The 72,089-nt window shown below is 32.0% G+C and overlaps 5 protein-coding genes and 1 long non-coding RNA gene across 13 annotated transcripts; 3 read left to right on the top strand and 3 right to left on the bottom strand.

Annotated features, from left to right (window-relative positions):
* Window positions 1–10,122: 10,122 nt before the first annotated feature.
* Window positions 10,123–12,159, bottom strand: LOC128032477 (uncharacterized). Its single transcript, XR_008188678.1, has 2 exons — window positions 11,831–12,159; window positions 10,123–10,542 (listed from the first exon to the last, which is right to left on the bottom strand). It is a non-coding gene; the product is annotated as an uncharacterized LOC128032477 (long non-coding RNA).
* Window positions 12,160–24,552: 12,393 nt separating this feature from the next.
* On the top strand, window positions 24,553–30,191 carry LOC105799298 (arogenate dehydratase/prephenate dehydratase 2, chloroplastic). Of its 4 annotated transcripts, XM_012629767.2 has the most exons (12): window positions 24,556–24,986; window positions 25,193–25,266; window positions 25,400–25,492; window positions 25,839–26,039; window positions 26,264–26,344; window positions 26,413–26,508; window positions 26,601–26,678; window positions 28,688–28,777; window positions 28,858–28,922; window positions 28,996–29,077; window positions 29,154–29,195; window positions 29,594–30,191. In XM_012629767.2, the coding sequence occupies exons 1-12, from the start codon at window positions 24,707–24,709 to the stop codon at window positions 29,627–29,629; spliced, it is 1,218 nt and encodes a 405-aa protein (XP_012485221.2). In that variant the 5' UTR covers window positions 24,556–24,706; the 3' UTR covers window positions 29,630–30,191. The 4 variants fall into 4 exon arrangements, 2 of the variants coding, with proteins under 2 accessions (XP_052476836.1, XP_012485221.2); XR_008188741.1 differs by lacking the exons at window positions 28,996–29,077; window positions 29,154–29,195; window positions 29,594–30,191 and adding an exon at window positions 26,841–27,059 and having other exon boundaries at window positions 24,553–24,986; window positions 28,858–28,917; XR_008188742.1 differs by lacking the exons at window positions 29,154–29,195; window positions 29,594–30,191 and having other exon boundaries at window positions 24,554–24,986; window positions 28,830–28,922; window positions 28,996–29,058.
* LOC105799299 (NADH dehydrogenase [ubiquinone] 1 alpha subcomplex subunit 2) lies at window positions 29,549–31,685 on the bottom strand. 2 transcript variants are annotated; one of them, XM_012629770.2, is made up of 4 exons: window positions 31,494–31,685; window positions 31,305–31,411; window positions 29,799–29,882; window positions 29,549–29,709 (listed from the first exon to the last, which is right to left on the bottom strand). In XM_012629770.2, exons 1-4 carry the CDS (start codon window positions 31,577–31,579, stop codon window positions 29,684–29,686), a joined length of 303 nt encoding a protein of 100 aa, XP_012485224.1. In that variant the 5' UTR covers window positions 31,580–31,685; the 3' UTR covers window positions 29,549–29,683. The 2 variants fall into 2 exon arrangements, with proteins under 2 accessions (XP_012485224.1, XP_012485225.1); XM_012629771.2 differs by having other exon boundaries at window positions 29,549–29,882; window positions 31,494–31,683.
* Window positions 31,686–37,872: 6,187 nt separating this feature from the next.
* On the top strand, window positions 37,873–49,971 carry LOC105799297 (V-type proton ATPase subunit a1). 4 transcript variants are annotated; one of them, XM_012629766.2, is made up of 19 exons: window positions 37,877–38,682; window positions 38,814–39,120; window positions 40,832–40,876; window positions 41,704–41,826; window positions 42,018–42,125; window positions 42,780–42,893; window positions 42,981–43,148; window positions 43,356–43,493; window positions 43,795–43,902; window positions 44,085–44,192; window positions 44,324–44,472; window positions 44,880–45,033; window positions 45,481–45,641; window positions 46,253–46,459; window positions 46,557–46,740; window positions 46,834–46,917; window positions 48,111–48,304; window positions 48,391–48,450; window positions 49,169–49,971. In XM_012629766.2, exons 2-19 carry the CDS (start codon window positions 38,977–38,979, stop codon window positions 49,371–49,373), a joined length of 2,454 nt encoding a protein of 817 aa, XP_012485220.1. In that variant the 5' UTR covers window positions 37,877–38,682; window positions 38,814–38,976; the 3' UTR covers window positions 49,374–49,971. The 4 variants fall into 4 exon arrangements, with proteins under 4 accessions (XP_052476901.1, XP_012485220.1, XP_052476900.1 ...); XM_052620940.1 differs by having other exon boundaries at window positions 37,877–38,727; XM_052620941.1 differs by having other exon boundaries at window positions 37,873–39,120; window positions 49,161–49,330.
* A 15,163-nt stretch (window positions 49,972–65,134) lies between these two features.
* LOC105799295 (geranylgeranyl diphosphate reductase, chloroplastic) lies at window positions 65,135–66,732 on the top strand. The gene has a single exon (XM_012629763.2). The coding sequence runs from the start codon at window positions 65,329–65,331 to the stop codon at window positions 66,697–66,699; it is 1,371 nt and encodes a 456-aa protein (XP_012485217.1). The 5' UTR covers window positions 65,135–65,328; the 3' UTR covers window positions 66,700–66,732.
* Window positions 66,733–66,764: 32 nt separating this feature from the next.
* LOC105799296 (NADH--cytochrome b5 reductase 1) lies at window positions 66,765–70,879 on the bottom strand. Its single transcript, XM_012629764.2, has 9 exons — window positions 70,671–70,879; window positions 69,683–69,824; window positions 69,515–69,605; window positions 69,336–69,413; window positions 68,506–68,586; window positions 68,292–68,381; window positions 68,105–68,170; window positions 67,186–67,272; window positions 66,765–67,113 (listed from the first exon to the last, which is right to left on the bottom strand). The coding sequence occupies exons 1-9, from the start codon at window positions 70,777–70,779 to the stop codon at window positions 67,021–67,023; spliced, it is 837 nt and encodes a 278-aa protein (XP_012485218.1). The 5' UTR covers window positions 70,780–70,879; the 3' UTR covers window positions 66,765–67,020.
* Window positions 70,880–72,089: the final 1,210 nt, after the last annotated feature.

Below are 72,089 nucleotides of genomic sequence, written 5' to 3'. Positions count from 1 at the left end.
TCCAATTGACAGCACGATTTTCGACAATCTACAAGGAAGAAAAACAAAACAAAGGTAAGCTTAATTAAAGTTTAGCAAGTTCATAGAAATTTAAACACAACATATCTACCGTTTAAAATCGTAATAATTGAAATTAACAAAATAATGAACATATAATGAACATCAAGCATATAGATAGCATAATAAACATGACATTCACATTCATTTCATGAATAACATCTTTGTACCATATGCTTTCCTTTCAATTCATTTCCATATCTTCGTTTTGCTCAGAGAAATATAGTAAATTAATATTGGATACTCTAGATAACTTTGCTCACACGAGCCATAAATAGGGACATTAACAATTACTCGATGATGCTCACACGACCTGTAGAGATCCAAAACAAATGTTGAATCTTAGCCATCGGTAAGGTATCCACCACCAGTACGTAGTACCTAATAAAATATATACACTAGCACATAGTGCCTAATACAATATAAACACCGATGCAAAGTACCTGCCGATATAGTCATCGGTACATAGTACTTGATATAATGTAATCACCAGTACAAAGTACCTAATACTTTAAACCTTAATGATATGTCATTTGTATTCTAATCATTCACAAAGTTTATACGGGCCTTAATTCAATTCCCATAATTTTTTCATCATTATAAGATTTTCTCATATAAAAACATGGTCTAATTAACATTCCATAACATCTCTCTATTCATTCCAAACACATACAAATATCATACTTTGCAATTCAATCCTTCAATCTCAATTTCATTATTTATTTCAAACCAATCATAAAAGCACATATATACATAATACAAACATAAATAAGTATTAATCAAAATGAATCTAACACGAACTTACCTAAACAAAATAACAACACACACAAATTCAAGGACTATTTTACAGTTTTTCCTTTTCCATGATTATCACTTATTTGATTCTTTTCTTGATATGCAAGTGGTGAAGCTTGACCGACTCTCTACCAATTTTACAATTGTGGTTTCATGAAAACATAAAAGAGAATGAGGAAGAAGATGACTTATGTTTCTTTTGTTTATGTTTAACCTTTTATTTAATTACCAAAATAACCTTAGTTACACATGTTTTAAATCTAAAATACATACCTATACCATCCACTAAAATCAATTATGGCATAATTTCCATTTAAAACCCTTCCAATATGTTTTTATACTCATTTAGCCTATGTAAACTAATAGCGATTAACTTTTGCAATTTTTACAATTTAGTTCTTGCACTATAATTAACTATTCAAACACCAAAATTACCAAACCAGACTTTAATGTGACACTCTAATGACCTTGTAAATATTAAACATATAATATTTACGAACTCACTAATCAGATTTGTGGTCCCGAAACCATAGTTTTTGACATCACTGAAAACGGGCTGTTACAACCTGCGCACGGAAACAAACACATTCATATGTTGAGTATTGGATACTCATTGGTGCTAATATAATTTGAAATCAATACATAATAGTATTAAACAATAAATCATAATGGAATGGTATTATGAAACATTATTATCAAGGTTTATTTAATCATCAATAATCACATTATCTCATGACATTTTACCATTTAACCCTTAGGGTATTCATATCTCGATTATCAAATCTTACCAACATAATCATTTTCAATATCAATGAATGATTTCTTTTGCCACCTGTTAGAGTATTGACGTACCCTCATGGTATTTGCATCTTGTTCCATGAAACACGATCGATACTCGATACCATTATAATATTCACATTTCATTATCATATCTAATTCACATTTTATTTTTACATTTCAACCCCTATTAACTGATTTAGACTTAAGGAAAGATGCACAGATCAATCCACCAACACACCAAAATACGTACATAAGTGTTGGTCGGGCATAAATGCTTTGATACTTACAACCACACCAATATATGCTCATACCCATAGGGTATTTGATCTAGTGATACATTCTTAACCTCAAGGTATTAGAGAACTATCCAATAATAATATGCGCTTAGTGCTAAAGCTCCCTCCAACATAATAGACCTTATGGCATGCTAATTATACCCATAACTTTATCCAACGCCGTTAATAGGGCATTTTTAACATCATTAAACATGGATACACATATCGTTCATGTTTTTTTTTATTTCATAGCCAAAATCCATATCATAAGTATATATATACACATGTATCATTTCAACAAATACCATCGAAATCAAATAAACTTAACATGCCTTTCACGGGATCAATCATCAATAGAATTTCATTATATTTAGTTACTTATTAAGTTATTAATTGAAAACAAATTATGAAAGCACAAACTGAAATGTCTATTTGTCAATGACCTTTATTTTTCCTTTATCTTTGGACATCCCAACACCGTCTTTAGCTACATTCAATATGTGCAGTTACGAAAACTCATTAGTTTCACACATTAAACATGAAGCGTACAAATTAAACATGAGATGCAATTTATTCAATTAGGTCCCTCAAACACTAATATCTGAAATTCTCGTAACATACAATTCACCAGTTCAATTCTAAATCTGACTTTATAACTATACTTTAGGGACCTCAAACTATCAAAAAACAACATTTCCTTTCAAATTTCTCATACTCTCTCTCTCTCTAACCTCAACATTTAAAAATGGTTACCAACCAAACTCTTAACAATTCTTTAATCCAATAGTTGGGCAATGTTTTTCAACCATATTTATTTTTCTAACAAAAATTAAAAGGAAAAACTTACCTTATCTATAGTTATAAGCTATGAAAAAGGAGGAGAAAATAAGGGATGAAAATGGAAGAGAAAACTATATTTCTCTCTTTCTTTCCTTAGCTTGGACAGTAAGTAGAGAAGATGAGAATGATGTTTTGATTTTTTTCTCTTTCCCACTTCATTAATTATCTTAATTAACATAAAATTTAAGCTAATAATTCATTATCCAAAGGCCATAAATTGTCCATCAAATTGTTAGTGGAAATGGATGACATTAATCACCTAAACCCACTGACCATAAATTAATCATGGTTAAATTGCTATCCAAGCCTTGCCTTATTAACCCTTTATGTAACACCCCTAACCCGTATCCGACGTCAGAACAGGGTTATAGAGCATTACCGAACTTATAAATCAAACAATCATACATTTCATAATCATTTCTTATTCAAAACAAAAACTAAAACATTCATATAGTCCCTAATACGAGCCCTCGATGCCCTAAATAAACATTAAAAGTGGTTCGAGACTAAACCGAGTACTCAAAAAAATTTTTAAAAAACATTGAAAATTTTCAAAGTGCAGGGGACACACGCCTGTGTGGCCAAGCTGTGTGTCTCACACAGCAAAGAGACACGCTCGTTTCTTAGGCCGTGTGGGCATTCAAAATAGGGACACACAGCCGTGTCCCAACCCGTGTCTGACCCCGTGTAACTCATTGACTTGGGTAACACAGCCAAGGCACACGCCCGTGTGCTAGTCCTTGTGAAGCTACTGAGTTAATTTCTAAGGAAGTTACAGGGAACACACGGCTGAGACACACCTGTGCTCTGCCCGTGTGGAAAAAAATAGGTCATTTTCTAAGCCATATTTCTCACCCAAATTTGTACCACCCTACACACGTTAATATGCATACAACCATGGCATAAATAGGCATTCAAAACCAACCAATGTCAAGTTTATAACATGTAATAATATCACATGCCAACATAATACATATAGGCACCTCAAATGGCCACATATAATCATGCAATCTATATATCTCAAACATACCTAAATGGTCAAATACATATATGCATCAATGTGCCTAACTTGTCATGCATGCCACTTATCCATTTCAACCATTTGGTACCCAAAATACCAATTCACAAAAAAGGCATTCACATGGCAACTATAAACCATATACAAAGGCTATTTACATATTTACATAACCAAAATATGTTCAAAAAATAAGCCAACACAAATGGCTAAAGCACAACAAAACATATAGGTTACCATTAGGCAAAATGACCTATACATGCCATTTAACCCAAAAATATATAAGTCAAAAGTACCAAAATATTGTTTGATAATGTGATGCGATCCTTGACGACTTCCAATCCGAGTGAGCTTCCGAGACACTATAAAACACAAAAAAATAAACGGAGTAAGCAATTAAGCTTAGTAAATTCGTAAAACATGGAATTAAACTTACCATATAACTACAAATTTAGGTAAGTAACTCAAAGCATAACTCAATTCAATTTGGCCAAAGCCTATCACATAACCATTCACCAAGTTAGCCATGTATACACATAAAAACCGAAAATCATGTATGAATTCAACAATTATTAAAATTCCATGTACATGTAACATCTCTACCGTATATCCGTATATCATATATATAAACCATCTCCATGTAAATACCTGTACTAGTTCGTATTGCACTTGTATAATCTCGTAATAACACTATGCCTGTTGAACCACTTAGAATCTTGTTAGATACGCGGGTAGTACACGCGAGGTGTACTAAACTGTAATCTATCAATTCCTATACATGTAGGCTCATATGAGCGATAAACGATAAGCTCCTCCGACCTGCAAATCGGTAAGCTCATACGAGCTATGGTGAGTCCGTAACACATACAGGACCTCAACCAAATCGGTAACCCTAATGACATGTCATTTGTATCCTACGAACTCCTAAAGTTCAAACGGGGCTCGGTATTCTTCCTACATTGTCGGTTATGTGCTCGATGATTATACATAATAATTAAACCATTCACATGCATATATTTCAATTAGAGTATATAAAAATACGCAATATAACTACACAAATTTACATTAACTCGTACAACGGAAATACGATCGTTTAATCCACGACTTTATCTTTCCCCCGATCTAATTCCGTACATTGTTTTTCTTGATCTATATAATCAAATTTAACCAATTTAATCATCATTCTATTCAATTCAATCCAAAATTCATATTTTGGAAAAATTACTATTTTACCCCTATATTTTTTACTTCTTTACAATTTAGTTCCTAGGCTCGTAAAATGAAATTCATGAATTTTCACCACACCCAAGCCTAGCCGAATATCTTATAAGCCTCTAGCAGCCCTTACATTTCACAATTTTACACATTTAACACATAATTTTCATATTTCTCAATTTAATCCCTATTTGACAATTTCATAAAAAATCACATAACAAAAGCTGCTTAATTAACAACAAGGATTCATTTTCTTCCATTAAAATTCAAGAACAACTAAAATGCTCTCATGGAAAAACCCTAGATTTTCAACCATTTTGCAAATTAGTCTCCTAATTAGCTAGGTTAAGCTACAAAGATTCCAAAAACATAAAAATCAACAAAAAAACAAACACCAAATTCATTTACATGCAAGAACTTCTCTTAGCTGAATTTTTAAGCTTCAAAAACCTCTATTTTCCTTGTGTTTTTCAGTGGAGAAGATGAAGCAAACGGGTTTGTATTTTGTTTTATTTAATTTACTCATTTATTACTTATTTACCATTTTAACCTTACCTAACTTTAAAATTTTCATAAATACCAAGCCATGCACATCCACTAACTCATTTAATGGCCTAATTACAGCATAAGGACCATTCACTTTAAAGCTCTATAGCTATTTAACACCTTTAGCTATTAGAACACAACTTTCATACTTTACGTGATTTAGTCCTTTTTCACAAATTGAACATGTAAACGATAAAATTTCTTAACAAATTTTTTACACAATAACACTATCATGCTGTAGATCACAAAATAATATTAAAATAAATTTTTTGACTTCGAATTTGTGGTCCCGAAATTACTGTTTCAATTTTACTAAAAACGGGCCGTTACATTTTAGTCATTGATTTGACATATCATCTAATTACTTAAGTTCTAACTATTCTACAATTTAATTCCTGTACTATATTTAATAAACTATCCATTAATCACTTAATGATTCTAATTCTAATCCCATGTTTATCTTATAAAGTTCTTAATTAAAATTTTCCCAATGGCTCGGTTTAAGAAATTTTAACCTCAAACTAAGTTTTTTGACACTAAAGAAAATTGGTTCATTACATTAAAAGCATAAGTGCAAGGAAATTTACGATATTTTTCAAAAGACGTACCTGAAGCTTCTGTCTATCGACGAGGAGGCCTTGGTTGATACTGTTGATTATACTAAGGTCTCATTCTAGAACCAAGATTAGGGTAGTCTCTCCATCCAGGATTAAATGGTATTGGAATATGGATCATATCATTTTATTGGTGGACCCAAAAAGTTTCCAACAGCGCCACTTATATTAAAGGGTTGTCTTGAAGCATCAAACATGCTTCAATCAAATGATCAACTATAATGAAAATCCTACAAACTTGAGCTTGTGGTGGTTTTCTTACAACAAGACATTGAACAATATTAACAATTTTAGCAATTTTTTCTTCTAAAGAAAGAGTACTTATATCAGTAACCTTTCTCAAACGCTCCATATGAGTTTGAAATTACTGAGAGTTTCACAACCATAGTAGAGATTAGATATCATGCGGCTTAAGGTGTAACGCCCTCAAATCTAGCCTAGAAGTTTAGACCGAATCCCGGAGGTCACATTGATCACCGAAGTGATCGTATGAAAATTTTAGTTTAACAAGCTAGAAAAAAAATAATATTTAAGTTATATAAAAATCTTAGTTATAAAATCCTGACATTTAAAAAAAATACAGTCCCAATGTCGCTTACGTGAGTAAAACACAAAATTTCGTACCACAATTTTGAAAACAGTAGTTACAATTCAAAAATGTTTAATTATAAACTCGAAAATTATAAAAAAATATTATTAAAGCCTATTTAACTGTGAATGTCTGAGACCTTTGCATACTGAGTCCAGCTACAGAAAATGGAAGTATACCTGAAAGGGGAAACATTAAGGGGGTGAACTACACGAGCTCAGTGTGAGTTTGAAACGTGACTAACATCGGAGTTATAGAATAGAAATCTATATAGCAGTTCAAGAGCGAAACGCGCTTACAGAGAAATACAAACCAAAAGGTAAACACAGTACCAACCTCTCAATCGTACATAACAATCAAGCACACCATATCATACAACCAGAACACTCTATCAGTAAACCCATCAACGGGTCGTTACCAAAACACTTATCATCACAAACAAATCAAACGTATCAGTACTGAAACACAACGACTTATAAACAATTAATTCCACAATCAGACAAAATGCGGAAAAAAAATGCATCAATGTGAACCCACCCATCCAGACAGACACCTCTCTGTCTCCTAATCACACCCTAAAAGAGCTAATTAAGCTCATCCAACCAAACACACCACATAGGACCTTGAAAGACCCATCCATCCCTACACACCACATAGGACCTTGAAAGACCCATCCATCCCTACACACCACATATGTAGACTAGGCCACTTAGATAAAAATATGCAGCAAAGCTGGCGTGTATGCAGTACAGTGCATTGCGGTAAATTGCTGTGCGGATATGTTACAGTTAAACTGCATGATCAAATCAGAATTAGTCTTCCTTCTCTTCACAACCAAACCCTAAATGTTTTATGCAAATGTATGTGTGCAGATAGGCGCACAGAATCAAAATACACAACTTCCAGACAGTTATACGGACACAGAAGCTCACATCCAGTCAATAAATCACAAAATTCTCGTACAATCACAGAATGTGCACCACATACAAACACCCACACACCAGTCAAATAGAATTAGAAATGTGTGCACTCACTAACCCAGATTTAGAATCAATTTTATAATAACATCAAATAACATTCAAACGAGTTGCTTACATAAAGCTATAATTATGAAAAACACACTAGTCTAAGCCGAAACAAAACTTTCGACCACCCTTACTAAGACTTAGCTAAGAGTTGGAACATACAACAACACAATCAAGCCTAAAATCGACATAGATCAAAAATTGGTGAAAAAGGGCCACATGGTTGTTTGCCCTGGCCGTGTGGGGGTCAACACGCCCATGTGGAGGGGCACACGCTCGTGTGAAAGGAGGCACACGGCTGTGTGGCTAAGGCACACGTCTGTGTGACCTAGGGATATGGCCATATGATTCGGTCGTGTAACTCTCTGTCCGTTTGTGCTAAAATAGGGTACAGGGCAAACACGATTGTGTGAGGATCTTACACACCTCTGTGCCCACCAGACAAGGTTGTGTCTCCAAAACACACCCCCGTGTAGGATCCCTAAATCCCCAAATTGGCCACACGGCCGTGTGGCACCAATTCAGCCAAACCCTAGTTCCCAAATGCACACGCCCGTGTACCCAAGGGACATGACCGTGTGAAAATTGACTAATTTCCCCAAATCAGCCACACAGCTGTATAACACCTAATCCTGCCTAAAAACTCTAATTCTTAATTCCACGCGGCCGTGTGAAGAGGCATACGCCCATGTAGCCATCCATGTGGCTCCTAAACCACCTCGAAACATCCTACAAACCGTGAATTTACACACTAAATGCCCTCTAAACTCTAATAGTTCAGAAACAGGCCATAGAAAACCAAATTTTCTGCAGCTTAGAAGCGAAACCTTCCACACATTCACCAAATCACTTAGAATATCAAATTCCACATAATCGAAACAACAAATCGCAAATGGAGTTGGAGAGTTTAAACCCACACCTAATTCACGATCAAAGACATCTAGACACTGACTCAACGAAAAAGAAATCGAAGCTCTCCAAAAACCACAAACAGAACTGTTTTCTAAAAGAAGAAAAGAAAAAAGAAAAGAGAAAAGGGAACCAAAGAGAGGGAGAGCAGAACGTGAAAAGAAAGAAAACAGTAACAAAAATAAAATAAAAACTAAATAGTTATTTTTAAACTTAAAACAAATCTACTATTTAACAAAATAAAAATATTTCTGTAGAATGCACATGCAAGGATTCAAACACGCAACCCAGAGATACACTAACACACAACTAACCACTAAATCAGCAAGCCCATTCTGACATCAAAACGTGTAACTAAACACAATAGCTTAACTTACTCACTGACCCTAACCATAAAGCTCAAAACTTCTAACCTTAAAGTTTGGGGTGTTACATGAAGAGTCATTTTAATCAATGCTCCTCCATTAGAAGCATTGATCATCTTCATTTCTCTAGGAAGTAACCCTTCATAGAAGTATCAAACGAGATATTGTTTAGTGATGTCATGTTGCGAGCAACTTGCTCACATCTTTTTGAGTTGTTCCCAATATCTATACAACAATTCTGAGCCCTTCTGTTGGATACCATAAATCTCCTTTTGGATTTCTGTTACTCGAGACACTAGAAAAAACTTGTCAAGAAACAAATGTGTTATTCCTGCACATGTAGTAATTGATCTATGCGGTAAATAAAATAACCATTTTTTAGCCAAGTTGACTAAAGAAAAAAAAAGGAAAAACATAAGTTTTATTTTATCCTTAGTTACTTTCTGTGGTTTCATGCTCGAACAGGTGATGTGAAGCTCCTTTAAATGCTTGTGGGGATCCTCATTTTGTAATCCACAGAAAGTGGGTAGTAGATGGATCAAACCTGAATTTAGTTTGAACAATGAATCTAGATTTGGGAAGGTGATGTAGAGTGGTTGTTGATCAATTGATACCTTATCAAGTTGTTGTAAAGTTTGGTTATCGATAATGATGTATTCCTTAGCTTCTATGTCGATTTCTTGAGTCGACAGAGTGGGAGGCGGTTCAATAATCTGTTTATTTTTCAACTTTGCCTCTCTTCTCAAGGCATATTGGTCTTCTTGATTTTTGGATCATACTCAAGCGTGCCCAAATTTTTAGATTTGGTCATAAAGAGAAAAAAAAATTAGTAAGTACCAATACCCAATAGCAACACCAAAATTTGATAAGTATTGAATCCACCAAAAATATAATTCTACATTGAAAAAGAATAAAAATTCACAATATAGGGGGTAAGGTCAACCCCACAGGGATTGGTTTGACTGAGTTCGAGTTTCTCACAATCAAAGAGCTTTACTATACCCAAAATATTTGCAGTCCTATGTAAAATTAAGAAAGGGGGATTAAAGAATAATTAAATTAAAGAAATAAAATTGAAATGATAGTAAATCAAGAAATAAATAGTAATTTTAAAAATAAGTAGAATAAAATCAATTAATAAAAGCTCCGACCTCCGATGTAATGATAGACTCAGTTTCACAATTGATCACTAATTATAAGTATCTTCTCACCCATCAATAAGTCAATTATAGTGATTGAGGTACAACCTCAAACCTCCTCTTTTTCAGCTGAAAACAAATGCCTAGTTTTACTCCTAAACACTCGTTAAGATAAAATATTTATCTATCTAAATAAAAGATAAATGATAAAATTCAATCTTAATTGAACTCCTAAAAATATATTTTTTACAAATAAAAATAGAAAATAATCCCAAAGTCTAAAAAGCCTTTGTACGTCAATTTCTTGTGCCTATGCCCAAATCTTCATGCAACCCACTATCTTCACTTTTTTGTCGAGATTTTGGGCTTGTACTGTACCTACATAAAAATTAGGCAAAAAACACCAAAATTAGTAACATCGTACCTAAAATTTTATCAAAATAAAGCACATAAATATGTCGATTTGGCACAGTATCAAATTCCAACCAAAACTAGATTAAACAAAAAAATCTACAAAACAAATTCATTTTTTCTCCAATTTATGCATATCATGGATTGTATCTTGGCATTATAGTTATGACTCAAACTAATACTATGGTATCGTAATGTTAGTTCGAAATTTTAGAACAAAATGGTGGGACAAATTCAATGACGAGAAGTATAATTCCCAATAGTTAGGTTACTTTTTTTTAAATACAAGATTGTGCAAGTTCGTTGCTTGAACCAAACTACTACAAAAATTCTCCAAGCGCAATATTCTACCAGTGCATTATTAGCCCAAGCCAAGACAAAAAAAAAACCAGAATCTTATGGTTGAAATGCTCAGCTCAATGGACTTGGATTCAGACAACAAAAAGTCATCAACAACTTCAATCAAAATGGTGGATCTTGCATATGGCACTACAATGTTAACAATCACTAAAACCAAGAAGTGATCTAAGATATAAACAAGAAGTTTAGAAACACAAATCAACATGCATTAGTAGAAAATCTACGAAAGATTCCAAAGTAGTGTGTCAAGGAATAAATTCCCTTTCAAATTTTTAATAGTGTGTGTTAGGGTATAAATTCTCTTCCAAATTTGCAATAGTGTGTCAGGGAATAGTTTCCCAACAAGAAAATATTTTTCACATTATTATAGTTGTCTTAGGGTATAAATTTCCTTTCAAATTTGTAATAGTGTCAGGGAATAGATCTCTTAATAGAAAAAATATATCAATTTTGTAATAATATGTATCAGGGAATAAATTCCCAAATAATGTCATTGTAAAATAGGCAAGAGGTATTTGTAAAAGGCTTTGACTCGGTCATAGAAAGCATGTCTCAACCATTACCAATTCAAAGCCTTTTATAGAGGGCTCTTGCCTCTTTTACAATGAGATTATTCGGGAATCTATTCCTTGGTACACATTATTATACATTTGAATCTTTTTCTATTAGAGAATCTATTCCTTAACACTATTACTAATTTGAAAGGGAATTTATTCCTTAACACAACTATTACAAATGAGAAAAAAAATATTCTTGTTTGGGAATCTATTTCCCAACGCATACACTATTGAAAAATTTGAAGGAGAATTTATTCCCTAACACACACTATAACAAATTTGAAAGAGAATTTATTCATTGACACATACTACTTTGGAATATTTTATAGAGCTTGTACCGGTGTTTGTTGATTCGTGTTTCCAGACTTCTTTTTGTAGATAACTTCTTCTAAGTTTTAGTGAATGTCGTCGTTGTAGTTTCATCTGCAAGATTGACCGTTTTGATTCATGATGTTTTTTACTTTTCGTCTTCTGATTCAGAGTCCATTGAATTGAGCATTTCAACCATAAACAAAAGGTATTCCTTTTTGGTCAAGGCTTGGGGTAACAATGTGTTGGAAGTGGATTTTGCTTGGAGAAATTTTGCAATAGTTTGGTTGGAGGCAACAAACTTGCACAATTTGGTTTTTGTTGAAAATTTCATATAAGTGTTGAGAAATTTGCTTAAGAGGGTGGTGGAAAAAATGAGTCATGCCCTTTTATAAAGGGCTCTTGCCTCTCGTGCAATGAAATTATTTGAGAATATATTCCATAGTACACATTATTACAAATTTGAAAAGGAATTTATTCTATGACACAACTATTACAAATGTGAAAAACATCTTTTTGTTGGGGAATCTATCCCCTCACACACATATGCACACATAATTGCAAATTGGGAAGAGAAATTTATTCTTAGACACACATGCAATATTACAAAGTTGAAAGGGATTTTATTCCTATACACAACTATTACAAATGTGAAGAATATTTTCTTGTTGGGGAATCTATTCCCTAACACACACCATTACAATTTTGAAAAGGAATTTATTCCCTGAAACATACTACTTTAGCATCTTTAGTAGAATTTTTGTTGATTCTTGTTTCCAAACTTCTTTTTTTAGATAAATTGTTATTGGTTTTAGTGATTATGACAATTGTAGTGTCATTTGCAAGATCCACCATTTTGATTAATGATGTTGATGGCCTTTCATCTTTTGAATCAAAGTCCATTGAGTTGAGCATTTTAGCCATAAGTTTCTAGTATTCTTTTTGGTCATGGATTGGGCTAACAATGCATTGGTAGTACATTTTTCTTGGAGGCAGTATTTTGGTCTAGGGCACCAAACTTGCATAATCTTAGATTTTTGTTAAAATTTCATCCAAGTATTAAGATTTATACTTCTTGTCGTTGAATTTGTCCTACCACTTTGTTTTGAAATTTTGAATTAACGTTGGTATCCCCATTTATTGGTCATGTTTATAACCATAACTCTAAGATACAATCCATGTGATACGTAACTTAGAGAAGAAATGAATTGTTTTATAGATATACTTTTTTATTTGGTTCAAGTTGGAATTTGCCAAAAATTTTTGGCCATAATCTTTGGATTTTTCTAGTAAATGTCAAATGAAGAAGATCCATCTATACCAATTGGTGCGAAAGCCCAAGATTGAAATTTGAAGCCTGAACAATCAATTCGAGTAAATCAAATGGAATACAAGCTTTCTTCGAAAAGAAGAAAGCCAGTACAACAAGGACTTTAAAACCTTTAAGAAATATAAAAATTTAATCAAATAAATTAAAATCAATCAATAATTTCTAGAGTGAAAGAAGTAAATAAAATAAACAAAGATGGAAGAACGAATAGATAAAACCGAAAGTAGCCTAACCTCCTTTGATGAACTTGAACCAACAAAAAACTATAATGACTTTTAATCAACCCTCCCAACTGACAAGAATCATGCAAGTTGAAGTTATGATGAACCTCTTCAATAATTCTTGAAGAATTGAAGTAAAAGTCTATCAAGAAAATAACAAGAAACCAATCTTGTAAAAAAGGCCCCATTGGAGAAAACTTATTAACCAAAATAATCAAAGATACAATATATATATATATATATATGATGATGACTATAGAAACATAATTTCATATATATATAGACCTAAACTACGTGCAAAACAAGGGAAAAAAATCCTTCCTTTGCCTCCAATTAATTGACCTAGTAATAATTTTACTTTTTATGCTAAATTAATTTAAAATACTAAAAAATTAGTAATAAATAATCCCTAAAATATAAGACTTAATAAATACATTATTGGGATTATACATAATCAAAATTAAGCCTTAAAATTGAGTCCAATAAGATTTAAAAGCTTACGCAAATTTGAAAGCTCGTCATTTTCAAAGTAACCACATCCAAAAAAATTATGTTTGTGTGGTATTCACTAAAACAATCATATCTTGAGCTCCTGAAGTCAAAATAAGGTGATTCAAAGTGCATTTTGAAGCTTAAAGGCAAATATTTCATTGGTTGGAAGACATATCAATATAGAAATGCCTAGATCCCATCCAAAACTCCATTGTAAGTTGATTGATCTTCTAGAGTTGAATATTAAAAGCTTTGGTGACTTTAGTTTAATAAATTTCAACCCATCTATGCATGCATCACCAGTTCTATTATTTCTAAAACCAGTTGGGGAATTTGTAATGTATTTCACATTTGAATTATATGAGTCGTGAGTGCCCCATATGTTGGTTGTTGATGAGAAAGGTATTGTACTTGATGAGAAATGTATTGTACTAAATTACTTTGTAGTTCCAATATGTAAAAAATGAGTGATGGTTTGTTTCGGTGGTGAATTTGGTAAGGAATTATTTTGAAGGTATTTGCATCTTTGTCGTAGTCTCTTGGCAAAATGATTTTGATAATTTGGGCTATTGAATGAGTAACAAAATTGCGATCTTTTGGATATGTGTAATATATAAACAATACTAATCTGATTTGGATTAGTATGGTTTCATAGTATTTTGGGTTTTCTATAAAATTTATATTCTATTATGAATGTTCAAAACCTCTAGAAAATTCATCTTTTGGGTAATCTTCTTGAAGAGATGTTTCTTCTAAAATTTTGTGAACGATTTAGGTTTATGTAAAACAATCTCTCGATTTTTTCAAAATGTTGGTCACCTTTGCAACAATATGCTTGAGAGTGGTTTTTAATTTAGTCTAGTAATGGCAAGTGCCACTTTCGATGATTGAAAAAGAGGTTAAATCTATTTTTTTGATTTGAGAACTAATTTTTTTATAAGGATTTTGTGTAATTTTTAGTGATGAACTTTTTTGATGTTTCTGGAGAGGATGAGTCCTAATATTCTTCTTCTTTGAAGGCATATTTTGTAATAGGATTTGATTGGTTTTGATGCTATTTTTGGTTTAGAGGATGTCATATCTTCTATTTTTTTTCCTTTTTATTTTTCTTTGAGTTTTAGGGGGTGCATTTGTTGGATAAATTCTCTAGTGAGAAAATCAGGTAAGGAATTAGCTAATCCTTTAATATATTCAATTTCAAATTCAAAAATACTTAAAATTGCTTGTCATATAGCAAAAATATGTTTGATTTATCAAATCATTTTGTAAAACTTCTTTGTGAGTAAAATATTTGTTTGATTTAGCATATTATGAACATTTTTTTACTTCTTTTACAGATTTACAATCATTTCATCAAAGAAAATTTTGATTTAACAAATCAATTTGAAATTTTGTAATGCATAAAACGATCGATAAAATTTCCTTTTCAATTTTATTGTAATTCTACTTAGTTGGAGTCTAGTGCCTAAAAGTAAATTGGACTATCTTTTCTTTTCCTCCCTTGACTCGTTCAAAGATTCCACCATACCTTATTTTAGAAACATTTGTTTCTACCATCTTAAAGACGACTGCATCACTTAAACGTAAACAAGGGAGGAGCTCTGTGATTTGTTTTTTATTTGAGTAACTATATTGGTGTGAATATTTGTCCAAGGTTTTGGATTCTTTTTGAGCCGTTCATATAAGGCTTTACATAGTTTGCAAATTCTAGTAATCTTTCTATTGGGGTAATGGTACCTTAAGTAACATAATGGCCTAAAAACCTTACCCTAATTTGGAATAAACTAATTGTAACACTCCAAATCCAACCTAGCCATTATGGCCAAATCTAGAAGGTTACAAAAATACGTTGAAATCTTTACTTTCTAGAATGTGACTCGTTATGAAAATGAAAATCAAGGTCATATAAAACTTGCCACAATTCCTTGATAGGAAAATTTGTCGTTCTTAAAATGTTTATGTGAATTTATCAATTGCTAACTTAAAAACCCAATTTTATGAAATCATAGCGCTTAAGTCACTTGCTTCGAAAAACTCGTAATTCTAAATAAAAATTTGTAGTGGAAATTTCAAAGTTGATAATTTGAAAACCGTGACCTCGATAAATGAAAACATATAATTTGCTAATTGAGCACATTCTGAAACATTTGTTATTAATCTTCGTAAAACTCATTTCAAATTTGAAACGGAAAATCCTCAACTTGTTTAATTTTTGAAAACCAAACATTTATTTTTAATTAACTAAAAATAATGCAGAAATCTTTAATTGAATAGCAAAAATCAAACCCAAAACTAAATTTGAAAATTAGACCAAAACCAAAAGTCCAGAAAATTTGAATATTAACATATCAAACCATTTTATGTGAGAGACCAATCCGAGTTCCCAAACACTGCCCAATCATAATTCTATTGATTACCTGAAAATTCAAAAAAATTGGGTGAGCTAACAAGCTCAGTGTATAACTAAACTCAAATAGAGTCACAAATAGCATAATAAATAGATCAAAATGTCGCAGAGAATTCATCAAACTCGAATGGCAAAACTGTGCATGCATGGTTATGCCAATGCAATATTTCAGGAAATGAAAGGCAGATTTTCTAGAAAACTTCCTACGCCTGTCCGCTACACACCAAATTAAAGTTCCCAAAAACTCTTCCATGTTTGCTACACTATCTCTATTGTTACACACTCAACCCTTTTTTACTATTCGATCACTTGCTGATTCCTCTCTAACGTAAAACTCTTCTTAAGTAGGATACCAGAGTACAACAGAGCAAGAGAAAAGAGAAGAAGAACCCTCAAAACAAGAGTCCAACCGATATTTATAGCTCGCAGCTCTCTCTCTCTCTCCCAGAACTAACACGTGGTTAACATGCAAAGCTAACTCATACTCTATTTATTATGGCCAACATAATCATTCTTAGCATATCACACAATAAAATAATCATCAAAATCTAGCTAATTTCTAACTAGATCTTAGTAAAAACTCAAGTAAAAATGAACAGTAAACACATGTGCTCAACAAAAACTATCAAGTCCACAATCTTACAATTCTCTACTGGCGAATATAAACAGAAGGATCTATCTCACAAAACTTAACAAGAGAAAACATTAATTGATAGATTCCTCCCAACAACCATGCCAGGACATAAAGGCCACAAACCTATACTTCGCCAAAGGTGAACCTTTCAACCAAAATCATCACAAACTTACCAGATTAATCAAACAGTTCACCAATCATGACGCCACAAACAATACAAATACAACACTAGCAAATAGAACACAACTCGACCTTTCCTTAGCTTGATCTTAGCAAACTATCTGCCCACACAAACCTTAAATTAAGACTACGTCGGGAGGAGTGTTACAAGTTAAGTTAATTATTATTGTAGCTAGGATTTATTTACTTGTTAAGCCCTTCAAAATTCCTTGTATTTGCACTTTAATCCATTAGTTTAATATTAGCCAACTTTTTTATATTTCTTCTGTATAACTAATCAAATTTATTTTTTCCTACTAATTTTCATTTGGGGCTAAATCATGTCTAGAAAGATAAAAAGGGGTTTGACTTATTTTGCAAATAATTAAATTTCACTTGTGGTAATTTTAGGTATGAGCTTAGGGTTAGGCATGAGAGGAAGAGGATAGTAATAGGCATGAAAAGAACTTTTGTTTAAATTTTTAGTTAACATCATCAATTTGCAGATCAATCACTAAATAATCTCCTACTACTATCCCTTGTAAAGAAAAGGAAAAATATTTATTTTATTTTTTTCTTAATTTTGTAACTTTTGTTTTATCTCAACTCATTTATACATGCTGCAATGAATGATTAAATTGGTAAAAGCACCTTTCCAAATTTTCTTAATTTCGATATTAAGTAAATTGATTCTTTACAAATAAAAATAAAGTAATTTAATTCCTATCATTTTTAAAAAGTTGACAACTAAGGACAATTAATTATTTCCATAAGTTGTACATAATTTTGATTAGTATAATAACAAATTAAGTCCTTAATATTTACATATTCTATCAATTTGGCCTTAATTCTAAAAATTATCTAAAAAAGTATAAATTTTAAAAAATCTATAAAATTCAAACGAATACATGTAAAAACTTTAACTTCTAATATTTATAAATAGACAAAATATATAAATTTGAGGTTAAATTTATTACTATAACAATCAAAATTATGTAAAATTGATAAAAAAATAATATTGTGATTAATTGCCTTTATATACTCACCCTCGAAATTGATAAATGCTAAATTGCTTATTTTTTAGAAATATATACTCACCCTCCAAATTGATAAATACTAAATTACTTATTTTTTAGAAACACAAAATTTATTTAATATCAAAATTAATTAAAAAGAAGTGGGAAAATCGATTAAATTTAGGATGCGTTTGTTTGCTGTAAAATGGTTTCCGGAAAACATTTTACACCATTTTCGGTGTTTGTTTGGGGGAAAATAAATTCCTTTAGGAAACCATTTTCCAAAACACGGTAAAATCAAGCCCATTCCTCCGGAAATTGTCTTACGGCTTCAAAATTGATAAGACATTTTCCATTCTTCTCTAAGCAAACATTTTCCATTCTCTTCTAAGCAGCAGACATTTTCCATTCCTCAAAGCTTTCGCCTCTCCTCATCTCTGCCTTGCCATCTCTGTCTCTCAGCTTAATCTTCTTTCTCCATCTTTCTGCTCCATAGATCTGTCGGTGAGTCACCCAAAAGCTTCAAGTTTTTTATGAAATTGGTGGTTTTTTGCTGGATTTTCCAAAAATCGGAAGAAGGATGAAAACTCATCCTCTTCTTCCCTACACCACTCGACCCCCAATTCTTCACTGCAGTGAAGCTTTCCCTTTTAATTTTCTTGCTATTTTCTCTATAAAAATCTCAACATTTCTACCTTCAAAGCTTCAGTTAGTAGATGCGATTGACCCGATTCATTTCTTATCTCTTATCATTTTTTATTTGTTTATTCCTTAGTTGGAATTTTAACTTTATTTTATCGCGTTTTGTTGTGTAATTTTAGGGTTGCTGAATTTCTTAAACGAATTAAGCTTAATACTCTAATGTTCACTTCTTTTTGGATAGTTAATGATTATCATCATTTACGTTACCGTGGATTTTAGAAACCCCATAACTATTCTTACTATTGCTGTATTGTGTTTCCATTGTCGATTTTATTAGGCATTCATGGTCGTCGATTAACTTGCTTGGGCGTTTTTGAGCTTTCATATAGGATAGTAATCGTGTACTTAATAAGCATGTAGCAGATTAGTAGCGTCCCATGTGGAGATTTTAGCTTCACCAGTGGTTAAATAATCCCTTTTTTTTTCATGGAGACAATAGATTCTTTTATGTTAAGCATACTAGCAAATAGTGTATTCCATTGCAATTCCTCCTAGACTCCTGCTAATGAATGATATGGATGTTTGAGTTATGCTAATTGAATTTCAAATGCAATTAATCCCGAGGTGCTTAATTGAGTAAAACCTAGTCAATATATGACAAGTTGGAGTAGAGGGTAGTTATCAAAGATGAAATTCAGAGTTGGTTACAGTGCTATCATCGTTTTATTGTTAGGCTAGAGAACTATACACTCGACATTTGTGTCATTTGCTATGATATGTTACAAAATATTATGGGCTCTCTCTTTCAAGAAGGAAATGGTTAAAATTCTCAAGTTATCGAGTGTTTTAGTAAATACTAGCATGTTACGGATACTTTTGTAATGCATCAAAAGAAATAATGTTGAGTGGAGTGGACTAAGAGCATTTCAGTTCCTCTAATTTTAAGTAGTTTCGAGTACAATGATGTTCCTCTAATTTTGCAGGGGCTATTGAGCACCCAACTTTTTCAGCACTTACAAGACCATTGTGTGATCTCAGTATTCACTTATTCCTCCCCTTCTAGTTGCAACGCATAAGAAACTCAGGGTATGTAGATGTTTTTGTAGTTCTGAATGCCGTGGGTCTTATTTACTGGAGTAAATTGTTATGTTTTTATTCCTTTGCATTATAATTTATTCCATGGTTTAGTTTTAGCATTGAGTTAATGGATTAAAAGAAAGTATTAAGGTGATTATCCTTACTGTTAAGTTTTTGTTTAAAAATGTCAAATAGAGACTTTATGCTTGAGATTTGATCTTTTATTTCTTGAATATTAAAATTGTTAGCAACTCATATATATAGAGTTTATGCTTGAGAAACAAACCAATCAAAATACCAATAAGACTTTCAGTTCAATCCAAATTTCCTTAGAAAATTCAATGTTAAAATGACTACTAGAAGATCTCTGCCATAACCAGTTTTATTGTTTAGTTCAAAACTTAAAAGTTGATAATTTTTAACTTTTATTTAATTTTCTATTTTACTGATTTTTTTAAATAGTACATATAATTACAATTTTTAAAAAAATTTAAAACCAATGAACTAAACCAGACAAAATTTAATTTCACCATGAAACTTCTCATAGTGTCTTGGTTAATGGGCTTACAAGTAGAGAAAATGTATCGCAATTGCGACCCGTATATTATATATGGCAAAGAAAATCTGAACACAAAAAAATTTTGGCAGAAATAAAACTTATATAGGCTTGAAGTAGCCATCTTCAGTCGACTATGGTGGCCCTTTTCAGATTTTAAGGGAGAATAGTGGACATTTTCAGATTCAGGGGCACAACAAGCTTCTTCGTTCCAAGGTTGCATTATCCATACAACAATAGCAAAAGCAGCTTTTTTGCGTTTTCTTCTTTAACTAAGGCCGCTTTATGGACAAGCTTAGTCCAATTTTTAGCCTTAGAAATTGAAATGACAGAACAGATTTTTTTTTTCCAAATAGAACTGATAAACCAAAATATATATATACTATATAAGAAAAACATAGGGTCTAACCCCATGTACGGTGAGCTTGTTTCAGCCCATAGCATACTTCTGGGTGACATGCTGAACATGTTTAAGAGCATGTAGGAGACCATTAGCATATCTTGAAATTCTATTTATTTTTTGCAAATTACTGATTTGCTTCAGTTTGTTTCAGTTATAAGTGGTACTTTCAATGCTTTCATTTTTCATGCTTTCATTTTAAGTGGTACTTTCAATTATAATTAGCTTGATATGTATGTATGCACTCTTGTTATTCTAATTGTGTATAATATCCAACAGGCACACAAGAAGTATGAACCATTTTTGAATAAAAGCATTGATCATTATGATGAAATGGTTGTAGTTGTTGGCAAAGATATGGCAACAGGGAGTTTTGCCAGAACATTTGTTGACATAGATTTGGATGATGGTAATGAAGATTCAATGCACATAGACCCAACAATGAAGAGGTCAAGAGGTAAGAACAAATGTATCTTCATCTGGCACATCCAAACGTAAAAGAAAAAGTGGTCAAGAAAGTCTCGTTGATGAACAAATTAAATTTGTGGGTGAACAACTTGGCAAAATTGCTAATGCTTTGGAAAAATTTACTGCCGATAATACATCACAGCTTTACGAACAAGTGATGTCGATGGAGGAAGAAGGATTTGATGAAGACTTCTTGTGTTCTATGCTTGATTATCTAGGGAGTCATGAATCAGAGGCCAAACTTTTTTTAGTTAAAAATAAGAAGCATAAAAAAATTTGGCTTCAAAAATTTTCTCAGGGTTGAAGATATTGATACATTTATGTGGTGTAATATTATGCACTTGGACAATGTTCTTACTATGTGGTGTACCATTAATTATGTATTTGGATATATGTGGTGTAATATTATGCACTAGACAATGTTGTTACTATGTGGTGTACCATTAATTATGTATTTGGATAATATTATTATTTCTAGTACTCATTGTGGTTTCAAGCAATTTATAATTATTCAATACTTGTTTTTTAACACAATTACAAATAATTTATTTGTTATTGTTTTTTCAATTTATAACGATTAATATTGTAGCTTAATAATTGAGTATTATTATAATTAAATCATTGCAATATATGTAAAAACAATTTATTAATATATATTAATAAATATATATATTAATATATGTAAAATATATGTAAAAACAACTTTTCCGGAAAATATTTTCAGGAAATCTGCCAAACAGCAGAAAATATTTTACACAGATTTACCAAACACCAGAAAATATTTTCCAGTAAATCATTTTACAGAAAAGTAAAATATTTTCCAGAAATCATTTTACGGAAAATATTTTACTGCCAAACAAACAGACCCTTAACCTCTCGGTTACAAAGCCTTTAGGGAATTTTGAAAATTTTCTTTTTAACCATTCAAAGGGTACAATCGGCAATGGGAATCAAATCCCCGTTTCCGATTTGATCAGAGTTCGGTAGCCCGATTAGAAAGAAAGTTTTTTTTTTTTAAGAAAAGGGTAAAAGGAAATATTTTTATTTATAAATATACATTTGTATTTGATAAATTATTTAATCTTTTATAGAACAAATTTATTTGTACAAAATGAAAAAGGAAAGTGAAAAGAAAAAAAGAAAATTAAGTTTTAAATAATTAAAATAATTACTTTATTTTTATAATCTAATTAATTAAAAGGTATTTATTTTAAAAATTAATTTTAATTATAAAATGAATTATAATTATTTATTTATCATCAAGAACAAAGGAAAGAAAAAAGAGAAAAGGAGTAGAAAAAGCACAATATCTATTTTAGTGTAATTACACCTAATATCCCCAAACTATTATCCTCATTTTAAATTGGTCCTTAAACTTTAAATTATTCTAATTACATCATCAAAGTATTGATGTTCTATAAATAAGGTCCTTCCGTTACTAAAATCGTTAATTTAGCCATTAAATGAAACGCTAAATTTTATGTGATATAATTTAAATATATCCATAAAGAAAAAATGAATATTGTAAAATGGATGTTGTAAAAATCTTGATTTTGAGGTTTTGAAACTTTTATATAAATGATCATCCACTATGTCTTTTCTAGGTTTTACTTTGACTTTAGTTTTTATTTTAAAAGATACGCAACAACATTTTACTTTTATTTAAAAGTTTCATTTCAAATTATGTCATATAAAATTTTACGTGTTGTTTAATGGTTAACTTAACGGTTTCAATAATAAAAGGACCCAATTATATAACATCGAAAGTTTTAGGATGTAATTAGAACATTTTAAAGTTTGAGGACCAATTTAGAATAAAGGTCATAGTTTGAGGATATCTAGTACATTAACTCATTTTATAAAAAATTAATCTAATTATAATATTATAAACATTTCTTTTATCTAATGGAGAGAAAGAAAATTATAATATAGGAAGAAATAAAAATAAAATTAATATAAATAAATATGTTATACATTATAAATTTTTAAAAAGCTACAAAAATAGTTTATATTATGACATAAATGATTATTTATGTTTCTCTTTATTTATATAAAGAATATTTTTGAGATGAGGCTGATTTGTTTCAGAGAAATTTTTAAAGTGTCGTTTGTCTAGAGCTGACAAATAGTGGCATATCTAGGAAGCTGGCAACACCCCGGCCCCCTTAAAATGAAAAATTTTTTTGGCCCCTTAAAAATTATAAGATTTTGATTTAATCCTTTAAAAATTATAAATATTTAGGCTATTAAAAATTACAATTTAATTTCGGCTCTCCTAAAAAAATTTTCTAGTTTCGCCCCTGCTGACAAACCTCTCAGCGGGTCAATATTGTCTCCAAGACGAGTTGATGTTGTCTCCCAACTATGTGAAGAGCTAAGTGTCTAAAGAGGCCTCTTGAAGCTTAAATTCATAAAGCGAGAGCGCTTCATCAAGAAAGATTGTAAGTGAGATCAAGTTTGAAGCACAAATTCATAAAACGAAAGCGCTACATCAAGAAAGATTATAAATGAGATCAAGTAATACCATGCCTCTCCTCTAATGACCTATATCCTATAAATTGAGATTCCAAACTCTATCACAGGCAAATCACGACTATATTTTTAGTAGATGAGAAAAAGCCTAAGCTAAACTAATATTTTATATTTTATAAATAAGTTAGATTTGCACCCAAAAAAGCAGTTTACACTAGAGGTGTTCATGGGTCGAGCCGGGCCCATAAAAAATTTCGGCCCGGCCCGAAATATGGGCCTAAGATTTTGCCCAGGCCCGGCCCGGGAAAAAAATTATAAGCCCGGGCCCGGGCCATTTTTATTTTAAAAATTTTAAAAAATTAAAAAAAGTATTTTAAAAATATTTTAAAATTAAAAAAAAGTATTTTAAAAAATATTTTAAAATTAAAAAAAATATTTTAAAATATTTTAAAATTAAAAAAAATTAAAAAAGTATGTAAAAAATATTTTAAAATTAAAAAAATAAATATATTTATTATATCGGGCCGGGCCGAGCTAGGACTGGGCCGAAAAAGTGGTGCCCGAGGCCCGGCCCGTTTTCTAAACGGGCCTCTTTTTTTGCCCAAGCCCATATTTTGGGCCTATATTTTTACTCAAACCCTCCCATATTTAAGACGGGCCGTCGGGCCGGGCCGGGCTGCCCGGCCCATGAGCACCTCTAGTTTACACCTATTCTATTCCCAGTGAAATATAGGTAATAAAAGATCTACACAAACTCAGGTCTATTGGTGTAATTAACTAGCCAAGTTTTAAGGGAATCATAATTTCATGATACCACTATCCATACTTGAATGACAGTTTTAATTTTTATTTGGTTCCAAACAGAGAAAGCTAATATAGCATAAGGGGCTAAGCATGAAATTAACCCATTAATTTCCCAATTCATTCTTTTAAAAAGCTGAAGAGGCTGCAGGGAGCGGAGCAACACCGGTGGAGTTTGTAAAGCCAAAGACTATCCTTCCTTTCGCTAATTAACAGTCCACTATTCGACGATGGCGCTGTTCTCCGGCGGCTATCTCTTTGTTCTTTCTAATTATCGGCAAACGACTAGCTTCAAAAACCCCCATTCCCATCTTTATTCAAAACACCTTCGCAGCTTAAACTTGGATTTTGCTTTCCACCAGAAAGCCAGAATTAGTAATACTATTGAGAGTGGCAACACCAAAAACTGCGCCGCGCCGGTAGCCGACATGAATGGCTTCCAACTGCGCTGCCACCTTCAATCTGATTTGCCTCATGATACCGTCTCTAAATATCAAGTTTTGCAAACAAGTAAAGCTGCCTATCACATCCTCTCTCTCTCAATCTGTTTAAAAAATAGTCATTTTCGTTTATTTAAATAATTTAAATTGTATTTTATCTTTTTTTATTAAAAAAATTAATTTTTATAAGTTAGATTAAAATGTAATTTAGACATATGCACACGAACAAGTACTTAACCGATGTGTAAACAAGTAATAATTTGTTTTTCATTACAGCGCCCTCGTTGTCTTCAACGCCATTTTCAGATTCAGGAGGTTGTAATGAGCCTAGCCTTCGTGTTGCACATCAGGTGTTTATTTATTATTATATAATTATCAATTTAAGTTTCTTTTTGTTTAAATTATTAAAATGACATGCACTAAACACATATATTTATCTTGAAATGACACATTGATGTATTAATGGTTGTTAATTTTTGCAAGGGAATTCGTGGGGCATATAGTGAATCAGCTGCAGAGAAAGCGTATCCCAATTGTGAAACTATTGCTTGCCAGCATTTCCATTCAACTTTTCAAGTGACTTACCCTTTACACTCCTCTTAAAACAATCCATAACCAGTCATTTATTTTAGAGTTTGTTGCTATATATTCAAATAATTTAATTTGTTTTAATTATTAGATCCTTACATTTCTATTTTTCCTTTTTTGTTATAAAATTATTATGAATTTGTTAATTTTATTTTTACAAATCATTACCACAATTATCATCGTAACATCATTTTATTTTTACAAATAAAATTAAAGATGGTATATATGTATTTTTGAGAAAGTCATATTTAGTTAAAAATTACTTGGTATTTATATAAGATATATTTCTCCTAGTTGATTCATGCCATATACTCTTCTTCTTTTTTTATTATAGGCAGTTGCAAGGCGGGTTGCAGACAGGGCAGTAATACCGATAGAGAATTCATTAGGAGGAAGCATCCATGGAAACTACGACCTGTTGCTTCGCCACAGTCTGCATATAATTGGTGAAATTCGGTTTGCTGTTTCCCATTGCTTGCTTGCCAACAATGGCGTTGACCTTCATGATTTGAAAACCGTTCTTAGCCATCCTCAAGTATGATCCATTAAAACCTACTTCAACCTACTTAATTCAGGGCTTAATAATATATATGTAATTTAATCTCAACTATATACAGTACTTTATTAATACATTAATTTGATACCTAAATGATATTTTTGACTGGGATAACAGTATGCTATTTCTTATGCTTGTATCGGTTCTATTTACCTTATTGAATTTACATATTAACCCTGAATTTGAATGATACGACATTTGAGGCACTTGCTCAATGTGAGAAGAGCTTGACGAAGTTGGGATTGGAGGGAGAAGCAGTGGCTAATACTGCAGTTGCAGCAAAGGTAAAGGGTCTTAATGATGAGCCACATTACAGTTGATGGGTCTTAATGATAAACATGTGTATATATAGAAAGTGGCTGCCGAAAAGCTAAGAGACACAGGAGCCTTGGCTAGTTCATCTGCTGCGCTTCTTTATGGGCTCAACATTCTTGCCTCAAATGTTCAGGTCAGTTTCCACTTTCACCACAAAACCTTCCTATGTCTCACACACACAAAATGGTCTGAGTCTGGCTTTGTTTAATTAGATGTTTATTGCAGGACGATAGCAACAACGTAACTCGATTTCTGTTGCTAGCCAGGGAACCCCTTACTCCTGCCACAGATACGCCCTTCAAGGTCAGCATGTATTTGCTGTTCATTATATTGTTGGATACCGTATTGCATTATGGACATCTAATATTAGCCCTTAAAAGGGGTTTTCAAACAAAATCGATCTATATCCAACCCCAATATGTTAATTTTTTAAAACTTTTCAATATGTTAATTCTTCTTTAAAAGAGTTTTCAATGGAGCCTCGAGACGGGACGGATGGAGCGGCCGCTGCACATAGGGAATCGAGGGGAGGACTGGGAGGGGAAAGATCAGCGTTCACGGCGTTTCACACAAAAAAACGCTGCTAAAATCAAAACGATGTCATCCAATTATTTGGATCTTATAAAACGACGGTGTTTTATCCAGAAAACGCCATTAGATATACACAATTTGCAGTGATTTCGGGTAAACGCCGCTATATATTTGAACCTAATTTATATTTTAGAAACAATATAAATATATAAAATTTATTTTAAATTATATACTTTATTATTTTAATATAAAATATTTTTTATTGAAATGATAATTTAAATTTAAATATACTTTACCATTTATTCATTTTTATAAAAGAAAATTTTTAAATGAATATTATTATTCATATTAATTTCTTCTAAATTTATATTATTTTCTCTAATTATATAATGTTAAGTAATTAGAAACTTTTTATAATAATTCATTACCATAGCCTATTGACGCGTTTTAGGAAGAAATGCGGCCATATCAATGTAAAAAAAACAAAAAAAATAATTTTTTAAAATATTATTTATTTATACAGAACAAATAGTGGCATTTCTTTTTGCAACTTACAACGTTGCTAATTGTTTTGTATAAATACATAGGATTTTTTTTTTAAAAAAAATTATTCTCTGTTTGACACATTTACTAGAAACGCCATAATTGTTTCACAGATTTCGCCCCTATAGTTATGGCGCCAAACCCATTGTTCAGGAAATCATATTTCCCGCTTTAATTAATTGCCTTTTTCCAGCGTTTTTAGCTAGAATCGCCACTAGTGTGTTCACGCTAGCCGCGCTTTACTTAAAAACACTGCTGCGTCCCTACTTTGCTGTAGTGTATCCAACCCAAATATGTTGACTTTTTATAACTTTTTTTTTTTTTTTGAAAATAACTTTTTACAACTTTTCAATATAGTTTTATAGGATGAAACTTATAATCATATCGGAATATATTGATACTAGCTTACCATAATATTATTGATTTATTCAATTTAACATTTTTGAAAAAGTTCAAAATAAAAATATATAAAATAGCAAAAATGTGACACTGACATGTGCCCAATAAGTATAATAAAAATAAAAAAATTAATATATAAACAAATGAGACACTTGTCACATTTTTACTCATGCTTATGAAGTTTAGAAACTCCACAGGTTATATATCAAGTAATTATACTAAAATAGCATGAATATATTTGAAACACTATCATTTTAGTTTAAAAACTCTATAATTAAGATTGAGGTGATAAGAAATGAATGTGAAAATAGTAAAATATATTTTAAAAAAAAAGAATATATGACATGTTTTAATTTTACTCATTAAGTATCATTTAGTAGACTTTTATATATTACCTTTTTCAAAAGATGACGGGCATTAATTGTGTTAAATGCATTATTCAGAATTTCTAATGCAATTATTTTGGCATTAATTGAAATACATTATAAATAATTGTGTTAAATGTTGAAATACGTTATTCAATGTTTATTAATATATATTTCGAAATACATTATTTTTACATTAAAACAATTATATATTGAAAAGTCATAATACCATGTGAAAAATAATATCAAGTGTCACTTGAAAGAATCATTCAAAACATTAAAAAAGGTAAAATGAGATTTCAAAAGTGGACGGTTCATGACAGGAGATTAGGCTTAAGAGTGTTTGAAGATTCCCTCTTAGGGGAGTTAGTTTAATTTTTTATTGTGTACTTTGTTATTCACCAAAAATAAAAAGGCTTTATATTTATATTTATATTTATTAATAAGTTGCCATTACCTGATGAAAAATTACAGACAAGTATCGTTTTCACATTAAAGGACGGTTCTTCTGCGCTTCCTGATGCACTTTCTGTTTTTATCTCGAATCAAATCAAACTTTTAAAGGTATATATATATATATACATTATTATATATTTAGTCATATTGCAATTGACAGCACGTCTTCAATGTTTGCTTGAAACCAGATTGAAAGTCGTCCATTGAAGAACCAACCTTTGCTAGCATCAAAGAATACCAGTAAAAGCAATGGGTACGTATATTGTATGACATCCACATATACAGTTTCAGTGAGATGAATAGGTAATGTTATTTTTGGTTGGTAGATACTTCAATTACTTTTTCTACGCGGACGTTGAAGCGTCAATGTCTGATCAAACGACACAAACTGCTCTCAAACATCTCAAGGTTTGCTTCCCTCTACATCAAGATCATCTATTTCAATACCTTTCAGCATTATAGAGGCTAATAATTTCATTTACAGGAGCTTTCCACATTTTTACGGGTTCTAGGTAGCTATCCAATGGTATGAGCCAGAATCTTATTCATCATAAAGGAGGTCCATCACCCAAGCCACGTGGTGATAAATATATGATATACATTCTATGACAATTATCGACCGTTTTATACACCTCATACAAAAATAAATACGAAATAAAATTCAAACAGGTTATTGGCTTTTATATAGGTTGTCAAACATCATCAATATAATTGCAGCAACTATACAATTCAATAAAATTAAAATATAAAAAACAATAAACATAATGACAAAATTTACCACTTTTTTTTCTCTTTATCTTCTCCTATCGGTATTACTAATATTGATTTCTCGTCTTAAACCACATACAAAAATATAGATTTTTAAACACAAAAGCTATCTTCATGTTAAATTTTGGTAATTTATTTTAATATTTCTATAATCAGGGGAAGTTTCTGCAGTGTTTGAACTTTGAACCTTAAATGGCAAGGGAACAACATAACTTCTGAACTTTCAACAACCATCCAACACTATCATCATGACAGCTGAATATAAGGAAAACCTTCAAAGGGAAAACTTTTCAGAGAAGATCAACTTATTTCGAATAATTCGATTCAATACCAGCAATGTATTAGGCTTTGAGGGATGCACCTGCTTTCACAAGATCTTCTAGTGCCTTCAATATCTGTGGTTCAGTCAAACCTTCCAAGCGAATGCCCCTCTCAACACCCATATCTACATTTAAATCAAATTGGATCCAATAGATTGATACCACAAATGTATTTATGTTCAGACAGTTCAGGCAAAGAACAAAGCATGGGGAAGACAATGAGCTCAGTGTCGCCCATTATACTACCTAAGGTAGCTAGCAAGGATCTTGCATGGACACAAATGTAATTTGTGATAAAAAAAGTGCGAAGGAAGATAGACTTCCCACACAGATCCCATGATCATTCATATAATAAAACATGGTAAACAACGAAACAAAAGTCTATCCTTAGGGAAATGAATAACGGTGAACCTAAATGCTTCCCTTGACTAGTATTATCAGTGTAGAGAACAAAATTTCAGATACCTCACAGCCAATAAAGAAATGGCTTTACCAAATACAAGACCAAACAATACAAGCGTGGACTAAACAAATACAAAAGCAAGAAGTAACAAATCATTGTCCAAAAAGAATATGTTAAACAAACACTCTCCATTGGCTTGTGGCTCGGGTACATGAAGAAATCAAAACCCCCTCATTTTGGAACACAAAAGAGTTAATGGTGAGAAATAATATATAGTAATTAAGTAATTTACTTTCAAGTCCCCTGTCCAAGACCAAAAAACAGGCAAGCATGCAATGTCATGCAAAATCAAAGAATGATCAAAAACAAAGAGAAGAAAGAGATTCGAGTTCACAAATACCACAATTCACAGTGAAGAATCTAGAATGAAGCATCTTTTATATCATGCAGTTTAACCAAACATATAACAAAGCAATAACATATTATACAATCAACCATAGACCGCTTCACTTCCTCTCTTATTCACTCTTAAATCTTATCAATTGTATGTATTCTTTCACAAAACTTATTCTACATGTTATTCTTAACCCATTTCCACCTAGAATCACGTAGCCAAATTAACCCAAAACTAACATGACCCAGCAGCTGACAGGAAATTACTACAACCTCAGGTCTAGTTTTCAGCCACTATTTTGTGATCATATCTACAGTCTATAAGAAACATACCCGAAATCTTACTTTCTACCATAACTAAAAACCTCAAATCCCTAAGTTTCCAAACCCACCTAAAGGCACTATGACAGATTATCTTAAATTTGTCATACATCACCCAATGAACATTAAACTTTGGAATAGAGACCAAAATTCATCATAAACAGAAATCTATTCCCACCAAACAGTTTATCATGTTTTAATAATAACAGACGAGAACAAAATTTCTTGTATTCGAAGGGTCAGTACATTATTCACTCCGTCGAAATTTTCAATCATTCCGTAGTTCATATGCGTATCCAAGATTCCCCAGAATCTCACTATATTGAACTAAGTAGTTGTTTTAAGCAGTGATCTTCAATTCCTAGATCAAAACTCGAAAATGAAAAAAGCAAACTTCATAAATGATGGATAATGGATATAAGAAAAATACCATATCTAGCCCAAATTTGGGGCTCAATCCCACGGCATTCACGAATGAGGATCGGAAATTTGGGGTTTAAAGTCTTGAGATCCTTGTAATTTTGCTCCACGAATGATCTATCAGGAAGGGGGGGGGGGGAAGAGAAATTAAATAAAAGAAAACCAGCAAGAAAAGGATATAGATTGAGGAAAACAAAACCTAGCGGAGGCACTGGAAGGGGAAGTTTGGCAAAACAGAATTCGTAGCTCTTTGAGATTTCGAGATAATTGGCTTCTCCACGCCATTCTTTTGTTTTCCTTTAGTATCTCACAAAACCTAGGTTTCGCGATTGGAAAGCTGGTGCTACAGATGAAACAAAACAAATCCAATCATGATTCATAAACGCATAATCACAAATTTGACTCTTTGGTCATTTTTATTTTTTATTTTTTATTTTTTAAGATAAATCCATCAACCTTTAAAAAAATTGAATAATTATTTTTAAAAAAATATTAATTAAAATTTTAAAATTTTAAATATGATTACTCGCATCACATTTCATATTAATTTTTAAAATTTTATAAATTTTATGATTTTTTTATATTTTAAATGTTTTTATAATTATTAAGTTATATATCAATGTGATATAAAAGATAAATAATATATCGTAAATATACAACATATACAAATTACTATCCAAATTACCATAACAATCTCACTAAAAATTAATATTTTAATTAATATTTCAAGTCTCGTTTGAAATTCAAGTGTTCATCAAGGTGGGTGGAGAGTCACCCAAGTGGACTCACTCCACCTTGTGCTGTTAACTTAGTGACTCACTACAAGAAGAAAAATCGAGAAAGCGACAGCTAAGGATTCTACCAAAGCTATGTCGGTTCTATAACAACAGTAATGGCGGCGACGAGGATGGTGGTCAACAAGCAATAACATCAACTGCGATAAGTACTCTGACAAGGCTTCCGTTTGGACAGATGCGCATGGCGACGTGCTTTCTCTGGCGGAGGGCTGTGGTAGATTTGGTCCTTGGGAATTTGGATGATGTCAGTTCCAGGTTGTTGAGTAGGTTCTCGACGGATGAAGTTGTTGGTTTTAGCACAAGTGTTTGTCGGAGGTGGGTGGAGAGTCGCCTAGGTGGACTCGTTCAGCCATCGTGCTATTGACTCAATAACTCACTCAATAATCCTTAGCTAAATATTACAATTCTCATTCCAACCATCATGAAAAGAAGTTGAGGCACGCATCAAGTTTAAATTGGCCTAATTCTTCAGCTCTCATATGAAGCTTCAACTTTTGTTTGTACAACTGCAATTGGTTTTCATATTTAGCTACATGAATGTAGGGTTTTTAACCCATTATCCAAACATGAAAAGATGAGCACTTGAGCTCTTAAAAATGAATTATAATTAAGGCTTATAGGTTAGAAAAGCGCTTAAGAAAAAAAATGAAATAATCAATTAAGCCATGGTTAGGATCTAGTGTTTTAAGTGTAGTTTATTTGTTATTTATATTTGTAATTTTTTAAACATATTAGTTTAAATAAAATTCCTTTATTCACATTAATATCATTTATATTTGTCTTCAACGGTTTTTTGCACGCAATGTAAAATGTAATCAAATATTGGCTCACTAATTATCTAATGTAACTACTGCTAGGTTGCATCATATGGTTAGATCAAAATATAAGAATACAACTTGTATTAGTAGGCAATCTAAACGGTTAATAGTTTGATGAATCAAAATTGAACAAATATATTATACCGTTTGTAACACCATTTACTCGACCCGAATCACCGAGTTTGGATATCGGATGTTACAACATACAAACACTTAGCATAGTTTTAACAAACTGTGAATAATCTTTTTCTTTTTTCCTTTTTGCAACATACTTCTTGTTATTTTACTTAATTACAAAAGGTATAAGGAAAAAGAACAAAAAAATACAACAGACTCTTAAAAATACTATAAGACATTACAACATAAAAGTTTGATAACACAAACTCTTTTTAGCGTGGAGAGCTATATGTCATTCTATTAAGATGTCTTTTGTATGCATAATATCCATCTCACCATTTCTCTGGTGCATCCCTAGCTTGGTCTCTCTTGGCGAACTCTTCTTATAGCAAAACTTGAAACATTAACAAAATGCTTGTAAGTTCATGTGAACTTAATGAGTTTTAATACATTTTACCTTGAAGCCTTTGGTGAGTACTTTCATATTATTGGATATATACCCATACGTCAACTTCCATACTTAACGTCACTCTTACTTCACACCTTGACTGATTCTAGATCTTTCTAGTCGATGTAAATCTTAATCCTTCTCATAACACAAGATACTACTCAGCAAAATATCTATAAAAAAACCCACTTCCTACGAATTTCCTCTTCAAATAACACTTAACACTTTTTCCTAGAATGGTTGTTCACAGATACTAGTTCTTAGCGGATATTTACTAACTAATCTTACATTTGGCGAATTCCCCTACTAAGTTTGATCATCGTCAAACCAACAATCAGATTATACCCTGATTTAAACCCAAAATAAACACATTTTGAGATGAAACATTCTTGATCATTCAAAAAGAATCCTATCGTCTATGTTACATAACATAAGAACGCCCAATTTGATACTCAGCTCAGATTCTAAATAACCCCAGAACGAGACATGGAACTATTCATATATGATGAATACCAAATAACTCATATTCAACCCTACATAGCGTAGACAGCCTCAAACCATCTAACACCTATACCTTTCATAATTATGAATATGCCTATATCTTGTATTGACAATTTACTTTGGCGAATTTCCTCTTTAGAAATACATATACATAGTTTATTTTAGGGATTGTCCCTTAGACTCATTCAATTCCATCACAAGATTAACCATACCAAGTTAACCATTTTTCGATCAAGGTCTAACTAGTGGAAATTTGGTCACTTTCTTAACGATTTGGATGGTGAAACTTAAGTCCGTGACGCGAGGGGCAACGTACTGGAAACTTGTGGCCATCCAATCATGGAACTCCGAGATAAAAAAGAGAATAGTTCAAGATTAAAGTTTCAATTTTGAATAGATCATGTTGAATTCTCATAGATTTGCGCTGTGCAAAATAGTGAGAAGAAGAAAAAAAAGTGATTATTAGTGCCCAATTAGAGTTTCGGCACCAAAGATGGCAGCTCTTAGCGGTGTTCCCCGCGATGTTGGAGTCTTCTCGCGAAAATAAAGAAGAAACAAAATGGGAGAGAAAGAAGGAAGACGTTGGTGGTTTGAACAAAGCCGAAAATAGAACAGCACCTTGAAAGAAGGTAGCTAGAGTTTTTGTTTTTGTAGAAAATAAAAAATAAGAAAAAGGAAAAAAATTAAAATAAAAGGAAACGAAAGGAAAATGAAAATGAAAATGGAAAAAGTATAACTAGAAAGAAAGAAGAAAATGTGAAGAAAGAAAATAAAAGAAAATAAATAAAAAAAGAAAAGGGAAAAGGGGGAGTAAAAAGAAAATGAAAGAAAGCATAAGTGGAAAGCAAGAAAAAGTAATAATCTAATAAACTAACAAATTGGATTTTTTCCATTTTATAAAATTTTGTGCATTTTTAATAATTTTTTAAAAAAATTATATTTTAAGAAATTTGTTTGAAAAATATCACATCAACGATGATGTGTCATGTCATGTCAGCAGAATCGTCATATTATGTGTCATGCCACATCAACCAAAAATGTTGATCGGTTGATTGACAATTTCTGTCAATTTTGGCTTGCAAGGTTGTGAGTAAGGTTGAAAAAAATTAAGGGCTAAAGGAAAAATATCCTAAAATGTTAAGGGTGAATTTTACAATCATGCCTTTTTTAACTTCCCAATTACCATCATTGTCACTCACAATTAGAGGTGCTCATGGGCCGGGCGGCCCGGCCCGGCCCGACCGCCCGCCTGAAATATGGGAGAGTTTGGGTAAAAATATAGGTCCAAAATATGGGCTTATGCAAAAAAACGATGCCCATTTAGAAAACGGGCCAGGCCTCGGGCACCACTTTTTTGGCCCGGGCCCGGCCCGGCCCGGCTCGGCCTGATATAATAAATATATTTATTTTTTAAAATTTTTTTAATTTTAAAATAATTTTAAAATACTTTTTTATTATTTTTTAATTTTAAAATATTTTTAAAATACTTTTTTTAATTTTTAAAATAAATTTTTGGTATTTATTACAAAAATGGGCCGGGCCGGGCTGAATTTTTTTTATGGGCCCGGCCCATGAGCACCTCTACTCGCAATCCGTGCGACCTTAGGTGATTTCTTGAGTTCAAATCCGCCTAAGTCAGCATAACTCTCACAAAGTGAAAATTTTTAATAGAAAATTTCCAATGTATAAAAAATAAAGTGAAAGCAAACTCGAAACGAAAAGAGCAAAAAAGGAACAGAAAAGTCAAAGAGAAATATTGCTTACTAAGTGTTTGAGTAAATGCTCTCAGCATATTTTGAAATGATTACAAATGAAGAGGAAAAACTATTTATAGTTGAGTTCCCCCAAATCCAACGATACATATCAAATAATATTAATGGTTGAGATTAGTTCCCATCTACAATAAGAGAGTTCTAAGGGACTCAAATTCTATACATGTTTATGGTTTAGGATTTACAATAATTACTTTAGTAAAATACAATGTTTATAATTTAGCCAAAATTCAATTAGATAGCCTTAAGTCTCTTCCAAGCAATGAGTCAGTCATGTCGGGCCGATTGACCTCTAGTGAAGAAGAGGGAGCATTAGAGTGTGCCTTAATCGTGAGCTTCTTTGTGCGGCTCGTGACATCATCACATGCTTTTAACTTTTTAAACCTTTTATTTAGTTAGTGTCATGAGTTAACAAAAAATAAACTCGATTGGAAAATGACTAAAATACTGTTTTTATGTACAAAATAAGTTATATTATTATGAAGATATTTTTATCTTTTTTATATTTTTAATAAAATCAATAAAAAATTAAATATGGTAGTATTTGAACTCATGACATCAACATTAATAAATTTAGGACTTCAACCAAAACTTCATTTTAATATTTTTTATATATAAATTTTAATATTTTTACACAAAAAAATCTTTTCCCCACATCATTTGTATATAGATAAGTTGTTGATTAAGTTGATATTACAAGTCAACTCAAAATTAAGAGAATTTTTTATAGTAAGTTAACACTCTATCAATTATTCACTTGTTAAATAAATATTTATAGCTATATTTTTAACATTAATTTGAGATTTGGTAATTGTACTTTAAAAGTTAAAATTTAAATTTTTTCATTTTTCAATTTAAAATTTATAGTTCAATCATTATTATCGTTAGTAGTTTCATCAAAATTTATTAATTTAACATATTTATTTTTGTCAATCAATTACCATGTCATATGAGGATAACCTAATCAAAATTCCAAGTTAACAATTTTTGAAGTAAATACGTACAATTTTAATGGTTGGGTTGAGATTTTTAAATAAAAAAAGGTATGACTTAATTTTTAACTTTTTAAGTATAAGGACTAAATCTCAAAAATTTCCAAAGTATAGAGACTAACAACATATTTTAACTTTATTATTAATTCAAAACATATGTTTTAAAATTATATATATATATATATATTTAAACAATCTCGTTATAGGTTCTGATCATACTGCTCTTTTTGGAACAATGTTAGAACTATCCATAGCCATTCTCCAAGCCATAAATAGGAGGATAATGCGATTAAGCATACTCAAACTCTCGTCTTTCTTTGTTAACAATAATACTCATATCAATTGAGTTAAAACTCAATCGGCTTAAAATTTTATATATTATTTTGACTATTTAAAATGTAAAAATATATATTAGAATTTTACAACATTTTATTTTTTTAAATAATTTTTTTCAATTTTCGTATTATTTATATTATATATATGATATTTTTACTTCTTTAACCAATATAATATATATAATAAAAATAAAAGATAACTGACATGGAAGTCTATTTTTAATTTTTTAACGTCGTGGATGAATTTAAATAACGAAAAATAAATTAAATATAAAAAATTTACGTACCCAAGCCAACAGTAATATGTTTTTAATTAAAGCTTTGTGTAGCGAATATTATAATTGGATTTAGTGTACATCGAGATTTGGAATGCTGTCAGTCAAACTCAGATCCTCGTACGTCCCATTGAAAAAGTCAATTGCTTTTAGCTAAAGAATCCAAAACTGCGCCGTGTTACCCCTGCAAACTCCTTCGTGGAGTCTGACCTTTAATTAATTTCATTCTTAAACCAACAGGAAAAAAGAGCGAATTTCCCGATTATGAGAATTCCAAATTTCCAAAGGGTAAATTCTAAAGATAGTCACTCAACTATAATTTTTTTTTATTTTAGGTACCTAAAATAAAAAATTTACCATTTAAGCATCCATATTACATAATTTATTCATTTTGATCACTTACTCTTTAAAATATTTAACAGAAATATGACCTGGCATTCTTTTATTCATTTTCTATCTTTCCAATTTCCTCTTTTCTTTTATTTTAGCCACGTTACATAATTTCTTGAATTCACAAGCAAAACCTCAATAAGAATATAGCTTTCAATGCTATTCTCATTGGTATACCTAGGTTAGGATAGAATCAGAGATACGGACATGGAAGTAAATTTCAAACTATTGGAGTTGGAAGGTTGGAAATTGCCAACAATCTGCAACTATCAAATCAGGTCACACTATTTCAACATTTTAACTTAAAGATATGATGAAGAAATAGCTATCACAAAATATACTGTGAAATTAAATATGGAGTAATTGCCTATGCTGCTCCAACAAATATCAAAAGGCCAGTTCAACGCTAAATTCAAATGACTCTACAATTTGAACATTTAGAAGCAAGAAATTGCTGAGCTTTAGCTTCTGCAAGCTCATTCACCTCCTGGAATAAAAGCATAGAGAGGAAACTCATCTTTTAGGGTTTCTCGGTTATTTAGGCATCGAAGCTCCGGTCAACAATCCGAACGGTGAAGGTATAGAAAGGGTTGAGGAGAACAACATATCTCGGGCTTGCGGCGACCCAACGGTGGACGCAGGCGGATCGGGGTTTTCAGCTTCGAATCTTTACTTGGGGTTATGTAGCTTTTGGTAGCTTTTTTGGAAAATTTAGACCGAAAGAAGGATAGAGGTTCTGGAAATCTGTCGTTTGGTGGTGGTTTTGTATCCGTCAGAACACCGGTGGTGGAGCTCTCTGACGGGCGGCGGTTAAAGGTTAGAGGAAGGAGAATAAAAAGGAAATAGAGAGAAAAAGAAAAGAAAAGAGGAACGGGAAAGATGGGAAGAAAAATGAGAAAAGAATAAAGAATGCCACGTCATATTTCCGTTAAAGATTTTAACGGTAGTGATTAAAATAAACAAATTATGAAATATAGATGTTTAAATTGTAAGTTTTTTATTTTAGGTGCCTGAAATGAAAATTTGTTATAGATGGCTAACTATCTGTCTAGTTTACACATTTCTAAATGACAGTTGCGATCGGGAAACTGAAAACAAACGCACTCACTCTCAGGAAGACCACCCAAAAAGAGAAAAAAAGAAAAAGAAAAAAAACCGTCTTCAGATCTGAAAACTCAAATCCAAACTTCATTTATTTCCGTTTGATTGTCGAGAAAGAGAGAGAAAAACGGAAACGATGGAGAAGTTCATCGATAACTTGTCTCCAATGGATCTGATGCGGTCGGAGAAAATGTCGCTTGTTCAACTCATTATTCCTGTCGAGTCCGCTCACCGAGCCGTTTCTTATCTCGGCGAACTTGGTCTCCTCCAGTTCCGTGATGTATGTTCTTTATTTCTTTTTTCTTCACTTGGACCCGTTTCTCTTTTGTGCTCACTTTGCTTTTGTTTCCAAGCATTTCTTTCATTATTCTTGAAAAGGATTTAGGATTTTGATTCGTTTATTTGGCATTAATTAGAAATGGAATTTCGCATTTTACGTAGTTGGATTTATGTTCAATGTAGCGGGAGAGCTTGTTATTCGAAAGTTTAGTTGCTAATGTTTTCCTGCATTTGGAAAATTTATTGAAGTCGATGCGAATTTGATAATTTATTAGGTGTTGTTTCGGTGGTTTAATTTCTAGAGGATTTGAGATCTTTCACTGAATTAGTTTTTTATACCAGTATTTGATTTGAGATGTGTTGGAATTGATGGATCTAGTTAAGATGTGACAGGCGTTACTCAGAGGAAGGAAGTTATCCTAGTATATATATTTTTTATAAAGGAATCTTTGTTTATGGTTTGATCGGAGAGATTTTGGAATTTGAGCATATTTAGGACTCGGCTTGAACTTATTGTAGAAGTTAATATTTTCTTTTGTAGGTAATACCATGATAACTTTATACCTAGTATTAAATTGCCCTATAAATGAAAATGACATTTAATATTTTCAATGAGCTTTCTCTATTTGGGAGTATAAAATATAACCAGCTTTTGATGGGTGTATTACTACAGCTGTCAAGTTGGCAGGCAGGTGCTATAAGATTTGTTGGATTTGGAGGAGCAATTTCATGCCAAAATGTTGAGGGATTGTACTTAGATAATGACTGAGAGTTTGATTTGGCATTTAAGATGACTTTCTATCTACATTAAGATTCATGTTTGTTTTTTATTTTTTTTATTTCTTGGAGCATTTCATGGAGCTTGTAGGGTAAACCTTTTTGTGAAAGGGTGTTTTTTTTCTGGTTTTCTGGGTTATAATATTGATAATGACTGCTAATTGTTAAAGATACTATCTTGCCATCATTTAGGATGGAGGGATTTTAAAAGTTGAACTTGGAACCATTGATCCACCAAAAGATAAGCACTATTAGCTGAATTGTTTATGATACAGGTGAAAGGAAGAAAGCTTTTTGCCTTCTTTTTGACTTTGGAATGGGATGCAAAAATTGTTACTGATAGATGAAGAGATGCTTCTATTAAATCAGTTGACAAGTGTGAAAATGTTCTATTAAACGCCTGTCTGGATTAGTGTAGGAGTATGATTTAGGTGATAACTGATAGAAGCTTGAGACTCGCTGCAAAAGGGCTGAAGGATAGAACCAAATCTCCTTGAAAATTTTTGCTGACCATAATTTGGAAATAACCCATTTTCTGGACTTTGCAGTATGCTTGTCAAAATATCTTATACAATCTATCTACTCTTGGAAAGAAATAGATTGTTCTTTATGGTACTAGGTGCCCTGATATCAGGGAATTTCTCTTGGGGATGAAAATATGTCCAAATATTTAATGGTCTTGAATATCTCTAAAGTCATGAGTGGGTGTTGGTTTTATGTTCTCAGAATACTTATTCTGCTAGATGTTTAATTATTTATTTATTTTTGCTTTGGAAGGTTTTAAGACTATTTTTCATTCATCGCCTTGTTCTGGTAAATGTGCCTTTGATATGATAACCATAGGTATATCTGCTAATTGTTAAACATGTTTAGGACGTTGCTTTTGTAATCATCAATTAAATATGCTAATGGTTGTATATTTTTGTCTATGGCAGCTAAACGCTGAGAAAAGTCCATTCCAACGAACATTTGTTAATCAGGTACTATCAAGCCTAATTTTGTGACTTAGGATGTGCCCTTGTTCTCAATTCTTTAATATGTATTCTAATGATCAAATATGAAGTACTAATTAGTAGTTCTGCATGGTCAGTTGAAGTAAGCCATTCTTCTGATTCTTAGTATTATCTTTCCTTGTATAAGTGACTCTTTCTACAGATTTTCTTTGAATGAATCAAACTGAATATATCTGGCCAGTTTTTCTGATCCCCTTGGGATTGTAGTGAATGGTTAGGATGAATACTGGATTTATTTTTGCATATTAAGCATCAGTTTTGCTTTCTAATTTCTTTCCTTGTAATTATGAGAGGAGAATGACTAAGGCAGCATTTTTGTTATCTCCACTGGCTGGCCGTCTCATTAGAGGCTGGCCGTTCCCTTCCTTTCAGTTAACCTTCCCGCTGATGTTGGAATTGTCCCTAGATCTTGCTTTCTTGGTGTATCTGCCAAATGACATGACTAGCTTAGCTATATGGTGACATTGTGAGAAGTAATGTAGTATTTTCTTTTTCTATTATGCAATCTAACCCCTTTGTACTCAGCTTATGGATTTTTAATTTTGTTATGTTTGTGTTAAAACCTATTTAAGTGAACATGTTTTTGTTTTCAAATGGCAAAACTTGGTGATTGTATTTCAATTTTTACAAAAGCAGAAAGAAATTGCTAATCATGCCTCAACGATGTCAACTTTATTTCTGATATCTTTCTTTTTTAGAAGAGCATTAACTATAGTTTCAGATTACCAAATATTGTAGTCGCTTTCTTTAAAAAAAAATTTGCAGTTGCTTTAATTTCTCAGAGGTCTTAACAGGTGAAGCGTTGTGGAGAAATGTCAAGAAAGCTACGTTTTTTCAAAGATCAAATTATTAAAGCTGGTCTACTATCCTCAATACACCCTGTTGTGGAGCCAGATGTGGAATTGGAGGAATTAGAGGTTCATTTGCTCTACTCCCACTAAATAATGATTCCTTCCCCACTTTGACTTGCCTCGTGTTTTCTTTGTTATGCCAACAGTTTCACTTACATACAGTGATAATTTATTGAATGCTATAACAGTTAGTGTCAGTATTACTGGCCTTTTTGGGAATGAGGATGTATCAAATTTTATTTTTGTTACAATTTCAGATGCAACTAGCCGAGCATGAACATGAGCTAATTGAAATGAACTCCAACAGTGAAAAACTTCGACAAACATACAATGAACTCCTGGAGTTCAAGATGGTTTTGATAAAGGTGAATTTCTGGATTCATTTCTTACACTTATATTTATATTTCTTTTATTGTTTACGATTATTAATGTTACTTGGATTCGGGTTTGTGTGTAAGGTACGAGTATGTTTATTTTTTCCTAAGTTTTCCCATGTATTTGGAGGATCCTTAGAAGGTTATAACCCCATACCCATGTCCATATGTGTGTCTGACAAGGGTTTGAGAAACAGGTGCTTGAACAAAAAAGAAGTGTCGGAGTAACATATCATTTATAGCATTTGTTTATCGACTTCTTTTCCATCTTCACCGCAAACAGTCATTTGAGGTTCTGCTTTTCTTTCTCCCCTAAATGCCATTGTAATTTTATAACATGTTTCTTCAAGTCATTGTTCACAAGCAATTAAGCTCTTTGATTATCCTACTGTGCTTTGCACATTCAAACATGATAGTAAACTACTAGGCGAACCAGAAGGGAAGAAATAGGAAGAACAAAGTAAAGATAACAAGGGAAGTAACAATATGAAGTAAATGATTTATCTGTGGTTAACCTTGTCAAATATGTTTAAGGAGTAAACTGTTTTCAGTTTACATTCTGAATGCTGCATTTATGGAAGATTTAGGTACCCAAATTTCTGTTGGATATTGAATGCCTTCTGATGCATAATGCTCCAATTTCAGGCCGGTAGTTTTCTTGTGTCAAATAATAACCAGGCAGTTGCCGAGGAATGGGAATTAAGTGAGAATGTATACTCTAGTGATCGTTATGTCGAGGCATCGTCATTACTTGAACAGGTATTTGTTGACCCTGTGATTTAATTACTCTTCTTTTTCAAATCCATTTCTTTGGTTCCATCTACTATATGATTATCCACTGTACAGCAAATGAGGACAGCAGACCAGTCTGGGTTGAGATTCATCAGTGGGATTATTTTTCAATCTAAGGCTCTTAGATTTGAGAGGATGTTATTTCGTGCTACCAGAGGCAATATGCTTTTTAATCAGGCACCGGCTGGTGAAGAAATCATGGATCCATTATCTGCCGAAATGGTTTTATTTCCCTACTCATAATCATCTATTATGTCGCTAAATCTTATTCAGTTATCTTTTCATTTGGAAATTGTTACTGTTATTTGGTACATTCTTACTCTGGGCTGTCTACATCAAAGAGGTTTATTGTATTGCTTTTTGATGATAACTGCATTGTCGTATTATTGAAATCAACTTTGCAGTTCTCTCTTTCTATCATCTTTGCAGGTTAAAAAAACAGTATTTGTAGTTTTTTTCTCTGGGGAACAAGCTAGAACAAAGATTTTAAAAATTTGTGAAGCATTTGGAGCTAATTGCTATCCTGTTCCTGATGACTTCAGTAAACAAAGGCAAATAACTAGAGAAGTAAGTGCAGGGCCATGGAGATTAACTATTTTGTTTCTCCAGCTGAAAAATGAATCACAAGCATGCATCTTCACAACCAAGACTTAAATAGATATTCTTGATTCTTTGAGGAGATGACCCAACAGTTATAATTTTTCATTTTTGGTTCTTTTGTTCTGTAATATAAGCAACTACAAATTTTAATTCGAGTTGGCTCTTTTTATCTTTTTATTTGCCTATCAATATCTCTCACATGCTTGTTATTAGATGGAATTATAGAAATCTGTATTCTTCTGGTTAAAGTTTGGGCTTTTGGTCACAGATCTTGTCACGTCTTTCTGAATTGGAAACCACATTGGATGCTGGCATTCGCCATCAAAATAAAGCTCTGACTTCAATTGGTTACCATCTAACACAATGGATGAGCATGGTAAGATGTACCAGTGAATGCACCTTGTCTTGTATATTTGATTCCTTTGCTGGGGCAATGAACATCTCCTCTGCGTGCAAAATATTTAACTAGCATATGAAACTGCCATAAGTCTGATATATTTGATGCTGTGTAATATTATCAACTAAAACCCTTATGATTTCTTTTTTGTTTTAAACCAGGTACGAAGGGAGAAAGCTATATATGATACGTTGAACATGTTGAATTTTGATGTTACTAAGAAATGTCTTGTTGGGGAAGGATGGTGCCCTGTATTTGCAAAAGCTAAGGTATCTTTTATGCATCATCATTCTAAATTCTATGTAACTAACATTCATCGTTATTTTTTCCTTCCCCTCTAGATCTTCTGTTAGAACTTTGCAACCTTAGAATTGAGGAAATGGATTTCCTTGCCTTATAGGTTCAAGAAGCATTGCAACGGGCAACATTTGATAGCAATTCGCAAGTTGGTTCAATTTTTCATGTGATGGATGCTGTAGAATCACCTCCTACATATTTTAGAACCAACCATTTTACAAATGCATATCAGGAGATTGTTGATGCATATGGGTGAGTTCTAACATGATGCTATGTTGCTTTAACACATGGATGGCATGCTTCTGTTGATAGTTTTGACAAATTTGTATAAGCTACTCACTTTAAATTGAACGGTTGTCTAGTATTAAGAATCTTATTGGGTTTATTGGATGGTTTATGTTTTAGATGGTAAATATGATATACTGGGAGGGGGGGGGGGGCATGAATTGCTTCCTAACCGTGAAGCTAGTTCTTAGAAGATTTATGTAATGGCACTATAATATGTCAAAATTGAAGTATCTCGTCCGTTTTCTGACTGCAGCTTCATGTGTTCTTGATCAATTAAATGAATCATACTGCCTTCAGGATAAACTTTTTATATGTTTACTGTTGAAATTTTTACATTTTTAGCAGGATACTAACATGAGAACTTTTCGCAGTATTGCTAGATATCAGGAGGCAAATCCTGCAGTTTACACTGTTGTTACTTTTCCATTTCTCTTTGCGGTGATGTTTGGTGACTGGGGTCATGGAATATGCTTGTTATTAGGAGCATTGGTCCTCATAGCTCGAGAAAGCCGACTCAGCACACAGGCATGTGCGCGAACATATCATGTTTAGAGTTGAAACTAGCGACTACGTTTTATGTGCATTATACAGAAACTGTTAAGGTTATGGTAGGAATTCCGGAGAGGAAATTGTTCTTCAAGGGTAGGATTTCTTATTGGAGCGGTTAAGTGAGGCTTTAACACTGACACAGCGGTTAAGTGAGAGAGGGAATCAGAACGGGATTGATGTGATGGCATTAATAAGTTAATATGGACTCGAGTGTGATAAATATATATTTCTTGCTCTCTTGTTGGCATGCTTAAATTATATATACATGCTTTCAGTAATCAATATTGATTAATATGATAAAATTTCATACTCCGTAAGTTGCTGCAAAATGGGTGTAGTGCTTGTGTCACTTGTAGCCTTAGCCAAAATTTATCTGTAGCATGTACTTATTGTAATTTAAGTTGTGCACTTGATACCTCACAGAAACTTGGAAGCTTTATGGAGATGCTATTTGGGGGGCGCTATGTGCTCCTTTTAATGTCACTTTTTTCAATTTATTGCGGGTTGATTTACAATGAATTCTTCTCCGTTCCCTTTCACATATTTGGTGGTTCTGCTTACAAATGCCGAGATGCTACTTGCAGGTTCATATAACTACTTTTTAGATCTCGAAATAAAGTAGAATCTCATTACTTACTAGAATGATAATATGTTCTGTTTCCTCTGATGGCTTCCTTTGTGCTACAAATCAATTTTGGAAGCACCCCTTTTTTTATTTTAATAACTGCGATTTTTTATGTAAACTTCTTGGTTTTGACTTTTGGGGGGGTTTCTATTTCTTTCTTTTTGCAAGAATAGGTTGATAGTTTTTGCAGCTACCTTTGCGCTGCAGTTGAAAAAAGAATTTGATTTTTTATGCTTTTGGGGCCGCACTAGTGAATCGATCTTTGTTGATATTCTTTATGTTTATTTATAATAGATCAATTAGGCTTATTTCTTGTTTTCTTTACGATATTGGTCAACCCTAAATTAGTATTTCTTGGTCATGTGCATATACCTTGGTTGTAACTGTAACTTGAACGCATTAACAAAGGGAGACTACCTGGTTTCCATATACTAGCTTATAGCATTTGTTTTGAGCAAATGTTAGAGATTCAGATTTGCAATAGTGGGGTAGATTAACAATTTCTTATATACTGAAAAGCAGAATTCTTCAATTAATTTTGTTACTCCACTGTTATATGTTTTGTTTCAGTGATGCACACTCTGCTGGTTTAATCAAATTTCGTGATCCATACCCATTTGGTGTAGATCCAAGTTGGCGTGGAAGTCGTTCAGAGTTGCCTTTTCTTAACTCTCTTAAAATGAAGATGTCAATTTTGCTGGGTGTGGCCCAGATGAACCTAGGAATCATATTAAGTTATTTCAATGCACGCTTTTTCCACAGCTCCCTGGATATTAGGTCTGTTCTTCCTCTTTCTTCCTCTGACTTATACCCTGTTTTCCACTTGCTTTCTTTAAGTGATGGAACTGAAATTTACTTCGCATCTTATTGTTAGGTATCAGTTTGTACCACAGATGATATTTCTTAACTCCCTTTTTGGCTATCTTTCACTTCTCATAATAATCAAGTGGTGCATTGGTTCTCAAGCGGACCTTTATCATGTGATGATCTATATGTTTCTGAGTCCCACTGATGATCTTGGTGAAAATGAGTTGTTCTGGGGCCAGAGACCGCTTCAGGTGTGATTTTCTCTCTTCTGGTTACTGTTGCAGACTGTTATTTGCCATGTTATGTTTCAAGTCTTCACAGCAGTAATTGCTTAACTTGTGCAGATTGTATTGCTTCTATTGGCATTAGTTGCTGTTCCATGGATGTTGTTTCCTAAGCCTTTTATTTTGAAGAAGCTTCATTCTGAGGTACTATGTTGCTGACATTTCTTTCCTTCTTAAAGCAATTTTGCTATTTTTTATAGCTTCTGTCTAACATTTGCTATTTCTTATATTTAACCAGTATACTTCGAAGATTTCATTGTGCTAAAAAAAACCCTAAAAAATTGAGCCAACCAGATTTGTCTAACTGAATGGCTGACCTCTCATGTAAATCTTGTTGACTTGTCTTCTCATCCTGTAATACTTTGTTATTTCTCAATACGTCCCTCCTCCCCTAGATAATGGTTTAAACATAAATGAGTGAAGAATTGTGTCTATGCATGGTAATCAAACTGTAAACATTTTCATCTATGTGGGGGCATGCCCATTCCTCTCCATTGCAATCTGTATGCAGGACTATAAATTGCGTACGGTATAAAACAAGCATTGGATATGCTCCTCAGATCATAATTTTTGGTTCCAAGTATTTGGATTACCACAACCCTTTCCAGATTTTGCTAGCATCTGGTCGAACATTAATTGCTTTAAAAATTATAACTACACAAACTGTATATTTCAGAAAAGCAATTACTTGGACAACTCTCACTTCACTTACTTTGATAAGTGTTGCCTATGAGGCTATGATGTGGAGTTTTGGATAACCGAGTACCTTGTTTTAAAATTGGGAGCATAACATGGGAACCCATAATTGTGTCTTAGTTTCTGGATGTTCTATTAGATAATTGGTGTTTCTGATCCTTCCTCTTCTCCAAGGTATAATGGCAGGCTTCTAACTTTGGGCAGTATAATGGCAACTAAGAATTCTTAGATTCCTTATTGCACATTTGAACGGTTTTTGGATGCTTTTTGTGCTTAGTTATTGCACTAGACGACCTTTAGTTATTTCAAATTTTCATGGTAAAGTGGAAATACAAAAAGCGTAATAGTCAGCAATCCATAATCTCGCTTGATCTCAAATGCTCTTTTAGTCCCTGTGAAGTAAGGTGCAATTCCAATGACTGAAGGGATAAGCATATAATTATTCAAGAAATTTCTTGGAAAGTTATTATTTGAACTACTGCACACTTCGGTTACCCTTTGGAACATTTTCTAGGCCATTACTATAATTGTCTAGAATCATTAGTTTTTCTCTCTTTTTTCCCCAATTATTAGAATAAATTAGAAGAGCTCATATGAATGTCTTGTTACTTATGTGATATTTTTCCTTCACTGTGTTTTAGAGATTTCAAGGTCGCAACTACGGCATGCTTGTCTCCTCTGAGTTTGATCCTGATGTGGAACCTGATTCAGCATGGGAACATCATGAGGAGTTCAACTTTAGTGAGGTTTTTGTACACCAAATGATACATTCCATCGAGTTTGTTCTAGGTGCTGTCTCAAACACTGCATCATATCTTCGGCTTTGGGCTTTAAGGTAGACCTATAGTTTTCTCAGTTAGAATGTTCTCCACTGCTTCTTAAATAAATGTTATGTTAATGTCTGCTTCTAATACATTACAGCTTGGCACACTCTGAATTATCGACAGTTTTCTACGAGAAAGTCTTACTACTTGCCTGGGGGTGAGTTCATTTAGTGTTCTAAAAGTTGCCTGCTAGTCTTGTGTATATTCCAACTCCTTCCCATCCTTTCCTGTTCTCTTTCTAGTTTATGGTTTGTAATGTATGTAACTGTTGGATGCATGAAAATTAAATTACTCCATTGTAACCCTCTTTCACAAAGAAAAAAGAAAAAGAAAATCATAATAAACCACTATAAAGTAGGGGTGTAATCCAGATGAGCAAAGGCTCAAGTTGTAAGAAGCTTGAGATTGACTGAATAATCGATGCTCTAACCTCAGCTCAAACTCGATCAAGTTTCATTTTTTAAAACTCAAGCCCTATTTGAGATTAAAATCAAACCGTTCGAGCTTTCTCATTTAGGCTCGATTAATAGTTTATCTAGTAAAAAATAAGTTCAACTCCTATACTTGACTTCAAATTTAATTATTTATGCTTGAGTTTGATTTTGAATTGAGAATTTTCAGTACTAATTAGAATTATAAATGCTAACGCAGAATAACTTCAAAATAAATTCTCTAGTTGGAACTTTGGTCAGTATGTTAATGGACAACAAAAATATCTTGCACGGCATTGAATACTTCGTGCATAATTTTCTTTTAAGAATCCTAGAAGCAAGATTAATCCTGCCAATATGTTATTACGTATCTATGTTTTGAGTTGCCTAATGTGTATAAGCATATTCACTATTCTCTTATCTGACGCATGTTTAGTTTTACAGGTATGACAACGTTGTGATTCGATTAATTGGGCTAGCAGTTTTTGCGTTTGCAACTGCTTTCATACTACTCATGATGGAGACCCTTAGTGCCTTCCTACACGCCTTGCGTCTTCACTGGGTAGAATTTCAAAATAAGTTCTACCATGGTGATGGATACAAGTTCAAACCTTTCTCGTTTGCGTTGATAACAGAGGACGGCGATTAGTTAACCCCTAATCCTGCATTTCTGTTTTTGACCAAGTTTGCAAGATGGAGAGGACATTATTTTGAGATGGAAGCTACTAAAAGAAAAAGGCGCAGACGTAACAATTCAGCGGGCTTAAGGTTTGCTCCTCTCAACCCAGCTTTTTGTGCTACACAAATTTGACATAGGAATGTGGAATCCTCGCACGCATTTTCTTTTCAAATGAATTGATATAATGCTGATACTAATAGGTCATATGAGGTAGTGTAGTTTTTCTTTTTTTAACTTCATTTCTTCAAAATAGGAGAAATGAGTTGGTTGGTTAGGTGGGTGGGTGGATAAGAGGGAGAGAGTCTTATTAGTTAGAGCTAGTTGTAAAGAAGAGCTCTGCTTCATTATTTTCGTATATATAGCTTTCTCTGAATTTCATTTGGTTTTTCATTTGAGAAGTGGTGGGAAGGGTTTAGATTTATAAGAATTTTTTACACACACAAAGACTATATGGATTTTGAAGCTAATAGGCTTTTGTCAAATTTTTATTGTAGTGATTAAATCACATTATTATAGAATTCATTTAATTTTTGCCTTTGGTATATTATATTGAGAATTCTAAAAATAACTCCATTTGCCTCTTACAATAACTTTCCTTTGCCTTTTCTATAAATTAGGCAGTTCCTAGTGAAACTAAAATGGTGTCACTTTCTTTTGTCTATCGGTACGATTATACCAACAAATACAAATATCTCATAATAATACGAAATACAATATGAATATAAGATATTTAATATAGGTTTGAAATACTTAAATGTTGTTTTGAGTTGATATATGTACACAAGTAATATAGAATATATGTACAGTACTTACGTATGTTTTGTCGTTTTTTGTTGTTCATTTGTTAGACTTTTTTCTTTTGGAAAGAAAACTAGTTAAGTTCAAATCTCACAAAATTATTTATAACATATAAAGCATAGCAGGTTGGATTAGAGTTTATATATTACTGCAATTTAAGGAAATGATATTTTCTTGCTTGCTAGGTTTGTGGCAACTAGCAAGTAGCTCAACTAATTCTCTGTCTATTTATCAAGTCAAATTAAGTTTGATTTTCTTTTCTTTAACTTGTTTTAAGGTTTATATCACTATTAAATATATTTTTATATTATTATGTGTATATTTATAATTAAATTTAAATCAAATTATTTTATTTATAAATAATAGTTCTTTGACAAATTAAAAATCAATGTCCAAAATCAGTCCAATAATCCTTGGACATTTCTAATTTAATATAGAAACAAACTTAATTACCTAAAATTTCAAAGTATCTATTTTTTTACAGAATTTAAATATAAGAATATATGAATTACGTCGATTCGTGGTAAGAGAGTCTGAACCAGTTACATGATTGAGATTAAAACCCAAGAAAGAGATTGAGATTAAAATTTATGGTAAGCGAAATATGAAAAAAAAATGTTATAACTAAGTTTAACTCTATATAACAAATTAAGATAAGAGAATATTAATGTTTGGATCCAAAGCGATCTTCTCAAGTGGAACTAAAGTTGCCTTGTCATTCAAAGACATAGCATGCATACAATACAACCTCTAATTGGTTGCAGAAGAAGCTGCATTAGAAAGCTCCTTACTTCCTCTACGAGGTGAAGGTCCCAAAAGGCGATCGTCAAACTTTTTTTCTCCATCATTTCCATTATGTCTGGAATGAGTTTGATGGAGTTTTTGTAGGTTTCAGTTTATTTGTCTCCTACCAATCTCAACTCAAAACTATTTTATGTTGAAACATTTTTAAATATTTATAGTGTTTCAATAATTATAGATGAAATGATGTAATGTCTTTTGGTTATTGATCAAGAGTTATATTACTTGATTTTTGACAAAAATATAACTATACAAGTAATATTACTTGAATAGTTATGAGATATTAGTTGAATAATTATCTCCTTTAAAGAGTGATTATTTAGAAAAGATAACTATTGAAAGTTATATCTCTACGAAGATACAAAAGATTTCCTATAAATAAGAGTGAGATTTCATTTGGAAAACATACTAAAAAGTTTCAAAAGTTCTTTCTATCATTCCTTCATCTTCAACTATTATTAGATTGTTCTTGTTATATTTTGCTCAGTGTCTAGTGGATTATTTTCATCATTGCAAAACACAAATAGTCACCGAACTTTGTATCCTCGAGGTTCATTGGCTTGAAACTCATTTACACACCGAGTATAGATGGGAGCGAATAGAACCTTAAAGATAATGGCTTAATACACACCTTGGAGCCTTGTCTTATTGCTTCGTTTTTTTGTTCAAGTTGTTCGTGTTCCATTCGTGTGTTCGAGATTTTCCTCACCAAGTTCCGCACTAACAATTTTAAGGTTCTATTATTTTCATGATGGCTACTACAACACATGAAAGTGGAACACTAAAGGAGTTGGAAGGCTACTACAACACATGAAAGTGGAACACTAAAGGAGTTGTCTTCCAACTTTGTCAAGTTTGATCGGTTTGATGGTGGCAATTTCTAAAGATGGCAGAAAAATATGCACTTCTTACTATTAATTTTGAAGATTGTTTTTGTTTTGGATACTTTAAGACTGGAAGAGAATGAAAACGAATATGTTCCTGTGACTTGAGAAAGCCAAAAATGGGAAAATGTTGATTACATGGACATAGACCACATATTGAATGGTTTATTCGACACCTACCAAAATGAGGTAACCGCTAAAGAACTATGGGACAAATTGGAGACAAGATACATGACCAAATATGCTACAAGTAAGAAATTCTTATTAGTCGTTTTAGTAGTTATAAAATGATTGATGGTCATTATAGACAAACTTCTTCTATCTTAAAAGGGCATTAAAAGAAGTCTCAAACAAAAGAAAGAGAAATATCTCTTGAGGCTTTGGCAAATCGTCTTCGTATTAAAGAAGAATACCCAAAGCAAGATCAAAACCTAAATTCTGAAAATGTCAAAGTGCATGTTATGGAGGAAGTACAGACTACTAAACCATCCAAGAGAAAATTCAAATAGACTATTAGAGCACTTAAGTTCAAAAAAATAATAATATATAAAAGGGCCCATGCTACTATTGTGGTAAGCCGAGACATTTCAAGAATAAATGTCGATTTTTAAAGAAGAAATCTTCTTATAAGGTTGATAATAACAAAAAGTTTGTTGTTATAATTTCTAAAATTAATATGGCACAAGATGATAATGCATGGTAGATTGATACTAGAGCAACCAAACATGTGTGCAAAGATAAAAGCACGTTCACAAAGTTCACACAATGTGAATATAGAAATGACTTGTACATGAGAAATTCTTCTACCGCAACAATCAAAGGCAAAGGGTTTGTTGAACTACAGTTCACTTCTGGAAAGATTTTAACCTTGAATGATGTATATTATGTACCAAAAGTTAGGAAGAATTGTGTCTGGAAGTCTGTTGAATAAATTTGGTTTTAAACTTATTTTTGAGACAGATAAGTTTATTTTGTCCAAAGGATGAATTTGTGGAGGGAAATGGTATATGCATGAGGGTATGTTCAAACTCAATATTATTAATTAAAATAAAGATATTGTTTTTGCTTGTATGATTGAATATTTTTGTTTATGGCTTTATAGATTAGGTCATTTGAATTATAGAAAATTGAATAACATGCATAAGTTAGGTTTAATTCTGTTTTAATAATATTATTAAAAATACAATACATGTATGTTGACCAAAATTACGGAAACATTTTCTCTAAGGTTAAAAGGAAAACAAAATGTTTGATTTAATACGTAGTGCTTTATGTGGCATGCATAATACTCTTACATTAGGTGGAAAGAAATATTTTGTTATTTTTTATTTATCATTGTTCTAGATATTGTTATGTATATTTATTGCATTCAAAAGATGAAGCGCTTGGTAAATTTAATTTTTTTAAATATGAAGTTGAACTTCAGTGTGAATCATTTATCAAATGCTTAAAAACGAATAGAGGTGAATAATACTATAACCCAAGTTATTTTGAATCCACTGGGATTATACATTTCAGCCCCTTAAATATCACTAGGGGTGAGCAAAACTCGATTCAACTAGAAAATATCGAAAAAAATTGAATTTCAAGTTAAACGAATTGAGTTATTCAAGTCAACTCAAAAATTTTTTTCGAATTTCAAGTTCAAATAGAGTTGAGTTTTTGAATTTGAATAATTTGAATAAACCAAATATCAAACTATAATATTTTACATTTTTACAGCAAATCCTCAATTATTTTTACTTTTCCTCCAAAATTTTTACTCATTCTCACTTTCCCTACAAAACTTTTACTTTCTTCCTATCCCACCCCCATCTGTCCCAAAACCATTTCCCCCAATTTTTTTAAATATTTTTTCTCCAAAATTTTACTCTTCTCATTTACTTTCCCCCAAAATTTTATTACCCAAAAACCCTCAAAACCTCAAAATTTTTTATTTTTTCCCTAAAATTTTTACTCCCTCTTATTTTGCCCCCAATATTTGTACTCTCCTCTCATCCTACCCCCATCTACCCCAAACCTATTCCTCCCCCCCAAACTTTTTGAATATTGTCCTTCCAAAATTTCTCCCCATTTACTTTTCCCCAAAATTTTACTCTCCCAAAATTTTTTTTCTCCCTAAATTTTACTTCTCACCCTTTACCACCAAATCAAAATCAAAATTATCCAAAAAATCTCTAAACCTAAATAGTAATAATTTTATTTATATCTACTATTTATATTATTAAATTAAATTTCACATTTTGTACTATTTATATTATTGAATTTTTAATCATATTGAATCTTTATATTAAAATTGAATTATTAATGATGCCATAAAATATTCGTGCTAAAATTTTATGTTGGTATCAATTTCACATTTTATCTTTAAAATAAATTTTATTTAAAAATCACATTTTACATTTAATATATTTTTAATTTCAAAATACATAGTGACAAGAATCAGAAGATAATTGAAGCAACTAGCAAGCAAAGAAACTAACCCATATATAAAATATTAATAAATAAATTATGAGGTGATGAAAGTTAATAACAAATTTGATTATGGTGGGTAATAGTGGTTACAAGGACCCAAAGTTTTTTTTGTAAATTTAACTTGAACAAATATATTTGATTCGAATTCCATCTCACTTGCTTGATTCGAGAAAATTTCAAATCGAGTTAGGATGATAAAATAGGATTCGTCAACTCGATTAACTCGAAATTTTTTCATTCAATTCGACTGAATGCTCACCCCTACATACCACAACAAAATGGTGCAGCTAAAAGGAAAAATATAGTCTTAACTGAAATGGTAAATTCAATGTTATCATATTTAGGTCTTGGATAAGGTTTTTGGGGAGAAGCTATTCTAACAGCTTGTCACATATTGAATAGAGTTCTTAATAAGGAAACTAAAATAACCATTTATAAACAATGGAAGAAAAGGAAATCAAATTTTAATTATTGAAGGTTTAGGGCTATAGAATTATTGTCAAAGTTTCAACACCTAAACGTAAAAAGTTAGGTGAAAGAGATGAATGCATATTTATAGGATATACACATAATAGCAAGGCTTATGAGTTCATGGTAATTGAATCAACTGGTTCAATTTCAATTAATATTGCCATTGAATCAAAATTTGATATTTTTGATGAAAATATATTTTGATGAAAATATATTTTGTTTTATTTCAAGACAATTACAATCACAACAATTAATTCATTCTTCAAATGAGAATGAGATTCCATTGGAACAAATTGATAATAATGATGAACCTTGTCAAGAATTAAGAAGAAGTAAAAGGATTAAAAAGGTCAAAGATCTTGGACCAGATTTCATTATGTTCCTTGTAGAAGGTAAAGGTGAAAGTATAGGCAATAAGATACCTTATTGCTATAATACAAAATCTGATCCTATTAATTTGAAGAAACAATTAAATCTCAAGACTCTACATTTTGGAAAGAAGTTATAAATGATGAGATGGATTCAATAATAGGAAATCAAACTTGCACCTTAGTTTATCTTTTACCAGGTTCCAAACCAATAGGTTGTAAATGGATCTTCAAAAAGAAAATGAAGGTCGACTGAACCATTGATAAATTTAAAGTAAGATTGGTAGCCAAAGCTTTTACACAAAAACTAGATATTTATTACTTTGATACTTATGCTCTAGTAGAAAAGGTTGTTATGATTATACTCTTAATATCACTTATCTCACTATATAATTTGGTTGTTCGCCAAATGGATGTTAAAATTGGATTTTTTAAATGATGAATTAGAAGAGAAAGTGTACATGGAACAATCGGAAGGATTTGGTGTTCCAAGACAGGAGCATAATGTATGTAAGCTTGTTAAATCTTTATATAGGCTTAAACAAGCACCAAAGTAATGATACCAAAAGTTTGACAAGATTGTTCTAGCTAATGACTATAAAATAAATGAATCTAATAAGTGCATATATAGCAAATTTGAAAATGAAAAATGTGTCATAATTTGCTTAATTATATGTAGTGACATGCTCATAATTGGCACAAATTTGGAACAAATAGAAAATATAGAAGTTCTTGTCAAGCAACTTTGCTACGAAAGATATGAGTGTAGCAGATATTATTCTTGGGATTAAAATAATCTGAGAGGAAAGTATTATAGGTTTATCACAATCACATTACATTGAAAATGTGCTTAAAAAGTTTGATCTTTTCAATTGGATGCCAGCATGCACTGTTGGAAAAAATACAATTCAAAAACAGTTGCGGAAAATAATTTTTTAAAAATCGATCTAATTTGTGATATTTATAGAAATAAACCCTAGACCGAATTTGCACCTGTGTTTTTGAATAGGTGGATCCTTGTCATTCACGACTTTCAACCAAACAGTCTTTTTTCGCTATTCTCGTACCACGAACTGTTTCGAGTGTGAGCTCGAACGATTCGAATCAAAACGCAGAACTAGAAATAATACTTTTCTTTTCTTTAAATGTGAAAACAAAAAATATCTTCTCAAATAAAAGCCGACAGAATTGTTATTCTAGAAAATAGATTCAATAGTTGAGAATAAATTCTTTCTATTTTCGGGCAGAGTAACAATATCTTAAAGTTGTGTAAATAGTTCTACCGGTTCCATCTATTTATATGGAGAAAAGGTAGAACCCTTATTGAATTGTAGAAGTTTATTTCGACTAGAAAAATGGACTCTTAGTCAACAAGTATAAGTGGCAGTAACCCTAGTTAATATTACTAGGGTTTGCCGTCTACCCCTTTAACATGAGGGGCTTTTGGGTCTCTTCTATATCGGGTCTAAATACAAGTACTTCCCAAACTTTTAACCTAATACATTATAATTTGATCCAACCCAATATTTGTTTTTCTATTTCCCAAAATAAACTTCTCAATATATTTCCAATCAAAGAATCTATGAGAAGATATATTTAATTTTTCGTATTCAATTGTTCACTATAACCAAATGATTTATTTCAGCTTTTGAATTTTATTTAATTCAAAAACATAAATTTATTTTTCATTTTCATTTTATAGAAAACCATATTCATTTCTAAATAATTCCATTTCTCTATTTTTATTTTCATTTTGGAGAAAACCATAATCATTTTCAAATGTTTCTATTTCTCCATTTTCATTTTCATTTTGGAGAAAGACATAATCATTTCCAAATGATTTCCCATTTCTCCATTTTTCACTAATTCTATTCATTTCTATTCATTTGATTTAACATGCAATTCATTTCTGGTTTCAACGAGTTAACAAAGGGATTGATTGGATATATGCAATTAAGGCTCAAATGATTTATAATTAAGTTTCATCTTTTCGTCTATTAATTATAAACTCATTTAGTCACGAAGTCATCCACTATAGTATCGTGACTGAGCTCTCCCTAACGAGATACCATTACGAAAGTAACTCGGTTAGTGCTCGTCCAATGACATTGTCATAAGTGTGTTACCCTCATAGGACTTCCTTAATCTTTTTGGAATAATATTTGTTCTCCCAATATAATCCTATTTTATCTCATGGTAATCATTATATCTTCTTTCATAAAAAGTCAATTACTATCAAATAGTAATAAAGTCATTCATCACAAAAACGAACGACCAGAGACCACGTTTACTTTTCATCAATCATGTAATATCAATGAGAGGATATCATTTACCCATGTCTCTAGTTATGAATGTCACTATTGTGAATGACGCTACATACTACAAAAGCCATATGTCTAACGCACCAACTTTCGGTTCCTTATCTATTTAAACTCAAGCTTTTACTTACATTAAAATATACGAGTCATGCATACATAGTCCGTCATCCACCCAGGGTTTAAGCATGTCACACTATGAACGTTACATGTGAATAAATCTATAAACAGATCTATTCTTCTTGGGTTCTGTCTGATGTACTGTCAGTCCAGCCAGTTACATATATGTCTCTATCTTCTGGGAGTCATCTGCTCCGATGTCCAAGACAAAGCATCTCCCCAATTGGAATTGATAGATGACATATTAGTCTTTTAATCGGCTTACTCATTTTTTATTAGACTAAGGGCATGTTTAGATTCGTCTACTAATATAAGTTGTCTTTTCGTATTACGATCTGACCACATAATACCGCTTAGTATTAGTTAAACATTAGACAACCAGTGAACAACATTTGCTTCTATTTTTCTTTGCGCGCAAAAATCATATGAGGATAATTATACAAATTATATTAATGTAATCAATGAATTTGTTTTATTAACCAATCTGTTTGAAAAATTACAAGTGAACATAGACAAAAATGCTACACTTAGGCAATCAAATTTAACATCTACACCCATGGATCCTCAAATAAAATTATTATCTAATGTTGGTAGGAAAATTGATCCATTGAAATATGCAAGTCTAATTGGTTGTCTTATGTACATAATGCCTTGTACAATGCCAGATATTGCATATGTTGTTGGGACATTGAATAGGTACACAAGTAATCTAAGTAATTTACATTGGCAAGCTTTGAATAGGTACACAAGTAATCCAAGTAGTTTACATTGGTAAACTTTGAATAGAGTACTTAGGTACTATAGATTGTGCTATAATGGATATCCTTCAATTTTATAAGGGTATTCAAATGATAGTTGGATTACAAGTTTGGAAGATCATGCTTCTACTAGTGGATGAATCTTCATTCTTAGTGGAGGTGTTATTTATTGGAGTTCTAAGAAGCAAACATGTATTATTGATTCCACCATGGCAGCTGAATTTATTGTATTAGCTGCTAGATCTAAAAAAGCAAAATGGTTAAGAAATTTGCTTTATGATATACCTCTATGGCCTAAACCAATTTCACCTATTTCTATTTGTTATGATGGTGAGACTACTCTAACAAATGCATATTGCCAAGTATATAATGAAAAGTCTAGACAAATGATTAAGACATAACCATGTCCGATAATTAATCTCCGATGGGGTGATCACTATTAATTATGTGAGGTTAAGTGAAAACTTGGTGAATCCATTGACAAAAAGTCTTGTTAGAGATGTAATCAACAAGACCTCAAAAGGGATGAGACCCAAGCCCATCAATTAAAGTCACCCATGATGGAAACTCGACTCAATGCTTGGTATAACGTTAAGTCTTGAGTTCAATGAGACAAAGTACATTATTAGTATGTGACTGCTAGCACTATAAATAAATTCATCCTAGGATTGAAGTGTTTCGTACTCGGAATGATAAGAGAATGATTAGTAATGTTCTCTTTATGGACTCAAAACATAAATATGTTAGAGTGTTATAATTACGGAAACACTCTCGATGAGATCTTCCTATATGAGTGTGAAGTGTGGTCAGTTTTAGGAGCTTAAGGGCTTGACTTTAACAGCACTCATGAAAAGAGGAGACAGACACACATTTCACAATTTCTTCTCTAGTTTAAACAATGGTAGAGTAGTGAAACACTAGCTTACATGCTAATTATATAGATTGAATTTCATTTTTTAAAGTAACCCATTTCGCTTTTGCATTAATACACCCTTTCTCCTCTAACTTTCATGACAAACTATAGTTTAGCCATAAGCCACTGGCAATTATCGAAAATGATTTTCGAAAAATAATTTATGAAAAATAACTTACTTTTTTTGGAAAAATTAATATTTTTTGTTGTTTAGATGAATTTATGTAAAATATTTTCTATTGTTTGGCGATTTCTGAAAATATTTCATAAAAGTTGTTTTCAATTAAACAAATATACATTTGAGATTTTCTTATGTTTTCATTGTTTAATTTAGTTTATTTTATATCTATAAATTTATATTTTACATTGTTCTTAGGAAAACAAATACGACATAAATATATTTGTTATAAAATATTATATTGCAATTTCTTTTTAACAATAAAATTTATTTTATAATAAGAAAATCTTTTGTAATAATCAATGTCATATATAAACTTAATAATAAATAATGCTTAATTAAAACTTAATTTAAATTATATATATTACATATATGAGAGCATATATTGACATATTAAAGTTGTAAGGGACAAATGAAGCTAAGCATTATTTAAACAAATACTCATATTTATTTAATTAAATAATACATATTTTATACTAGGTTAAAATATGTCATAAGTCTTTATACTCTTCGTAAATTTGAAATTTAGTCCATGCATTTTTATTTTTGGGCTAGTACTACTTTTTATATATCAAAATTCAGTTCAATTGCTAGCATTTTTAAAATATTTTGTTAAATTCATCTTCATTATAACGTTATTTTTAGTTACATAAATACCAAATATTTTTACTTAAAATGTAACATTAAAAATTTGATAAAAATTCAACATTTTTAACAATTTGACTTGATTTTCTAATCTAAAAGTAGAAAAACTAAATTCTTGAAAATAATAGTACATTGACTAAATTCCAAATTTGTGAAGAATACATATGGACTTATGGTATATTTTAACCTTTATACTACAAAATATTTATTATTAATATATTTATAATTGTAATAAATATTTATTATTAAAATATTAATATTGAATATTTTCAATAATATAAGAAGAATATTATAATATTATAAAATTTTAAATAATTATTAAATAATTAGATATAGATAATTAAATATGTATATTTGATAATATTAAAAATTATAATATTTTATATTAATACCAGACTATCCCGAGGATCTGAGGATCGGGTTTGGAATTTAATAACCGTAATTTGAAATTTGTAATAAAAGATTTAAAACTTAAATTTTAAAAACTTGAAAATTTGGAGAAACTTTAAAACTTTGGAGAAACGAGTTTTGATTTCTGAAATGGGTATTTCGAGTCTTGTTCTTCATTCTGAATCTGATAGCCTTTTATAAAGGGCTATCATCTCTTTACATCATTTGAACCGGGAAATTGTCCCTTTCATCATTACATATTGAGACTTTGGTTAAAACTTTTCAGAGAATATATTCTCTGATTACAAAAATACAAATTACAGAGAATATTTACTATTCATGCATCTTTTTCTTGCAGGGAATATTTACTGTTTTCGTCAGGGAATATTTCCTGTTTACTTGTCTTTTCTTGCATCACTTTTTCTTGGTCCTGGTGATGGTCACTGAAGTGGTATCATCTGTAAGATCCACCGTCTTGATTGAGGATGCTGAAGATTTCTCATCTTCGGATTTGGAATCCAATGAGCTGAGCATTTTAGCCATGAGTTTTTTGTATTCCTTTTTGGTCTTGGCTTGAGCTAACATCGCACTAGCTATCGACTTTGCTTGAAGGAATTTTGCTGTGGTTAGATCCGGGGCTGCGGACTTACATAATCTTGGATTCTTGTTGAAAAAATTATCAAAATATTTTGAATCATATTTTTCATCATTAAATTTGTCCCACCATTTAGTCTTGTAGTTCTGAACTAGTAATGGAATTCCAGTATATTGATCTTGCTCATAAGAATAATTCCATGAAATAATCCAAGAAATGCACAATTTTTGGTCTGTAAATAGATTGTCCTGTAAATGTGTTTTTGGTCCGGTTCAGGCTGAAATTTGTCAAAGAATTTGGGCCATAAGTTTTGAATTTTTTCTGGTAGTATCTCAAATGATGATGGTCCATACCAATTCCACCATTCTTGGAACCAGTTTGGGAATTTGAATTGGTTACCGTATTTGAAATATATGAGCCAAGAATATTTCATGTGTTGGTTGTTCATTAAGAAGGCATTGTACCATGCCATTTGGTAATCCCAATATGTAAAATATGGGTAGTGGTCTATTTTGGTGGTAAATTTGTCTGGGAATTTCTTTGAAGAATTTAGGTTTTCACTCCAATCTCTTGGTCGAAGAATTTTTAGTATTTGGGCTGTTGAATGGGTAATAAAATTTGGATCTTTTGGGTCTGTGTAATGTTTGAACAATACTGATCCAATTTGAACCAATATGTTTTCATAATACTGTTGGGGTTTTTGAGAATTCAATGGTTTGAAATGCCATCCATTGAAAAGTTCTTTTGCAAGTATATATGGAGGTTTTTCTGAAAATTCTTCCTCCACAACAAGAATTTTTTCAAAATATTTGTTTGGAAAATATTGTGAAGATTTTTGTGTAGCAGTCGTGAAGACACTGCTATCTCTTTTGGAAAAATATTTTGGAGAGAAGCCTCTTTTAAAACATTTTTTAGAGATTTTGGTTTGTGTAAAACAATCTCTTTATTTTTTGAAATCTTTGCTGCTTCAGTAGCAATTTGTTTCAGAGGAGTTTCATCTTTCATTTTTGAAAAGGCCAATGCTACTTCTGGGGATTGAGAAATGGACTCAATCTATTTTTTGATTTGAGAACCAATTTCATTTAGATCTTATGCATCTTGAATTATTGTATTTTTGGAGGATTTTGATGATGATGATTTCTTATTTTCTTCTTCATGGCAAATTTCATACCATGAATTAATTGGTTTTGAGGAAATTTGCGTTTTGGATGACTCTCCTATTTTCCCTTTTCTTTTGTCTCGGAGTTTGGGTGGCATTTTTTAAGAAACTCTCTGGTGAGAAAATCAGGAAAAGAATTAGTTTCTCCTTTGATGTATTCAATATCAAAATCAAATATGCTCAAAATTGTCTACCATCTTGCAAAAATCTATTTTGAGGCAATATTTTGAATATATTTTTGTAAAACTTTTTTTGTTGATTTGCAATCGATTCGTAAAAGAAATTTTTGATTTAATAAATCACTTTGGAATTTTATAATGCACAAAATAATTGATAAAATTTCTTTTTTAATAGTACTATAATTTTGCTAAGTAGGATTCCAGTGTCTGGAAGTAAATTGGACTATTTGCTCTTTTCTTCCTTTAACTTGTTTTAGGATCCTACTGTATCCTATTTCAGAAGCATTTGTTTCTACAATCTTGGGGGCATTTGGATCGGCTAAATATAAACAAGGAAGCTTAGTGATTTATTTTTTGATTTGGGTGATAATATTGGTGTGGTTATTTGTCCAAGGTTGTGGATTCTTTTTGAGCCTATCATATAACGGTTTACATAATTTGCTAAGACCTGGATAAAAGTCTATGACATAATTGAGGCTTCCTAAGAATCTTTGTAATTGGACTTTATCAAGGATTTGGTCTGGGAATTTGCTAGCAAACTCTATAGATCGTTCTATTTGGGTAATGGTTCCTTGGGTAATGTAATGACCTAAAAACCATACTTTGGTTTGGAACAAACTTATCTTGGATTTAGAAACTACTAAACCATTATTTTTTATGACTTTTATAAACATCGATAAATGTTTGAAGTGTTTTTCTAAATTTTCTGAAATTACTAATACATCATCGATGTATACTATTGTAAATTGAGAATATTGGTAAAATATATCATTCATTATTCTTTGAAACTCAGATAGAGCATTTTTTAACCCAAAAGGCATTACATTCCATTCATATTGTCCAAATGGTACAGTAAATGTCGTTTTATATCTTTCTTCTTCTTTTATTTGGATTTGCCAAAATCCAGATTTCATGTTAAATTTTGAGAAAATATTTGCATTACAAAGTTTCTGTAGCAAATCTTTCTTATTTGGTATTGGGTATCTAATTCATTTTAAGGCTTGATTGAGAGGTTTGTAATTAATTACTAATCTTGGCGTTCCTCTTTCGAGTTCTGCATTTTTTATTACATAGAATGCTAAACAACTCCAAGGAGAACTGGTTTTCCTAATTAAATTTTTATTAAGAAGGTCATGTATTCCTTTTTTACAAAATTCTTTCATTTCTTTGTTCATTTGTATGGGTCTTGCTTTTGTGGGTATTTGTCTTTCATCAAAATTGTTTTCATATGGTAATGTTGCTTCGTGTTTTTTCTTATTCCAAAAGGCATTAAGAATGTCAGAACAAATTGTTGATTCTATTTCTTTTTTGATTTGATTTATCCTTTTTTGTACTGCTCTTTTTCCTAATTGTTCAGTCAATTTTTTAAAACATATTTCTTCTTTTAGAAAAGAGATTTGCTTCTATTTATGATTAATTAAATTATTAATCTACTCATTACGGATGGATAAAGATTTTAATAAGTTTAGATTTCTTATTTTTGGTTTTTCTAAAAGGAAAATTCTACTTTAGTGTTTAAAACTTTGGTGGAGATAAAATTATTTGTTACTTTATAAGGTTTGAGTAAGGATATGAATGGGGTTCCTAAAATGACATCTTGGGTAATATCTTTTACCATTAAAAACATGTTTGATATTTTATACCTTTGTTATATATTTCGTATTTGGAATTTTGTAAGTAATTTTTAGTTTTTTACGATTTGCAGCTTTAAGAGATTCTGATGTTTTGTTATAATATTTTGTTGGAATTATCCCTTCTCTAATGCAGCTTTGGTCCACTCCTATATCAAAAAAGGCTATTGTTTCTAATAGAAATTCATTGTTTATGACAATATTTATTTTTACTAAATATTTTTGAATAGATATTTTAGTTAGAACCATCATATATTCCTGTGTATTTTCTTCAGGTTCAGGTTCAGTTTCTGACGAACTTTTTTCGAGTATCTCTTTTACTGGTTCTTTCCTAATCGGTTGACTTTCCTCCAAATTCTCAATATAGTCTAATTGTTTTCCTATTGCATGAAGATTGATATTTGTATAATTGTTTTGTTCTACTATCATTTTAATATCTTTTGATGAGATTTGTTCTCCTGCATCAGGAGCTCTCATTCTTAAAGGATTTGCTTTTATTTCAGTACTTTTGTGAAGAAATTGAACCTCCATTAAAGGGGGATGTTGAGATTCAACTTCTCCTTTATTAGTCTACCAGCTAGTATTATGTTTTATTATACTAACAGATGATGAATAATATTTTTCAAACCATTTAAAGAATTTTATATGAATTTTATGCGTATTAATAAATTCATAATATTCTTGAAGAATGCTTTCTTGTTTATCATTATAATTTTTAAAGTAATCTTCTCTTTTATATTAATATATTATTAATTTTAAATATTATAAATATAAATAAAGATTTATTATTAATATAATAATAATTAAGCAATCTTTTTGGTTGAAACAAACACTAAAAATCAGAAAATATTTTCCAAAAACACATGGAACTGCAAATCTGCAATGTTAATGTGCCATGAAAATGCTGCTTTCAAGCACTAGTACTTGCTACTGCAGAATGAAAATTTTTGTTTATTTCTTTGGCTTTATCTGCTATTTTGCATCCACTACCAGAGTAAAGAGCATCTTATTATTACAAACATCAAACGCAAGAACGACTTTGTTAAGAGTGTAATTTTTTAATATAAACAAACAAAAAATAACCTCACTAATCTACTACACTACAGTACACCAACCCCCACAACTCACTAATTAATGTTAAAACCAATGTGAACCGAAAACAGTGAAGTTAAACCAAGTCCCAAGCTTTTTCACTCTCTCTCTCTCTTTACTCCAAGATTAGGGTTTAGCTTCCAAAACACAAAAATGGCAGCTTCCCAACTCCAAAACCCTCTCAAAACCCCATCTTCTCAGCTCTCGATCAAAAAACATAAACCCTGTTTCCTTAAACCCCGGCGTTTAACTGTCTCAGCTGCCCATCCCCACCTTAACGGCCGAAAACTACGGGTCGCCGTGATAGGTGGAGGTCCAGCTGGCTCCTCCGCCGCGGAAGCCCTAGCTTCAGGCGGAATCGAGACGTTTCTCTTCGAACGTAGCCCTTCCACCGCCAAACCCTGCGGCGGCGCTATCCCTCTCTGCATGGTCGATGAATTCTCCATCCCTCACCACCTCATCGACCGCCACGTCACCAAGATGAAAATCATTTCCCCCTCAAATCTCACCGTCGATTTCGGATCCAAATCCCTTCGCGCCCACGAATCCATCCCCATGCTCCGCCGCGAGGTCCTCGATGCCTTCCTCCGCAACCGGGCCGAATCCGCCGGCGCCCAACTAATCCCTTCGCTCGTCACCCATCTCGAAATCCCTTCCTCCTCCTTGTCTCCTTACATCATCCACCACACAGTCAACAACTCCCGTAAAACCCTAGCCGTCGATGTGATCGTCGGCGCCGACGGAGCCAACAGCAAAGTGGCTAAATTCATAAAAGCCGGCAACTACACGTGCGCCATAGCATTCCAAGAGCGAATCAGATTACCAGACGAGAAAATGGAGTATTACCAAAACCTCGCGGAAATGTACGTGGGAAATGACGTGTCACCCGATTTTTACGCGTGGGTATTCCCCAAATGCGACCACGTGGCAGTGGGGACTGGGACGGTGTGCGGGAAACAGGATATTAAAATGTACCAGCAAGGGATCAAACAAAGGGTTAAAAACAAGATCAAGGGCGGAAAAGTGATCAAAGTGGAGGCCCACCCAATCCCGGAACATCCCCGACCGGTAAGAGTAAGAGGACGCGTGGCACTAGTAGGGGACGCGGCGGGGTATGTTACAAAGTGCTCAGGTGAAGGCATTTATTTTGCGGCCAAATCGGGGAGGATGTGTGGGGAAGGAATAGTAAGAGCATCGGAGGGTGGAGAATGGATGATAAGTGACGATGATTTGAAAAGGGAGTATTTGATGGAATGGGACAAAAAGTATGTGAGTACATTTAGGTTCTTGGATTTGTTGCAAAGGGTGTTTTATGGGAGTAATGAAGCAAGGGAAGCATTGGTTGAAGTTTGTGGGAGTGAGTATGTGCAAAGGATGACTTTTGATAGTTACTTGTATAAGAAGTTAGCTAAGGGAGATAGATGGGAAGATCTTAAGATGGTTTTCGCTACTTTTGGGAGTTTGATGAGATGTAAGATTGTTGGTAGAGACATGGCTGCGTTCAACTTGCAACTTTTTCCATGAATAAATGCAAATTTTGTTATCAACTCAAAACAACATAGTCTTCACTTAATTTATTTCAACATGGGTACCGAAATCTTTCATATTTTATATATATTTTTAGAGCAAAATTTTGCTTGTAAAAAGCTGTGATGAATGATACAGCATAAAATCTCAAATGTTCTCTCCATCCCAACGATTATTATAGCAGTAAAGCTAAGCTGTGAGCCTCAACTCTAAACCATATCACAAACCAAAGACCCGAGTTTCTTTTGGTGATTTGGGCATTACTTGTTGAGTTCATTTAATAATATTACTGGCCATCAATGACGTTAGAGCGGAGACTTAAAACTGGAATTGCATTTCGGAAATGTACCCGAGAGCTTGAAGATGAGCAGCCATAGCCTTGTTCATCGGAGGCGGTCCACACCTCAATATCTATATTCATCAATCAATCAATCACTGATCAAGCATCACATTCAAAGAAAGTGTGGGTGAACTAAATATTACCTTAATATCTTCAGCAGGAGCAGGGCAGTGGACTTGAATCATTTCCTTGGATATGAACCCAACTCCACCATCCCATCCTTCAGGAGGCTGCACCATGATGTTTTAACATAAAATAAATATTAGCTGCAAGTTTAAAACACCTCATGCAACAAGAGGTTTATATAGGTTGTTTACACCTTGAAACAACTAAAACTGAGAATGGATGCCAAGGAAATCAAAGCCGACCAGTATTTGTTGCACAAACTACTTAAGTCGATCAAAAACTATTTCTGGGATTTCGAAGAAAGATGATTTCTCTTTTCAGTTTTAGAGAATCAAAATCTTTTAAGTTGTGGATGTAAAGAAATTTTATGAGCAACTTAGTAGGGTATGTCATTTGTTTAAAGCCACACTAGTTTATGACTTTTGACCTGAGAAGTTTAGCGGAAGAATATTCATAAGCCTAACCTCCTCCGGCAATTATGTTCTAGGTCTTATTCTGGCTATGTTGCTACAACCCTCCCTTTTTCTTTAAGTATCTTTTTCCGACACCAATGTCCGGTGCATAGACATAGGTACGGAAGTGTGACTCTCCATGGTTCCTCCAAATACATGGAAAAACTTTGAAACAAGGATACACACATGATACGCTAAGTCCCAGTAATATAGTATGCCAATATAACAAAACTGTGACTCCTTAGCTCTCCCAGTTAGAACTATGACTACTAACGGAGATGGTACAAACTTGAGGAGACAAATTATTTCTCATAAAATAATCTTAAACAAGCAACTAGGAAACAGAGACGAAAAACTGGCATATCAAATGCTGGATTTCTCATTTCTGAATTGAAACAAAAAATGCGGACGGTGGAAAAACAGCTCAACTAGAAAAGAAAAAGGAATAATAAAGTAAAAAGAAAACGATGTTTGACTTGTATACCTGATTCAGAACATAGTACACGCTCATACGATTGGGATATCTACTGGTGAGCTCATCCAGCTCTTCCTGAAAAACAAAATTGAATTTGTATTAGATTGCCCCTATCAGAAAATAGAATTGTTGCCCCAAGTTCTGAGCATTTTCAGATGTGCGATTTTTTATTAAACAAGAGAGAAACAGAACCCACCTTTAACAGAATGTCCTCATAAGCGACATTGGCATAAATAAGATGAATGTCAGTCTTGTCTTTTGGGTTTTCCAATATGGCTCTAGCAACCTGAATAACATATGAGAAAGTTACGCAATTATTAAATGAAAAATTAACAAGAAAGTTTTGTGCAAGGTGAGAAGACAAAAAGTCATCCGAAGTAGCTGAGCTCGTAGATTCTAAAATAAAAAACCTGGAACATCGGGGTGATGCCAGTGCCCCCAGCCAGCATACCGAATGCTCTAACTTGGCCAGGTTGATACTTGAAGCGTCCCTGAAAGCATCCAATAGGTAAATCAACTATTAGCTGTTCTTTTAACATGGATTTACTATAGAATATATGATTCCTATGACATCTCTCCTAGGAGACAAATGTATATAACACATTAAGACATGCTTCAAAATTGCAAGAAAGGTCACCTTAATTCACCCACGAAATGTACTAAACACCAAGTGCAGTATCACTTTTTTCCAAAAACCTGTGTTACCAAACACTTCTAAGGGGCAGGGTTTTTATCTAGAGTGAACTGATCTGTCAAACACTTCTAAGGAACTGAAAGGGGGGGAAGAAATATATAATGAGAAAAGAGTGAAATAGAAAATGGAAAACGCTGAAATAAAAAAGCAGTTCTCAAACATGGTGCTGGGAATAGAGAATGGGACCGACGCATGTGTTTGTGAAAAATACCACTTCTAGAGTCAACTTATGCCGCAATCCAAGATATAAAAAATAAATAATTGCTGACATTTCCACACATACACATTTTAGAAGTTCTACTTATGAGCCTTCTTTAAATTTACTGTGTTTACTACTAATTCGGTTTTCTTTTAAAATCAAAGATGGATCTTTAAGATAGAATCTGAAACTATTAATTGTTAAAAGATCACGATTTTACAGGTTAAGACTACATTCTACCAATTTGTTTTTGACATTAGTATCTTATATGATGGAGCTACAACTGGGTTTTGAAACAAGAAAATAGTATTTGTAACATAATGTGATATAGCATCAAAGAAACATACCTTGGGTCCCTTAACAGCTAAGTAATCACCTTCCTGCATCTCCCGGAAGTGGTGGGACATCCTTCCTTGAGGGTACATCTACAGATCATGAAAACTAAATTATGTGTCATTGTAAGCAAGAAGGAAAAAAATTACACGATGACAGTGTGCAAAGCATCAATTGCTTGCTGCATGTAAACCTTTATGACTAGTTCAAAGTACCCTAAATCTGAATCCAAAGTTGTTGGAGTATATGGCTTGACAACATCGTCGCCATTCTGATCTTTTCCTCTGTTTAAGAAAAACAAAATTAAACATGTGCAACATTTTAAGTAAAAGATCCTCGAACAGTCAGTCCAGAGGCAAACCTGCAACTCATATGTTGTCCAATTGGAAGCCCCAAAACCGATGCTGGTGTGGGAAGGGCAAACTTAAACTTAGCCACATTGTAACTGAGTTGAGTGCGTTTTACAAGTTTGAATTCTTTGAATTCTTCCGGATCCAAGCAAACTGTCCGAACATCAGGCATTAATCAATTTACTAACAATGAGGACATAACAATTTTACAGGTTACATTCTCAAAACCCAAACAAGGTGCATAAAGAGATTGAAAAGAAAACAAGGTTACATTCTTCAATTTACTAACAATGAGGACATAACAATTTTACAGGTTACATTCTCAAAACTCAAACAAGGTGCATGAAGAGATTGAAAAGAAAACAAAGCTACCACCAGAAAAGGGGAAAAAGAAAAAGAGTTAATCTAGGATAAAAAAATAACAAGTTGTTAATGAAGAAACTAAATATTTAAAAATGGGAAGCATTAGAGAGCTGCTTGGAGATGAAATACTTCATGTTTACCAGATAAAAAAAATTGGGAATTCAGCAATTTCTAAACTACTAACTGGAAATTATTACTACTGAAGAGCTTAAGACAGTATTCCACTGCTGCCATCCAATTAGATATTCTCTTAAACTTATTTGATCTTAAAACGTTGTCAGCTTTATGTTCCAAGTAGGCAAGTAACATTGGTTTCAATTCAACCACAAGAACAAGGCTCCACTCCGTATCTTACTTGTTTACTTCTTACAATTGAAAAACCAATAAATACTTCAACAATTTAAACAAAAAATAAAAATATACAACGCTTTCTGCAATTTATTTGAGGAAATGAAAATTATAGAAAATAAACATCCCAATAGCACAAGCAATCAAATTGTAAAGGAATCCCATTTCATTATATATTTCAAAAATGCATCATATGTGATCTAACGCAAAACCCCAAAAACAAATTCATCAGAAACACAATCAATATTTTATATAGAAAACGAGAGTTAAAGGGAAAAAACTTTCTACCTTTGGGTTTCTTGGAAACATATAAATAGTAAGCAGTAGCAGCACCAACAGCAGCCACGGCAACAGCTATGCTTACTATTTCTACCCTATGCGATTGAAAATGTTCCATTTTTTTTCTCTCTTTTAAATTTTTTCAGACCCAATGTTTTGGAACTACGAGAAGACAAAGATTGTAAAAGGATTTTATAGCGGATCCCAGTTCTGTTCTGTTTAAGATTCGTCCTTTGTTGAAAGTTTTGGTTTGGTCAACTGGAGATTTGCTCCTTAACTGGTGTCGGATGTAGAGGATAGCAGCTCGGGTTCAATGTCGTCACACGTGGCGTCTCCGTATTGGAAAAGTAATGCCATGGTGTCTGCAAATTTATATTTTGGGAGCCCAAAATAGAGGACTTTTTCGCCTATTTTGCTTTTATTTTGGATGTCGGGTCAAATTAAAATTGCTTAAATTTTCTAGCCCTTAAAAAAATCTTATGAAGCAATAATAACATTTTTAAAGTGTGTACAAAAACATTTTAGTATAATTGGTTTTAATTATATATACATAAATTTAATTAAATGTAATAAAAACATTTTAATTAAAACCTTCAATTTTGGAGAGGTTGAGAATGCCAAGTAGTAATGGCTTTCGCCTCTCAAATCTTATATTATCTAAACATATATCCCTATATTTCAAAATGTTGTGAATATAAATTTATTGATCTAATGTAATTTTTGCGAATTAAATGTGATTTTTTTTATAATCATTCATCCATTTTATGATCTAAGGCTAATCATGTTTGGGTTAATGTGGTATTTAGGTAAATTCCTTCCAACAATGACAACTTTAGCCTACGAACTCAATCCAAATGTTAGGAGAAAAAGTCCATGTTACTCTAGATTCTCTTTTAACTTCTCTCCCTTTTTTTTTTTCTCTCTCTTCTCCTTTAAATGCTTAATATTCAATAAAGAACAACACAAAATCATCAAATTCAATAACAATAAAACCCAACAAATTTTATAAATACTTCTAATCAATAATGAATCTATACCAAAAACACTCATATTTCCTCATAAAATCCCAAAACAAATATAACAAAAAATTCAATAAAAGTCCACAAAATAAAAACCAAGCACATAAACTCAAAAACAAAATTATAAAAATCCCTTAAGAGAAACGAAATTTCTACTTAACATTACGTTTTTTAATCATTAGGAAGAACAAATAGAAGATTTGTACAAAAATAAAAATGAGAGAGAAAAGTGAGTCTATGTCAAACTAAACTAATTTATCAGGTTGCAATTATCACTTAGTAAGATAATTGATATCCAACACTCATATGCCCCGTACCTCCATCACATCAAGTCACATCACTAACTTAAATGAAGAAATATTGTCAACCTAACACCCTTAAGGGGTATACCATGACGAGAATCCTCCTC

Source organism: Gossypium raimondii, chromosome 9 (genome assembly GCF_025698545.1).
Source record: "Gossypium raimondii isolate GPD5lz chromosome 9, ASM2569854v1, whole genome shotgun sequence".
NCBI lineage: Eukaryota > Viridiplantae > Streptophyta > Magnoliopsida > Malvales > Malvaceae > Gossypium > Gossypium raimondii.
The sequence above is the reverse complement of the archived record's forward strand: the minus strand, read 5'-3'. Positions and strand labels throughout refer to the sequence as shown.

Excerpts from the sequence above, each read along its gene's own strand:
- LOC105799298 (XM_012629767.2), top strand. The coding sequence starts at position 24,707 with ATGGCGCTGTTCTCCGGCGGCTATCTCTTTGTTCTTTCTAATTATCGG. Across the intron at positions 26,509-26,600 it reads TTCTTGCCTCAAATGTTCAG|GACGATAGCAACAACGTAAC; the intron begins GTCAGTTTCCAC and ends TGTTTATTGCAG. Across the intron at positions 28,778-28,857 it reads ATCAAATCAAACTTTTAAAG|ATTGAAAGTCGTCCATTGAA; the intron begins GTATATATATAT and ends GCTTGAAACCAG.
- LOC105799299 (XM_012629770.2), bottom strand. The coding sequence starts at position 31,579 with ATGGCGTGGAGAAGCCAATTATCTCGAAATCTCAAAGAGCTACGAATT. Across the intron at positions 29,883-31,304 it reads CCAAATTTGGGCTAGATATG|ATATGGGTGTTGAGAGGGGC; the intron begins GTATTTTTCTTA and ends ATTTAAATGTAG. Across the intron at positions 29,710-29,798 it reads AGAAGATCTTGTGAAAGCAG|GTTTTCCTTATATTCAGCTG; the intron begins GTGCATCCCTCA and ends TTCCCTTTGAAG.
- LOC105799297 (XM_012629766.2), top strand. The coding sequence starts at position 38,977 with ATGGAGAAGTTCATCGATAACTTGTCTCCAATGGATCTGATGCGGTCG. Across the intron at positions 46,918-48,110 it reads TGAAGAAGCTTCATTCTGAG|AGATTTCAAGGTCGCAACTA; the intron begins GTACTATGTTGC and ends ACTGTGTTTTAG. Across the intron at positions 48,451-49,168 it reads GTCTTACTACTTGCCTGGGG|GTATGACAACGTTGTGATTC; the intron begins GTGAGTTCATTT and ends TTAGTTTTACAG.
- LOC105799295 (XM_012629763.2), top strand. The coding sequence starts at position 65,329 with ATGGCAGCTTCCCAACTCCAAAACCCTCTCAAAACCCCATCTTCTCAG.
- LOC105799296 (XM_012629764.2), bottom strand. The coding sequence starts at position 70,779 with ATGGAACATTTTCAATCGCATAGGGTAGAAATAGTAAGCATAGCTGTT. Across the intron at positions 68,171-68,291 it reads ATGAGGACATTCTGTTAAAG|GAAGAGCTGGATGAGCTCAC; the intron begins GTGGGTTCTGTT and ends TTTGTTTTTCAG. Across the intron at positions 67,114-67,185 it reads CTCCTGCTGAAGATATTAAG|ATATTGAGGTGTGGACCGCC; the intron begins GTAATATTTAGT and ends TGATGAATATAG.